This window comes from Lissotriton vulgaris, chromosome 1_1, assembly GCF_964263255.1.
Source record: "Lissotriton vulgaris chromosome 1_1, aLisVul1.2, whole genome shotgun sequence".
Lineage (NCBI taxonomy): Eukaryota > Metazoa > Chordata > Amphibia > Caudata > Salamandridae > Lissotriton > Lissotriton vulgaris.
Window position 1 is genome coordinate 1,582,487,020 of NC_141685.1, and position 72,089 is coordinate 1,582,559,108.

A 72,089-nucleotide genomic window follows, 5' to 3' on the forward strand; every position below is an offset into this window, starting at 1 on the left:
CCAGTGCCTTCTCCTGGATTCCGACGTTGCTGAGACGCTGTACTAGGGTACAGTGGCAGACAGTGTCGAAGGCCGCGGAGAGGTCTAGGAGGATGAGGGCCGCTGTTTCTCCGTTGTCGAGCAGGGCTCGGATGTCATCGGTTGCTGCGATCAGGGCGGTCTCGGTGCTATGGTTGGCCCGGAAGCCAGATTGCGAGAGGTCGAGGGATCCGTTCGTCTCGAGGAAGGCGGCCAGCTGCTTGTTGACGGTCTTCTCAATGACTTTTGCGGGGAACGGGAGCAGCAAGATGGGTCGGTAGTTCTTGAGGTCGGTGGGGTTGGCTGATGGCTTCTTTAGTAGGGCGCTGAGTTCAGCGTGCTTCCAGCTCTCCGGGAAGGTGGCGGTGTTGAAGGAGGTGTTGATGATGTCCCGCAGGTGGGGTGCGATGACAGCGTCGGCCTTGTTGAAGACGTGGTGAGGGCAAGGATCGGTCGGAGATCCAGAGTGGATGGAGTTCATCGTCCGGATGGTGTCTTCGGTGCTGATCGGGGTCCAGGCGCGGAGGGTGGTGGTGGGGGGCGGTGGTTCCGTCGTGGCATGCGTCGGTTGAGTGCTGAAGCTGTTGTGTATGTCCGCGATCTTGTTGCGAAGGGGTGATGTCATTGTTTCCGGCGTTGGGGTTGGAGAGCTCTTTAACGATGTTGAAGAGTTCCTTGCTGTTGTGTGTGTTGTTGTCCAGTCGTTCCTTGAATGCAGTTTTCTTGGTGGTGTGGATCAGTTGGTGGTGTTTTCGGGTGGCGGTCTTGAGAGCAGTCATGTTGTCCGGTGTTGGGCCTCTGCGCCAGGCTTTCTCCAGGGCTCTGCAGTCCTTCTTGGAGCTCTTGAGTTCGTCGGTGAACCATGGGGCTTTCTTGCTGCCGGGTCTGCTAGGCGGGGTCCTCAGAGGGGCGAGGTCGTCTGCGCAGTCGCTGATCCACTTGGTGAGGTTGGTGGCCGCTTGGCTGGGGTTCGTTGCGCTGGTGGGTGGGTTCTTCCTCAGGGAAGTCGTGAGCTGGTCGGCTGTGATCTTGTTCCAGCTTCTGCGTGGAACCTGTTGCTGGTGGTGGTGGATCGTGGTCCTTTTGAAGCTAAAGTGGACGCAGCTGTGGTCCGTCCAGTGGAGTCCGGTTGCGTGGCTGAAGGCGATGTCCTTGCTGGATGAGAAGACGGGGTCGAGTGTGTGTCCGGCGTAGTGGGTGGGGGTGGTCACCAGTTGCTTGAGTCCGAGGTTAGCGAGGTTGTCCAGCAGGGTGGTGGTGTTGCGGTCGTTGTTGTTTTCCAGGTGGAAGTTGAGGTCCCCGAGGAGGATGTAGTCAGCGGAGGGGAGGGCATGCGGGCTGACGAAGTCGGCAATGTCCTCGCTGAATTGTGTGCGTGGTCCCGGGGGTCTGTAGATGAGGGTGCCTCTGGGGGTGGTCTTGGGGTTGATGTGGATCTGGAAGTGCAGGTGCTCGGCGGGTGCGAGGGTGTCGTCGGTGTTGGTCGTGATGCGGATGAAGTTCCTGTGGATGTTGAGTGCGTTGAGTTCGGTAGAGCTGTAGGTCCGGTGGGTGGGCTGGCGGCTGCGGGTGCCAGGGGTCCTGGCGCTGGGCGCGGGCCAGGCGCGGACGGGCGCAGACGGGCTTACCTTTGGCGCACCTTCGGCGCACAATCGGCGCGCCCGCTGCGCGAGCACGCTGCACGTATGCCCGGTCGCCATATATGGCGAAGTGGGAGGGAGGTACGAGCCTGGAGGCGGGAGCGGGGAGGGTACAAAAAGAAAAGGGGGCGTGGCCGCGAGTACGGCGGCGGGAAGCAGGGAGCGGGGCGGGGGGCACAGGGGTGCAGGGAGAACAACGACAAGGGGAAAAAGTATAAATTACAAGCGCAGGGGGCGAGAAGTAACACTGGAGAAATACAATGAGCACGAATACAATTAGCATGAAAATTCACTGGAGATAACAAAAAACAGATTTACATGACAACAGTCAGGCAGAGGATGCGACCCGCTAGGGCAGCGGGGGGTGGGGTCGTGGCGGCAGGCTCAGCGAGGCTGAGTGCAGCAGCGGGAGGAGGGCACACGCAGCAGCTGGTGGCCGTGCGGTGCGGGGGTGTCCTGGGAGCAGGTCACACTCACCTGCGCCGCACTGTCGCCATATATGGCCAAGTGGGAGGCAGGGAGGAGCTGGGAGGCGGGAGCGGGGAGGATACAGAAAGAAAAGGGGGCGTGGCCGCGAGTACGGCGGCGGGAAGCGGGGAGCGGGGCGGGGGGCACAGGGGCGCAGGGAGAACAACGACAAGGGGAAAAAGAATACATTACAAGCGCAGGGGGCGAGAAGTAACACTGGAGAAATATAATGAGCACGAATACAATTAGCACGAAAATTCACTGGAGATAACAAAAAACAGATTTTCATGACAACAGTCAGGCAGAGGATGCGAACCCGCTAGGGCAGCGGGTGGCGGGGTCGTGGCGGCAGGCTCAGCGAGGCTGAGTGCAGCAGCGGGAGGAGGGCACACGCAGCAGCTGGTGGCCGTGCGGTGCGGGGGTGTCCTGGGAGCACTATCGCTGGATTTTTTCGTCGTGTTAGCGCGTTAATATCAACGCGTAACACATAGGCAATAGTAAATCCTGCGATAGTGAACATTAGCACGTGAAAACAAGGGTTGTTTTCACGTGCTAATGTGTGCCTTGTTAATATGGAGGGGTGGATTCAGCTTTATGATCCACACCCCCATGTTAACAATGCCTAACGCCTGGTCAGAGCAGGCGTTGGGAGACCTGCAATAAACAAGTTTATCTCAGGTCTTTTCCTCCCAACGCCTGCCTTGGTGATAGGGTGTTCCCACCTCCAACCACATTTCACCTGTGGTTGGATGTGGGAACGCCCAATTTGCATGTCATTAGCGATGTTTCTCGCTGACATGCAAAGTGGGCTTGTGGAAGGCGTTGCAATGCCCTTGTCAATAGGGCGCTGAAAGTATCGCCGCTTTCTCGGCGAATTGTGCTGAGAAAGCGGCAATACTTCAGCTTGTTAATATGCCCCTTTGTTTGTGTGCCTCACCCAGGATGTAGCCCATGGACGTCATTTAGGGGTTACCAGGGGTCGCAGCCGTGACCAGTAGACTGCAGCTTCCGACCTCTGATATATTGCTTGCGACTCCTAGAGGGAGAAGGGCTTTGTTTGGGTATCTCACTCAGGATGCAGCCTTCCCAAGTGTCAAGAATTAAGGGTTAATGTAACACATTTGCACAATATCTGTGCATTACGATTCGATCCCCGGCTCTGGCGGCAGGTTAGCCCTGCACCATGTGACTCTGGGCAATAGCTTGCTTAATCTTCCTGATGGCCCCCAGCGCCTAGAGACCCTTACGGGTGATTGTCGCGCTTTACAAATGTGGATTATTATTATTATTATTATTATTGTCACATATTTAAACTAATTACACTGAAGTGCATGCTCAGTGCGCTTCAGTGCAGGCTGTGCGTTTATGTTCTGATAGAGTGACACACAGGAGTGCTCCTGAAGCCTTCAGCGACATTACAGGTGGTGTCCTGATTACTGGTGGGTGACCCTCTTTGTAAAACAAGTGTCTTTGTCCGCAACTGGAAGGCGGCTGGCTTAGGACCTTCGGAACCTCCCTCTGATTGGTTTAACATTGAGGTAAAGTACACAGCCCACTCACCATGAATATTAAAGTGTGACATTGCTCTAGTGAGGGAAAGTGCTTCCCAAACTGGATAGGAATAAAGCCAAATCTGAGTGCCCCTGTCAGAGCACAGTAATGAAGTCGCCAGTGGCGGCTCCTCTGCTAGGGCGGAGAAGTGTTGCCTCCCACTGCTTTAAAGCAGTGCAAAGAAGCATAAGATGATAATAACTCCAAGTTATTATCATTTTATGCTTCTTGACAAGTTCTGTTGCCTTGCAGGCGTGCGGGTAGGCGGGGCTGCTCTGCTCAAGGAGTAATATGCCCACTCCTTAGTGCGCAATGACTGTTTGGTCAGCCCTTTCGGGCCATCCAAACCAGTCATGCACACTTTCCCCTTTCTCCATTACAGCCTGCATGGAGGACAAGCCTGGGTTCCATTCACTGGTTGAGCGTCCAACCAGGATGCTCAAAACCAATCACAGCGCAGCATTGCAGCGTTCTGATTGGTCAGGGGAGCCTGGATTCCTACCAATCACAACGCTGGGCGCCGGCGCACCGGTAAGGTTGTAAATATATATTTATTTAAATTACAAAAGTATGTGCAATCCTTCCAACCCCCATCCCGAGTGACCCGCCCGCCCGCCTCGCCTCTCCACCCGCAAGCTTTGCCTGCAGCGACTGGAAATCACTAAATAAATGCCACTCAAATGAGCCGCGCGACCACCATAGGTAATTCCCTATGTTCTTAAGAAGTAAGAGAAAACACCCCAAATATCCCATATGGTGCGTTCAGTATGAATTTAAAGAAAACATTTAAAGTGTCAAACAGCATACTTGAACACCAGACCTAACTTACCATAGCGGGACAGCAGCATTGACAGACATGGCACCAACGCTGCTCAGCATGGCATGTGAGCACCTGCCACACACAGATTAACACTGTCATGCAGTGATAAAAATCTGCCAAATATTATGGGCCTGTTTATGTGCTTAATAAGGACAGTCAACAGCTGCTGCTGTAGAGGCAAACACTCATGTCAAGATCTTGCTAGAAAAGTTAAAGGAAATAAATAATGCAGGAGGATTTCCTAGTTGTCTCTTACTGACATGAGCATATAGTTTATGTTATGAAATCATAAGACAGGCTGACAAGTTTCCTATATGTGATTGTTCGTTTTTCCTTGCGCGTCAGGAAAGTTGAGTTTTGAGAGTCAGAGGTACTAGAATTGACAATTTATTTGCTAATTCTCAGTCCTAAAAGCTCTACTACAGTGGAAATGTAGAACTTCGCTTCAACAAGCTTTAACTTTAATGGTTTCGGACTAAACGATGCCACATCAAATAATTTGAGACTGATGCAAATGATGCTTTTGAAAAAATGTTGATAAACATAAAATATCAACATTAAGATAATAATCATTAATCTACTCTTGTAACCATTAATAATTGACTAGTTTTCCTTTCTATAAATCTAAAACCTTGGTCAGGCTACCCGCGTTTAAAAATAAACAAGCATGTGCAATGCAATAGGTCTCGCATTAGGAAAGTTTGAGCTATTGGTATTGTAAATGACAAATATTTTATTTATGTGTTGGTTTTGAAAATAGTGAAATTAATAGCTTTGTCATTTAGAATGCCAATAGTTTTAACTTTCGCAAATGTGACACCTATAGCATTTGTAATGCAATATGGGTTGTATTTACGTGACTTAGATGTATTGATATTACAAAGAACAGTGGCTTTTCATTTTTTTAATAATTAATACCTAAATAAAAGTATTGTAATTTATAATGGCAATAGCTTTAAATTTTGTAAATAACTTTTGTGAAGATTACGTTCAGTGTATTTTATTGTGACGAAAATCCAAGAACAGAAGTGAAATATTAACATCTTTTTGTGACATTTGTAATAAAGCTTGAAACATTGAGAAAACATAATTGAACCAGTTGTTGTTGAATGGTTGCACAGATTGATACTGTGGTGGCGTTGATTGATGTTGTGGTGGCGACGAGTGATGATGTGGCGTTCAGTCATGCTGTGGTAGCGCATAGTAATGTTGTGGTGCCCCTGAGTGATTCTGTGGTGGTGCCGAGTGATGCTGTGGTGATGCGATATATAGAGTGAGTGCGATAGATCGATAGAGGGAGGGCGATAGATAGATAGAGGGAGGGCGATAGATAGATAGATAGATAGATAGATAGATAGATAGATAGATAGATAGATAGATAGATAGATAGATAGATAGATAGATAGATAGATAGATAGATAGATAGATAGATAGATAGATAGATAGATAGATAGATAGATAGATAGATAGATAGAGTGAGGACGATTGATTGATAGAGTGATGGCAATAGATAGTTAGAGTGAGTGTGATAGATCGACAGATAGAGATAGGGCGATAGATAGATGGACAGATAGAGTGAGGGTGATAGATAGATAGAGGGCAATATATAGATAGAGTGAGGGCGATAGATAGAGTGAGGGCGATAGATGGAGTGAGGGTGATAGATAGTTGTAATTTAAAAGTGTAAGAAACACTGAGTGATGCTGTGGTGTTGTTGAGTGATGATGTGCTGGCCCTGAGTTATGCTGTGGTGGCGTTGAGTGATGCTGTGCTGGCCTTGAGTGATGGTGTGGTGGCCCTGAGTGATACTGTAGTGGTGCTGACTGATGCTGTTGTGATGCTGCTGCGCTGCAGTGATGCTCTGGTAGTGCTTTGTGATGCTGTTGTGGTACTGAGTGATGTTGCTGTGTTCCTGAGTGATGCTGTCGTGGTGCTGAGCGATGCTGTGGTGAAGGTGAGTGATCCTGTGGTGGCGCTGAGCGATGCTGTGGTAGCCCTGAGTGATGCTCTGGTGGTGCTGATTGATGCTCTGGTGGTGCTGAGTGATGCTGTGGTGGTGCTGAGTGATGCTGTTGAGGTGCTGAGTGGCGCTGTGGTGGTGCTTAGTGACGCTGCAGTGGTGCTGACTGATGCCGTGGTGAAGATGAGTGATCCTGTGCTTGCCCTGAGTGATGATGTAGTTGCGCTGAGTGATGCTCTTGTGGCCCTGAGCGATATTGTTGTGTGCTTGAGTGACGCTGTGGTGGTGCTGAGTATTGCTGTAGTTGGGCTGGGTGATGTTGTGGTGGCGCTGAGTGATGTTGTGGTGCCCTTGAGTGATGTTGTCATGGTGCTGAGTGATGCTGTGGTTGTGATGAGTGATGCTGTGGTAGTGTTGAGTGATGCTGGGGTGTCGTTGAGTGATGTTGTGGTGGTGCTGAGTGGTGCTGTGGTGGCGCTGAGTGGTGCAGTTGTAGTACATAGCGATGCTGTTGTATTTTTGAGAGATGCTGTGTTGATGTTTTTGAGTGATACTGTGTTGGTGCTGAGGGATCATGTTGGGGAAAGTGTAAGAAAATTTAAAACAGAAAAAACCCGTCGGTGAACCCCCATTTTAGCCTGAAATAAAGTTGTTTGCCCACTCAATTTTATGTTCTCTATAATGAAATGCCCCTCACGGTACTTAAGCTCGGGAGATTCTAGGTAACCAGGTGTATAGTTCAGAAACATAGTGCATGTTAACTGGATAAAGTAGAAAACATTTTTAATTGGTCAACACATGGTATAGCAATTCAAGACAAACGGGGCTTTCATTAAGCAACCTCTGCATTATAGACGTAAGTCACTTCACCTGCGGCCAGAGAAAATGGGGAGCAGAAAGCTTGGCTCTTACATTACTGCATACACACTGTTCCAAGCCCATCATCTCATCACCTTCTTTGGATGTGAACAATCCTTATTTATTTTTGTAAGTTTTATATAGCGCTAGCTAGACCCGTAAGTATCAGAGCGCTTTACATACACATAGTAAACAGCAGAAGGATAATACAATTACATAGTAGGCAAACCACAGACAAAAATACAGCATGGGAGGTAAATATGCAGTGGAGCGGAGGGAGCCAGAGCAATAAAAGAAAAGGCGAGAGTGACATGGTCCGCTCACCCACTATTCTTGAATGTTTGAGCAGCCGCCCCCCGCGAATAGAGGAGGGGCGGCCTTAATTGCGCCAAGGGACCGGACATCCCACTGGGAGGACTGGTTGAGGAGTGGGCTGGCTAATGACGCGGTTTCGGGATCGGTGAAACAAGAAACAAAACCGAATCCTAGGATGTAGAGTATTTAAGGCAGGGTCTCGAGGGGATCATCCTCTTTTGTCTCCCTGGACCTAGCCGCTGAAGCATCGGAAAACAGCAGGATCCGGTCGACGGGCCAGACGAGGGCAACGTGGTGGGTTCAGGGGGGCCGGCGTAGTGTTATTATTTGCTATTAAATTGGGTGGATTCAGGCTAACATTACTCTGCTGTACGTGATTAATAGTCATTCTGCACATCGCAGATCAAAGCACGAAGAACAGGCAAATTGTAACGTCATCGGAGGGATCTTTGTTCGATAGTCTGACGGGGCTGCTTTAAGTTGTGGGTGTGAAGGACCGGCTCCATCTTTGGCATCTCCGGTTCATTTTCGTTTATTTAACTTTTGCAAAACATAAGGACTTAGGAGAACACGCGTTACATAAAGGTACGAGTTGTAAAGTCAACCAAGGAAGAGATACAAACTGAAAGAGGTGTGGCAGAACTCTGGGCTCCATCTTGGGCATCTCCAGTTCATTTTCGTTTACTTTATGCAATTTTATATAGCGCTGACTTTGCCCGAAGGTGTCAGAGCGCTTGGCATGGGAGCCTGTTACAAAACATAAGGATTTAGGATTGCACGCGTTATGTAAAGATACAAACAGAATTACAAATTGTGTAAGAGGTGTTGCGGATCTCTAGGCTCCATCTTTGGCATCTTCAGTTAATTTTCGTTACTTAATGCAATTTTATATAGCGCGAACTCTACCCGAAGGAGTCAGAGCGTTTTACATAAGAGACTGTGGCAAAGATAAGGACTTAGGATTGCATGCGTTGCATATAGATACAGGCAGAATTAAAGGCTGCAAGTGTGCGAGTTGGAAAGTCAAGGGGGGGAAGGCTCGCTCACAGAATGAGTCACTGACCTTTGTATGTCTCTGGCGGGCCGGATGATTCTCTGTGAAGGGTTGGCTCGGGGTTTTAAAGCGGGCTTTACATAGCGCGTAGGTTGCCGGTTCGGTTCACCCTACGGGCATCAGAGATAATTTAAATAAATGCGGCCATGATGGTAATTACAAATTGCAAATGTATGAGTGTATAGTAACACAGGGGAGGAAGAGATACAAATAGAAAGAGGTGTTGCGGAGCTCTGGGCTCCATCTTTGGCTTCTCCGGTTCATTTACGTTTACTTAATGCAATGTTATATAGCGCGAACTTTACCCGAAGGTGTCAGAGCGCTTTACATAAGAGCCTGTTGCAAAACATAAGGATTTAGGAATATATGCGTCTGTATGCCCTGTTTGCATATTTGGCGGCGCGATTCTGGGGGCATGGCCAGAGGATGAAGGAACCACCGCTTATGGCCGCCAGGGTTGTGCAAGGTGGAATATCAGGCATTGTTGGCAGCAGAGCGGGAGATTGATCTAATGTTCTTTCGATACCGCTGGGCAGCGCGATGATAAAAAGGGGGCGTGGCCAGATCCCATGGTGCAGAAGGGGAGCGCGCTCCAAGAAAATGAGCAGGGTGAGTTCTATGGAGAGTGTGGTCGCGGGCATCTCCGGTGGTGGGAATAGGTCCAATGGTCTCGAAGGCATGCAAGGAACAAGGACTTTTATCTATGGTGGAATAATGTTACCAACTCAAACTTGGGTTGTGTGGCCTATCAGGCTTTGGGCTGGCACCAGGTGATCTTGGGCAGTTGAAAAGGCGTGGATGACCATCAGGGGGTATGGAGGTGGAATTATGGTGAGTGCATTATAGTAACAATCTTTTGTTTCCACTAGCAGGTTGTACCATGGCGCCTAAATGCGCTCCCACCAAGTCCCGGAAGCCTGTTGCCCAGGAGAGCTTTCACGCCCTGAGTGAGCTTTGGAAGGCAGCGAAGCGGCATGGCATAGAGGTGGCACTTCAAAAGTTGGCTGGAGGGTCCGAGCAACAGCCGGACGACAGGGCTCCAAAGCGGCAGAGTAAAGTCCTGGCTCGATATAGAGAGGGGTAACAAGACAATTCACGCACACTACCGGCAGCAGTGGCTTCGGTGGGGGGTGAGTCTATCAGCCAGGACATGACAGCACGTAGCACAGATCATACAGCACAGGGGCCTGTGCTAAATATGACAGTGGGGGCGGTGGTCCAGAGCATTATGGCAATCTCCACAACAGCAACATCGGTGGGGGCACCAGAAGTGGGGGGTGTGCCAGTAGTGTCGCAAGTGGCAGGTAGCGCTGCGGCCCTGCAGCCTCAGAGGAACGTGCCAGGGTTAATGGTACCGCCAACACATGGGCTAGGGGTGCCCTCCGGAGCTTCAGGGGGGCACCAGTGTCGGGGAGCTCTGCTGCCCATCAGCCCCCTGTGGCTTTGGGGGGGCACCTATTATATCACCACCTGGACCATTGCCAGCAACAGGAACACAAGGGGCAGTGGCAGCACAGGTATGGGCACAGACGGGTGGTACTCCCGAAACGACGGGCCTGGGGGTAGGTCAGCCTGTTACGACACTGCCTGCAGCCGGAGCGAGTGTACTCCAACCACCCCCAGTGGTGACTCTGTTAAATTTTGGATCTGCATCCTTAGTGCTTGCCCCCCCCCTCCGCGATTACTTGACATTTCTTTGTGGACTTATGTATGCCCATGGGTTGCTCCATAGCGTGCTCAGTATTTGAGACATTCAGCAGGTTTCTGGAATGGGCGGTGAAAGACTTGGTGTCATCAGATGATGTGGTACATTACTTGGACGACTTCTTGTTCATGGGTTTTCCCGGGTGGTCTGGCGTGTGGGAGAGAGCTGCAAGGTTTCCGGCAGCTTGCCCAGGCTTTAGGATCCCACTGGCTGAAGACAAGACTGAAGGTCCCATTACCTGTTTATGTTTCCTGGGGATTGAGATAGACTCAGTGGCAGGAGAGTGTAGGTTGCCACAAGAGAAGGTGATGGCATTCAAAGAGGCAGTTAATGCCTGCATCACTGCCAAGAAGGTTACCTTGCATCAGCTGCAGATCCTGATGGGCCAATTGAACTTTGCCTTGAGAGTGATTCCCATGGGGAGGGTATTTTCAAAAAACATAGCAAGAGCGATGTCCGGCCTACGGGCTAAGCACCATCAAACAAGGTTGTCGGCAGATGTCAGGGAGGACTTGGAGTCATGGCGAGGGTTTTTAGATGACTTCAATGGAACATTGTTATGGCAGCAGCCAGCGTGCAATAACAGCGAGTTGGCCCTCTTTACGGATGCAGCGGGCAGTATTGGTTTTGGAGCGGTGTTGGGCTCTAGGTGGTGCATGAGGCATTGGCCAGAGGAATGGGTTACGTCAGGGCTCACACGGAACGTCACCTTTCTAGATTGTTTCCTATAATTGTCGCCTTACGCATTTGGGGGGCCTCCTTTGCGAATACAAGAGTGATTTTTTGGTCTGATAGCATGTCTGCGGTAATGGCCATTAATAATCAAAGCGCGAAATGCCCTTTGGTGTTGCGGTTGTTAAAGACATTGATTCACCTGTGTCTCTTGCTTAATGTGCATTTTGCTGCCAAACATGTACCTGGTGTGGATAATACAGTGGCTGACGCTTTGTCTCGATTTAAGATGGCAGAGTTCAGGGCGCGGTGGCCGCAAGCAGACACAATGATGACGGAGTTCCCGGAGGAGTTATGGAGGCTTGGTGCCCCATCGCCGCAGACCTAATCACAGCAGCATAGGCACCCCAGACAAAACGTATGTCAGAGAGGGCTTGGGAGGTATACAGCACGACGTTCGGAGCAGGCTTAGAGCAAAACAGGTTCACAACGGAAGGGGTACTGGGATTTCTGGTGGCACAGAAGAATCAACGAAAGTCTCTTTCGTTGGTGCGGAGGCAGTTGTCTGCCATTGCTTTCTTCGCCGGGTTGCATAGTGTTAGGGATCGTACTAAAGATTTTAGGGTGCAAAAAGCCATTAAAGGTTGGGAACGCTTGGTACCGGGAGTACAGGACACTAGGCGACCTATAAATGTAGAAAGGTTAGGAGAGCTTGTGGGGGCCCTACAGTTAGTGTGCCATTGTCAATATGAGGTGAAACTATTCAGCCTGGCTTACTTGCTTGCCTTTTTTGGGGACTTCCGTGTGTCGGAGTTGGTGGCAGCATCTAAACAAGGTGAAGGTGGATTAGGATTGGCGGATGTCCTCTTAGGCAAGGGAGTGGTCCATATAAGAATCCGGCGGTAAAAAACAGACCCGCGTGGGAGAGGCAGGTGGGTGAAGCTGTATGCGGCCCATCAGGTAGCATATTGTCCCGTGGAGTTGGTGAAGGAATATCTTACGTTACGGCCAGTGGTAGCTTCAACGAGGCTTCTAGTGCACAAGAATGGTGTGCCACTGACAAGATATCAGTTTACCCAGGTGTGTAGGAAGGCGTTAACGTATCTAGGGGAGGATGCAAGACAGTTTAGCTCTCATTCCGTTCGTATTGGGACAGCCACCACAGCAGCAGCAATGGGATAGCCGGTGGAGGTAATCAAAAAAGTGGGTCGGTGGCAGTCGGAATGTTTTCAACGGTACGTCTGGCCGAGGCTAGTTTAAGAGGAGGAATGGGGCCCAGGGGTCCTATCAGTCAAACTCTTAATACCCTTTCTTTCTCTGTTGCAGTTGTTTCAAGCAGACCAGTTCAAATATGTTGGTGTGGGGATTCCCTGATTCACAGTGCGGAGCAGCAGTTTCACAGGTCCAATTTGGAGGCAGCGCAATAGGCTGCTGGGTTTACGCATCACTGGCTTGGGGTGCGGGGGCTACGAGGGCAGAATCTTTTGGACCAACTTCAACAGGTGATAGAATCCGAAGAAATGCCTCGCCCAGTCATTTTAATTATAAACGTAGGCGGGTATGACATGCTGTCATTGGGCAGACAGGGGGTGCGAGAGGCTTTGTTTTCAGCCCTGGCTAGGATTAAGCAATATTTACCATCCATCTTGTTATTGTGGTCAGAGGTGATACCAATGACGGAGTGGCTTGGTGGTTCGTCAGCGAAGGCTATTAATAATTTGGTGCGGAAACTGAACTCGTCAATACATAACATTTTACGTGCCTCTTCCATGGGTACAATTCAGCATGAGTTATTACATCTGGGGAGAAAGGAGTTGTTCTATCACAATGGGAAGCATCTGTCGGAAAAAGGAATTGAGTTATTCCTCCACACAGTGTTGGGGGCTATCCTAGAGCTCAGTCAGCGCCGGGGGGGAGGGTGAGTGCGCCGGTGAGCTGCTCACCCTGTGGCGGAGCACTGACAGTTAACAACAAAGAAGCATGCTCAACAAGGGAGGTTGAGCGGCCGGATGGACCCCAGGACGGGGTAGGATTGAAGTGTGCAGTGGATTGGCGGTGAGAGGGACCGGCCTGCCGGCGGTCCTCAACTCTACTGCCTTAAACCCATCATTGAAGGACTGAGTTGAATTTTGGGGAGGATGCCTGTGTTCAGGTACCTCGGAGGGCTGGTGTGCGTTATGCAGTGCCCTGGACTTCAAGTAAGATAACTGTTTATTGTACCACATTGTGGCCTGCCGGCACGATGGGCGCAGTCATGGATCCTCCATCATGAACAATTTGATGCTGTGTCACCTGCGATTGCAATTTTAATTTCACTGTGCATTTGATATGTGTATGCCCGAAGGTTTAGCCATTGGTCAGGTACCTCTGAGGGCCGAGGCGTTATGCGGTGCCCTTGTTCAGGTAATGCAATTGTTACTGTTAGCGCGTTGTGGCCTGCCGGCATAATGTGCGCAGTAGAGTGCTCAAGAGGATGGTCAGCTTAATGAGATGCTGAAATGTATTATCTATTTTACTATATTAATGCTTTGACATATGTACATCACTAAAGCCTGAGGCATGTATATCTTCCTTTTACCAAATGGTATACCTATATTCAAGTAGTGGTGATGTGGAATTAACCGGTTTGATGTTAATAAAATCTACCCCCTGGTCAATATAACCGCATTATGAGATTTCATGGGCCTCTCAGAGTGTGGGGTGAGAGGAAGGTTGGCAGTGGTAGTGGAGAGAGATGTGAGTGTTACGTTGTGCACACACTATCAATCAATCAATCAATCAATCATAGCATTTATATAGCGCACTATTCACCCGGAGGGTCTCAAGGTGCTTGGGGATGGGGGGGGGGGGTCCGCTACTGCTCGAACAGCCAGGTCTTGAGCTGCTTCCTGAAGGCGAGGTGGTCTTGGGTCAGGCGGAGGTGGGTCGGCAGGGAGTTCCAAGTCTTGGCGGCCAGGTGGGAGAAGGATCTTCCTCCTGTGTGGCTCTTCGGATGCGGGGGACGGCGGCGAGGGCGTGGCTGGTCGATCAAAGGTGGCGTGTGGGAGCGTAGAAGTTGAGGCGGCTGTTGAGGTAACTCGGGCCTTGGTTGTGCAGGGCTTTGTGTGCGTGGGTGAGGAGGCGGAAGGTGATTCTCTTGTTGACCGGGAGCCAGTGCAGGTCTCTCAAGTGTCTGGAGATGTGGCTTCGTCTGGGGATGTCGAGGATGAGTCTTGCTGAGGCGTTCTGGATTCGCTGGAGTCTCTTCTGGAGCTTGGCGGTGGTTCCGGCGTAGAGGGCGTTGCCGTAGTCCAGACGGCTGGTGACAAGGGCCTGGGTGACCGTCTTCCTGGTCTCGGTGGGGATCCACCAGAAGATCTTACGTAGCATGCGCAGGATGTTGAAACAAGACGAGGAGACGGCGTTGACTTGTCTGGTCATGGAGAGGGAGGAGTCCAGGATGAAGCCCAGGTTGCGTGCGTGGTCTGTTGGTTTGGGTGCGTACTCTATGATCTGTATTCACACGCTCATTTACACAGACAGCTACAGATACAAAAGAAAGTTTGTACACGTAAATCTGCGCGACGGGAAAATCATAGCCATACTGAGACAGCAAATGAATATTCTAGAAACGATCAATAATTGCTGACAAAGGCAGAGGAAGATACGGACCCCTACCACATGACTGCAATTTAGCGCAAGGGACATGGCCCCAGTTTACCTATAGCGCCTTGTGACTTAGAAAAAAAAAACGAGGGTGACAACTACATACAGCAAGGGGACAGGGGAAACGTACATGAGAAACAGATCACAGGGCTGGGGGAGCACACGGGGAGAGAAGGAGAAATCTGAGTAGTTCCCTAAAAGCAGTTCCAATGCTTTTTTAACGCACTCCGACCGCTGGCTACATAGCAAAGAAACATGTTGTTATGCTATGCATGATACTATGTGACACTGAAAACATCAGTTCACAAGCACATACGCTGTGAGGGGGCAGACTAAGGTTAATTTTATTTTGGCAGCATAGTTAAATATCCACTGTTTCCAGGAGGTACTCTGTTTTAGGGAGAGATAGAAAGAAACTTGGAAAAACCTGGCTGCCCCTGGGATGTTCCTAGGAACGGGTGTGCGAATATGGGAAAGGAGTCACGAGCATACAGACTGAGAAAACAGTGCGTAGGCAGTTACAAAGGATACCTTGGTAATGCTCCGAGGAGTCGTGCGGGTCCGGTGGGCGGGGCCAAAACGGTGACAACGGGAAAGCTTAGTTCGGAATGGGTAGGAGGGGGTAGCCGGCCCAGGCAGAGCTTCCAGCTCTCAGGGCTGTGGTCACTTGCTTCGGATGTAGTTTATTTTACCTGGTAAATTATCTGCTTGCTGGAACAGCTGGGTAAACCAAACCATGCGGGCCGGGACGGAGAGGTGTTCACTACACAAACAATATTTTTTTTTTTGTAAATTTCTTTATTGGGTTTTACACATTCTGGGTTCAGTAAAAAACAACATGTAAACTGCAAATGGACTATTACACTACAGCATTCATTCTCTGGTTTACAACGTTAAATGCTTTCATAGAGACATTTCAGGTATTCGGGTACTGACAGTACAGATCACAGTATACTATGGAATTATGCGTTATCATCAACATTTGGGTGTTCACGTAAATATACCTCGAGATATTTCCAATAGTCCTGTGGCCTCGATCTAGTGGGCAATTCCTCTACATACGTGTGCAGTGTGTCTTGGCAATATGCCATATCCTCAAGCCAACCTTTAATAGATGGCACCTGTTTACTGATCCAACACATGGATATTTTGCGTTTAGCTAGGAGTAACGCCACCATACAGACTTTACGCTTTAGTGCCCTTACATTTGGCAACAGTCCCAGCAAACACACTTTAATAGTACAGTCCACAGGCACTCCCACCATTACAGCCAATATTTCGGTAGCTTAGTCCCAATATTCATGTATTTTTACACAGTACCACGCTAAATGCGGAAAGTCAGCATTATTATATCCATACCTTGCCCAATTTGCTTCCGCTCTTAGACCATATTTATAAAGTTTCGCTGGTGTGTAGTACGTTTAATGGAGGTACTTTATATGAATCAGTCGTAGGTTACCGTTAAGCGTCAGGAGTTGTGTCAGTGTACAGGCTGTGGACCATTCAACTTCCGTTAGGGGGTCTTCTAAGAATACATTCCACCTAGCCATGGTTTTGCAGCTATTGTACCCTATGTCATCTTGTGCTACCGTATAAAGTCTGGACACCAAATGTGCAGTGTTGGGTGATGTGATCAGAAGCTGTAGCATATTCAGCTGAGCAGGGTCGTGGGGTACAATTGGGTACAGTTTCTTAATGGACCCTGTAATCGATAATAATTAAATCTGAACAGGAACGATTGATTCGTAATGTATGATAGGTCTTGCGCTGTGTTAAAAGTGCCATTAGTATATAGGTCCCCCAGAGTGGTGATTCCCACTTGTTTGAACAGATCCATACCTATCTCTTTACTGGCCACTGATATCTCAGAGTGGTGATGTAGCGGGAGCGCTGCCGCATACAGAGGCAATTTGTTTGCCATGTGTTCTAGTTTACGCCAAGCTTTTACTGTGGTATCAATGGTGTTGATGTCACGGTCATGCAATGGTGGCCTGCTATATGTGACAATCGCATCCAATGGGATCGGATGAGAATCTCCTTCCTCAATCGCTGTGTGGGTTAAGTATGGAATGGTGTGGTATCAGTATGCAGCGTATTGCGCCTGCGCGCACAAGTAATAAAGAAAAAAATCAGGTGCATTCAGCCCTCCCTTAGAGTATGGTAGTGTGAGTGCGTGTAATTCGATACGTGACTGTTTACCGGCCCATATCAACCTCAGTACCACCGATGTAAGTCTCTTAAATACCTCTCTCAGTGGGCATATAGGTATATTATTAAATAAATAAAGTAATTTCGGTAGGATCACCATTTTTACTATGGCAATGCGGTCTGCCAATGATAGCGGTAATTGTATCCATCTACTTACTTTTTCTTCTATGCTGGAGATCACCCGTCCATAATTAGTGCGGATGGCCAGTTCTGGGTTCCCATGGTACCAGACTCCTAAATATTTAATAGGTTCTTCCTGCCATGCCAGTGGGAACTCTGTATCATGCGGAGTGGTGGAGTCTGTCAGTGGTATAATGGCGGATTTGTCCCAATTTTTCTGTAACCCAGATTGCCCGCCAAAAAGAATGTATTCACGCAGCAGGGCTGTTAGATGTTTTGCAGGTTCTTTTACATAAAGCATCATATCGTCTGCATAGCGCGATATGTGCAACGGGCGACCCAGGAACTGCAAGGCTGAGGGATGGTGGAGTTGTCTGATCTTACAGGCCAAGGGCTCAAGGGCAAGGGCAAATAGGAGGGGGGAAAGAGGACAGCCCTGTCTCGTCCATCTTTCTATAGTAAAAGTATCAGAGACACATCCGTTGATGCGGACTCTGGCCACCGGTTTGGTATATAAAAGTCGTACCCATTGGATGAACATTAGAGGAAAACCCATGCGTTAAAGGACCGCTAATAAATATGTCCACTCGATCAAGTCAAAGGCCTTGGCGGCATCTAGCATGACCGCCACTGCTTTAGTATTGGGCCTCAAGTAATGGGAGAGTGCAAACAGGGTTCTGGTGTTATGTGATGTTGACCTTGAGGGTATGTATCCAGATTGATCGGGGAGGACTAAATTGGTCATAAGGGGCTGCAATCGCGTAGCTAGTATTTTGGCTAAGATTTTGGAATCCACATTTATTAACGTCAGCGGTCTATAGGAATAGCATTTATCAGGGTCTTTCGTAGGTTTTAGTAATGCTATTATCATTGCTTCCCTCAGGGTTGGGGGTAGGGAGCCATTGTCAAATGCTGCACCAAACATCCCCACTAAGTGGGGTGCAAGCAGGTCCACGTGAGCTTTATAAAATTCTCCCGTGAACCCGTCCGGCCTTGGGGCCTTACCATTTGGTAGGGATTTGATTGTTTCGGTGACTTCCTCAACAGTGATCAGAAGGGATAGGTATGCTCTTTGCGCATCAGAAAGCCATGCAATTGCTACATTTTCTAGATATGTGAGGATTTCATCCGTTGGTGTGGTGAGTTGTGTTGTACATAGCGTTTTATAAGTTTTCACAAATGCACTCAATATCCCTTGTCTGTCAGTATGTATGATCCCATCCTCATCCTTTATTTGTAACACTGTTTGTCGTTTTTGACCTTCGCAAATTCTGGACGCTAGTACACTACCTGCCCTCCCGCCCTCGCCGAATCTCTTAGCTGCGGAGCGTTTATGTCTGTATTTTACCTCATCTTGCGCGAACGACTGATGCTCAGTGAATGTTTGTCGGATATCCCCCAGTATTGCTATGTCCTGGGTGTCCGTATATTTGCGTTCTACTTCCTTAAGACGTGTTTTGCAGCGCCTAATTTGGGCCCGTATGTCCCGCAATATCCCTGTTGAGGTCCTTAAACAAACTCCTTGTATGGTCGCTTTAAACGCCTCCCAGAGCAGGCCTGGGTCATCCGTGGAGCCCTCGTTGCAGGTAAAATAGTCCTTTATAGCTTTAGCTATGGTGTCTGCCTACACTGGGTCAGTGAGTGCTATAGCATTAAATCTCCAGCTGTATGGCGGAGGTGCATAATTAGGTATCTGGAGGGATAGTGTTACAGGGTTGTGGTCTGACAATGTTTTGGGCAAATGTTTCACCCCCACTGTCCACAGTAATGCACTCTCCGAGGCCAGCCAATAGTCTATGCGGGACCAGCTATTATTAGCTGCGGAGGTGTGAGTGGCTTCCTTCGATGTTGGGTGTTTAGTTCTCCTGATATCATATAGCTTCAACGCAGCCATTATGTCCAATAGTTTGGCTCGCACTCTCTTATGTGGTTCAGTCATTGACCCCGACCTATCCAGTTGATCACTAAGGGCCACATTAAAGTTGCCTCCCCAAATCAGGGTCCTGTCTATGTCCTCCTGCAACTGCTGCCATATCTCGTGGAAAAACTCTGGGGCATCAATGTTGGGACCATAGGTGTTGAGCAGTGTTACCCGTTGTCCTCTAATTATTCCCCTTAGCAATATAAAGCGCACTTCTTTGTCAATGATTGCGTTTTCCACCTGGAAATTTATACCTCTCTTAATCATAATAGAAACTCCCCTAGAGTATGATGAGTAAGTAGAATGGAACACTGCTTCTGCCCACCTCGTGCCTATATTCAGGGACGCAGTCGGGGAAATGTGAGTCTCTTGTTGCATTATAATATCAATGTGCCACCTGTCCATACTCGCAAACATCTGTCGTATCTTTTTGGGGTTTGTGAAACCTCTAATATTCCACGTGATGATGTTCAACGCAGTGTTATTGGGCATGTTGGAGGTCATATTTAAGTGTTGCACGTGTCAAAAGATATCGTGTACAGTATACATCAGTTACCTGCATGTCACCATGCCAATAATACATATACATTTCCTTTTGGTTGCATATATAGCGCATATCCCAGAGTGTAGCAATGATTCTCAAGTGTCCTAGTCCATTAAAAAACACCTTCCCCTTCCCCTCCTTCCCCCCACCCACCTCAGCAGCCCAAACCTGCCAAAGCCATCCCCTAACATAAAACTTACAACAACAAAAATTCAGTTCGGGGAGCACCCATAAGGAGGCCCGCCGAGGGCACACATCTCCATCCAGGTTAATGGATGTGGACGGAGTACGCCATAACAATAAACAGCAACCTCAGATCTCATTGTACAGACAATGTGTAAGTGAAAGGTTATGCTGTTATCTGAGTGGTCTGATCATGTCAGTTTGTATAGTTAGGTATAGTGTGATCAACAGTGCGCAACCAATATATAATCAAGTGAGCCGCAGTGCATATTCGTATTTGTCATTTCACCATAGTACAACCCCAAGTCTGGTTATACCACCTACCCTTCAATGTCTAGAATGTGCAATCATTCTCTTCGGCCTATACAACCCCTGCTTCAAGTCACCACAAATAGGAAGGGATAGCTTGTATGGCAGGTATTTGGATGCAGTCTCTAAGTGCAGTGCGGTGCTTTGGGAACAGGATCAACAACAGGGCACAATCGGAGGAGATAACAGTATAGCAGTTATTAGTACTTAGGGTTTACATTCTCAGAATGACAATTGTCAACCACAAACCACTAGCTGCAATGTAACTCTGACTCCTCATTAATTATCAAATTGTACAATCACCAGTTATCCAGCTATCAGCTCAGCCGAGTCCATAATGTAAGTGATTTGCTCCGGACAGACAAAGCGTACATCTACATCTCGGGTCACCAGAGAGCCACAGCACAACTGTGGAGGCATGCATGTCCAGTTGAAAGAGCATAGTATTTACAGTGCTCAGTTCAGTATATGTTCCCCTTCTTCTCTCAATCAACAGATATATGTTACCTCCCAAATGCAGGTTTCATCTGGTATTCCCGTCGTTCTATCAGTATCTCGGCTCATGCTGTCTCTGTTGAGTGTCCCACTTGTTGTCTGGACTTTATTCAGAGTCTTGCATTTGCTCCGCCTGTTTCCTTTCTTTCCTCTGTTCATGAACTTTCTTAATGTAGTCGTGAGCAGCTTTGGGCGTTGGGAGTATTGTCGTTTTACCATTCCAGGTGACTTTTAAACGAGCTGGATACATCATTGCGTATTCTATGTTAACAAAACTGCATTTTCTGATAAATTCATTGAACCCTCTTTTTCCACGGCGGATCATATAGAAAATGCTCTAAATAAATTTGAAAAAGCCTCAAAGACTGTCATAGACGCTATAGCCCCTATGAAAAAATACAGACCACGGCCAGCTAATAAACAGGAAGTTTGGTTCTCTGACAACCTTAGAACATTAAAACTAACAGCCAGGAAGTTAGAGAAAAAATGGAGGTGTTCTCACTTAGCTACTGATAGAAGCATTTACTGGGAGTCATTAAGTACCTATCACAAAGCTATTCGCACTGCAAGGAAAACCCACATAACATCTCTTATCACAGAGGCAGATAATTCCCCTAGGGTTTTGTACCAAATACTACAATCTTTTGTCAAACCGACAGCAAGTGAAAGTCCTGACACATCATCACAAAAGCTTTGTGATGAGATATCCCAATTCTTTTCTAATAAGATAGACTTGATCTATAAGAAAATCATTCATTCTAATAACACTATGACCAGCGATGCAGGCCTTGCTTCATACAAAATAGAGAGTAATCACAATGATCACACTCTAGATATTTTCCCCCCTATTACCCCAAAGGAGTTGTCAGCACTCACCATGCAAATTAAAAGTGGTAGTCCTGACGATACAATCCCAGCCAGACTTATGCCCTCCTTGCTGGAGGTTTTATGCCCCACGATGGAAAAACTCATCAATCTGTCATTTAGTACAGGCTCTGTCCCAAGACAATGGAAACAGGCGCTAGTTAGGCCTATTAGGAAAAATACCGCCATTCCGTGGACTCAATTAGCAAATCTCAGGCCCATCTCCCTGCTTCCTTTTTTGGGTAAGCTGACAGAAAAATATGTAAATCAACATCTTTCCAACTATGTTGAAATTACTGGCGGCCTAGACTACTCCCAATCTGGTTTTAGGCCAAAACACAGCACGGAGTCTGCCCTTTTGTCCGTCACTGATGATTTACATATGTTTCAGGACAAAGGTTACTCCGTGATTCTAGTGTTATTAGATCTGTCGGCAGCGTTCAACACCGTGTCACACAACATCCTTATTGACCGGTTGTCGAACATAGGAGTTAAGAACAAAGCCCTTGACTGGAAAAGGAGTTTCCTAACCGATCGCACCCAGACTGTCACCATGGGTGCATATCGGTCAGCGGAGGTGGAGATTTCTAAAGGGGTGCCACAGGGCTCCTGCTTGAGCCCAACACTCTTCAACATCTATGTGGCACCCCTGGCAAGAGTGATGCGAAAATTTGGTTTCATCCCTGTATCATACGCGGATGACACGCAGCTCCTCTTCCCTTTTGAAACTCTCACCGCTGAGTTAAAAAGCTCCTTCTCTGCTGGTATGAAGGCCGTTGCACAGTGGATGTCCACCAACTATCTGCAGTGCAACGTTAGCAAAACAGAAGTTATGCTATTCGGTGAAGCCAAGCTTCTATGGACTCTGGATTGGTGGCCTTCCGATCTTGGTGTGGTCCCAGAACCCAAACAGGTCGTGAAAAACCTGGGGATCCGCCTCGATCAGGATCTGTCTCTAAAGCAACACAGCAACCTTGTTGCAGGTTCATGCTTTCATGTCATCAGCATATTGCGAAAATTTTTCTCTCTATTGCCAGACACGTTTAGGAAGACCTTAGTGCAAACCCTTGTTCTGAGCCGTATTGACTACTGCAATGGCCTGCTTCTATCTGCCAACGAGGGAGTGCTGGCTAGACTTCAGGTAGTCCAGAATACAGATGCGCGCCTAGTCTTGAATGCCCCACCAAGAACAGCATCCAAACCTCTTCTACATCAGCTCCATTGGCTCTCCATACGACAAAGAGTAAAATTTAAAATATGCTGTATCATTCATAAAAACATAAATGGACAAGGCCCCACCTACCTGAAACAGAAATTCACCCCTTACATCCCTTCCAGGTCACTCAGATCCAGTACAAGCCATTTATTGGTAGTACCTCGTGCCAAAAAGACCAGACACGGAGGCAGAGCGATATCTGTAGCAGGACCCATTTTATGGAACCGGCTTTCTCTGACTCTCAGACTCTGTACCTCTCATTTAAAATTCAGAAAACTCCTTAAAACTGTTTTAATTAAAAATGAGATCTAATCCACATCTGTACTTTCTCCACTGTATTTGTTAACCGGCCCAAAAGCGCAGAGATACTCCAGCTGGAGTCGATTCCAGCGCTATATAAGCTCGTAAATAAATAAATAAATAAATGTGCAGGTTCCGTAGTTTCGTCTTGGCGTTCGCAAATTCTTTCCTCGCCTGCTGCACCGCAAGTGTGTAATCTGGATAGAACTCCAGTCGGTTGCCCTGGTAGTCGACGTCGTTTCTTTCTCTCGCCATTCGTAGTATCCCATCTTGGTCACGATAGTTAAATATTCTCGCTACAATAGGCCAAGGTGGGGTGCCTGGTAGAGGTCGGGGCGCCAGAGAGCGATGAGCACGCTCCACTATAAATATGGAGGACAGGTTTTCTGCTCCAAAGACCGCTTTGCAGAGCTCCTCGACATTCGTTTCCACTCGGCCTGTGTTTGTGGACTCTGGTATACCCGCTATCCGTATATTATTGTGGCGCGAGCGCATTTCTAAATCTTCGGCTTTGTGTTTGATTACTTCTAGTACCTTGTCCATTTCTCCAGTTTTGGTGGTGCTGGCGTGAGCTTCGTCTTCGACCGCTGATATCCTTTTCTCAGCTTCATCTATTCTCTCACCTTGTTTATCCATTAATGTCGCCATAGTATCCATACAGCAGGTTAAATGGTCCAATTTGCGGTTGATGTCTTGGAGACTATTCTGAATGGCTTTCAGTATGGATTCCATGCCATTCTCCGTGGCGCCCCCAGAGGCGACGTCATCCTCAGCTGCGTTTAAAGGGCCACACACCGATCTGCGTGGTTCAAATGTGAGCTTTGGTTGCTGCTGTCTTTCTGGTTTCCCATTGCTGCTGCGTTGAGGAGTAAATTGTACCACAATGTATGGTAGATTGCTCTAAAGCCGTGTGTCTTCGGCACCTTATGTTTCCCCCACAATATTCTGCACCCTACACTTGTAGTGACATAGTGAGCATGGTAGTAGCAGATGTGAACGGGATCAAAAGTGGTGCGGTCGCAGTATCATATATGTCGGCTCAGAGGTAGCATTTCACCTGTCCATGCATGTTTGGAATTTACTATACAGATGGTCTTTATGAGGGACCAGTACTAATGGGAGTGCAGCAGATTGATCTTCCTCTCGATTTCACTTGTAGTCGGCAGGCCATGGTTCCGGGCACGTGAAAGCTGTTATGCTTGTGCCCCCCTGTTAAACACTCGACCTTTCTGTGGCGCAATCATGCCGTGTAATTGCCGAGTAACTGTGCGCCGGTGCCACTTACTTGCCTCTCATCAATTCCCCGATGTTGTCCTCCCGTCATGTACCATGCTGCAGTGGACCGCCATCTTAAAGTCTATCACCGCTGTCTTTGCGCCAAAATTCTGTACTGCCACTATTTTCTCTAATTCATTACAGCCGTGTGGCCACTCCAGTCTCCGTCCCCACCCGTGTCCACCAGCAAACATATAGCTCCGCAGCCGTGCAGGTTTGTGGGAGGGTCTCACTGTAGGTTTTGTTTCAGAGGAGGCAGTATCAGTGGGTACGTGGCAGAGCACTGCTTTATGGCACCCTTTTACCGGCCCGCGCTTAGCTGAGCAGAGTGTTCCCCCAGGCAAAAACGGTCACGTGTGCTATCTGTCTCTTGTTTGCGAATTATAGCGTGTACTCATCTTCGTCAGTTTCCCATCTTTGTATGGAGCCCCGCAGCACGAACATGATATGTAATAGAGTGCGAGAGCCATTGACGTGCTTAGCTGCGGCCTGTCCACAGCCTCCGGGCAACGGTCGCTTCACCTTTGGGGGCCGCCATCTTAGGGACAGTCATCACCGCCTCTGGGCCCGATCTTTACACACCCTTCGTCTTCACCCGTGTGCCCCTGCAGCGGTGAGGCCTTAAACACTGGCTACTGCGCAGGATTTTATTGCGGTAGGCCACAAGGGGACACAGCCTCTAATGCTTTGTTGCCTGGGATGGTGTTCTCGTTTCTCATAGCGCGGCAGCCGCCATCTTACCCGCTACCCTCCCGGGCGTTACAGGAGATCATTTCAGCACATTCCTCCATTTTGGTCTGCTATTGCAGCCTTACATTAAGTTCCTTCGCTGCCTGAAGTGTTCCGATCTGTTATTGTGTTTGTTGATCCTCGGTTACTGCCCTGGATGCAGTGTTTTTACCCGTTCATTGTTCCGTCTCGCGGAGCTGCCTCAGTAGTCAGCCATTCCGCGATGCACCCCCTAGCGCCTCCCACTACACAAACAATACTTAAATCAGCACCAAAGTGAGAGAGAGGCGCATAAGCGGGCTTTGAGCTACCTCATGGTGTTTAGTGCAAGACGCTCATTTAGACCAGTTTCCTTCACACTGCGTTCTCGTACATGAAGATTTTAATTAAAATGCATTCCTGCATTCCTAGCGAATCGAGGCAGGCTGCTCTAAGGACAAGGTCTACACTTCGGAAAGAAAAAAACTCACCCTTTGTATTAAAAATACATAAAAAATACAATCTTATGCTTGTGACTTAACAAATGTAACTTATTTATGTATTTGCAGTACAGCATATCGGTGTAACACTTACTGTCCCGCCTTATCCTCTGCTCCTGTTTGAGTTTGTGAAGCGCTTAGGAATGAGCATGCAAAACAGAAAGCAGCTTGACATCCGGCCCTGGGAGGAGACCTGGGATGGCAGGGCTGCCTGCGCATGCACTGTCCTGCAATTTTGCGTGCCCTGCGGCTCGCGCAGGCAGCGCCTGGCCCCTTCTTGGGGCTCCCGTGCTGAAAGAGAGCCCCAGCACCAGAGAGGAAGCTGGGGCTGAAGTCCCGGGTCCCAGGAGGGGACCCAGGTGAAGAGCAGGATATATAGCAGTGCGGCCTCCCATGCCTACGGAGAGAGCCCTGCGTTGTGCACCAAGAACTGTAGAAGAGCTGGAGTGCTCCGCCTGCAACCAGCCACCGTTTAGGAGCATCCCCCCCTCGGCAGAGCGGGTGAGTTGATTGCCCGAAAGTTACACTGTTTGCTGGCCCTCGATGGCCCGAAAGATACACTGTATGGGAAGCCGGACAGGAAATGTGCACTAGGCTGTACGTGCGAACGCGAAAGTGAAAATGTATGATGGCTTGCCTGCGAAAGCAGGACAGGCGATGTGCGTGTGGCTGTACGTGCGCGTCCACAGACCACAATCTGCTCGTGCACCGGTCTGTACCACTTGGGAAGCAAGTCAGTCACAATAGATCTCGCTGGCGACAGCGCTTTCGCGCTGCATTACCAGTAAGACCTAAAAAGGAAGGCTCTCACTATGTGGTCACCACCACACTGTCAAGGTATGACAACATCCCAAAAACAACCCCTTACAACTACAATGGGTTTGACCTCGACTGACCCTTTCTTTAGAAACCAGGCATCAGGAAAAAACATCAATTCAAAGTTCAAGACAGGAATGGTTGAAAATGTTCTGTTCTCTTTCCCCACAAACAACAAAGCAAATTGAGGCGTTGTTCTAGTCACATTTTTTTATTGCATTCTGGTATTTGTGGTTTTGCTAATTTCGTTGTGAATGCAGAACTACATTCACCTTCCTTCAAAACGACAAACCTGCATAATTTTTTTGTTTTTTTTGTTTTTTTGGTAAGACCTTTATTCGTAACAGACAATGGATACAGCCTACAACCTTAGGGCCGGCTGCGTTATTATGATGGTGAGGTTCCTCGTGGATAGTACACAGCCATTTAGCCAACAACAACTGTCCGGCGGCGTAAAGCACATAAATTAGGCCTTTTTTTTGTACAAATTTTGTTGGTGTATTAGAACATACACAGAAAATACAAACCAGTAACCCCAACAACGAGACCTTCACCTTTCAGTAGTATACATCAATAAGTACAGTGCAATAACAACATGTCATCTTTCCTGAACATCTCTCTCTCCAACCCCCATCGGCACCATTACACTCGGTTTTTATCGTCTGTAACTTCTAGCGTCACTCCGTGTCACTGTCCACTGTGGCCAAATAGTCAGTTAGATACAACCAAAAGTCTTTCGGCCTGGATCGCAGTGGTAGTAAGCATGGGCGAATTTTGCGAATCTCGCGTTCGCGAATTTTGCGGATTTGCGAACTCGCAATCCGCAAAATCCACGAATTCCCGCGAATTTGCGGATTTTTTTTTTTGTGTTCGCCCGTGTTTTTGTCAGTTCGCGAGGGTTTTTACAATTTCGCAATTTGCGAACTTACCTGTCGGGTCGCAAGTTTTGCGAACTTGTTGTTTCTACGTGTCCAGCCTGTTTGGGACACTCTTCTTCATCACTGCCACTCTCTGTCACCACTGCCACTCTCTGACTACTCATGCCACCCTCTGGCCCACCCATGCCACCCTCTGTCTCATCACCACACCCTCTGGTTGTCCAGTGTACATTATTTTCGGCAAAGCAAAGCACACCTTCCCTGCCTCAAGTGACCTGAATTAATTTGGGGCTGATTAATGTGTCACAGAATATTTTTTTAGCTGGCACCTGCTTCCTTAGTGCTTCCTGATTAGTGATCTTTTGCACTTGCTAAGTGCTTTCATTGTTGCAAAATTAGTTACAACACCTGCCCTGCCCCAACTGACAATAATGAATTAGGGGCTGATTAATGGATTTTAACTTCCAGCCTGGCTCCTGCTTGTCTCCCTTAGCTGTAATTCAGGACCTTTGTGGCATATGTGTAACTATTCTGAGGTTCAGAGCAGGGTCACATAATAGTTGCAACTGGCAACTGAACTCTGGAGGGGCCCCTCAGGAAGCACTACAGGAAATGGCTACTAATGATGAGCCTGAACTTTTGAACCTGGTAAGTAGTTTCAGTTTTGCTAAGATCGTATTTCTGCAATTTAGCACTTATTCGCGGGGCGCAAAGTTGTACTGGGAAGCCGCGAACTCACGCGAACAGTGCGAGCAGTGCGAGCAAAATCCGCTGCTCGCGGATTTGCGGATTTTGCGGGAGATTTGCGAATCTCGCGGATTGCGAATTTCCCGAAAATCCGCAAAATCCGCGAGCGAAACGGATTTTCCGCCCATGCTTAAGTGGTAGGCTCTCCTCGTAAGTCAGTAATTTGTCCCTACAGCTGGACATATCTTGTAGCCATTTTAGTGTGGTGGGTACCTGAGTAGTGTGCCAACATTGTGATACCTGTCACTTGGCCAATAACAAAGCGATCGCGCAGAACTTACGCTTGGACGATTTGAGCTGCGGTACAATGCCTAACAAGCAGCATCGGATTGTGCAGACCACCTCAAGCCCCACCATTGCAGACAGCTTAGTGAGTACCTCTTCCCAGCATTCCTGAATTTTGGGGCAATACCAGGCTAAATGGACGAAATCAGCATCCTCCGCACCGCACCTTTTGCATTTGGTGTCATCCTGCATTCCGTATCTACACATTCGTGCAGGGGTGTAATATGCCTGGTGTAAATATTTGAAGTGTATGATTTTGAGATTCCCGTTAGGGGTCAGAATCTGTGTTAGTGCACATGTCTGTTCCCATTCCTTCTCCGTAAGTGGGCTGTCTAATACCAAATCCCATCTAGCCTTTGCCCTGTCCGTGGACCGTGGAATTTCAGCTTGTGCAGAGGAGTATAGCGGTGATGTGAGGTGTGATAGATCCTGTGTTGTAATGAGGAGTTGTAAGGTATCTAGGATGGCCGGCTCTTCAGGAAAGGTAGGGTATAGTTCCCGCATGGCTCTTTTCAGCCTATAATGTGTGAAATAAAACATCTGTGATTTGTTGTGTATGTACTGGAGGTCCGCAATGTCTACAAATTTGCCTTCGTGAAATAAGTCTCCCATCTGTGCCATGCCCACTTGCTGTAATAGCGACATTCCCACCTTCTCGTGCGTGACAGACAGTGCTGAGTGATCATTCAGCTGCATGTTTCTTGCATAAAGCGAGGTTTTATGCGCCAGTCTCCCAATTTCGTTCCACGCCTTGACGGTTGTGTCAACTGTATTTATGTCACGAGCGTGTAAGGGCGGGCGTTTGTGCGAGAGAACGGCGGTAAGAGTGACCGGATGTGCATCGCCTTCTTCGATCGCTGTGTGTGTGAGATATGTCACCCTGTGAAACCAGTAAGCCGCAAACTGTGCCTGCGCGCACAAATAGTACAGTTTAAAATCTGGCACACCAAATCCTCCCTTGGCATAGGGGAGTGTCAACGTCTGGAGATCGATCCGCGCCTGTTTACCTGCCCAAATGAGCTGTAATACTAGTGATTTGATGCGACGGAATACCTCTCCCGGTGGAGTAATGGGGATGTTAGTGAATAAATATAGCAGTTTGGGCAATATATTCATTTTAACTCACGGTATTCCTGGCCGCCAGTGGCCAATTTCCAGCTCATTGTGTGCCTGAGGTATTTAGACACCTGGGGCAGCGCTCGAACAGCGTTATTCCGGGCATTAGAGCGACCTTGGGACGTCGCGTTTTCAGCCGTCCGGCGGGGCTGCGGTCTTACCCAGCCATTCCGCTGTGCGCCCCCTAGCGCCTCCAACCTGCATAATTTTTGTTCAATAGCTTGTGATATAGTGTCACTCAAAGTGTCACACAAGAAGTATGCAAATTTCACACATAGGTATGTTAAAAACATACAAATGTCACACATATTCATACTGAAATATTGGCAGCTATGAGAATGGCATCTGCCTAGCTGTGAGCGTGTAACTGAGTGGTTTTTTTATTTGCTTTGCTGCTGGTTAAATGACTATGCTGGTTGTACATACATTAGAATGTATTTGTGTGCGTATGTGTTTTAGAAATGTGTGTCAGGTTGTATGCATTAAGAATATGTGAATACTCCTACCTAACATTGTCAGTCATATCTAACATGGTCAATCATAGACATATTATTGACACACACAACCTGCCACACATTCCTAAAACACATACATACACAAATATATTCTAACTTAGATAGAACCAACACACATTCCTTGAAAATGCAGCAAAGCACACATTAAAAACAAGCATTTGCAAAACAATAGGTCCTGCATTTTCGAAACTTTAATCTATTGGCATTGTAAATGGCAATGCCTTTTATTGTTGCAGGATTTTTAAACACATAAATAAAAAGCATTGTCATTTAAAATGTCAATAACTCCAAATCTTGCAATTGCGAGACCCATTGCACTGCAAAGGCTTGTTACCAAGTGCCTTGAGTTGCTTCACACCTGGCTCAAAGGCACTCAACTCGTGCCAGCTCTCTATGTGGCAGGAGCTGCAGGGAGTTCCGCTCAGCAGCTGATGCTCACCCGTTCTCCTGCTCCCGCAGGAACTCTGGGGAGGCAAGCTCTTTTCAATGAAGCTCTGACTGCAAGTGTCCTTTTTTATCAAGTACAGGTCCTCATATGCAAATAATGTCCATGCCCTGCTCAATGTGCATATACAAGAGAGAGTGAGGCCAGGGTCTGAGTACTGCCTGGGTCCAGGGCCCTTATTGTCACAGGCCTGTCTCTCTGCCTCACCACCCACGTGCTCCTTGGCTGCTGGAGACAGCCAAGAGAGGGGGACCTGGAACCGGAGCTGGCTGGGGGCGGTGCTACCCATCAGCAGCAGCTCACAGCAGCTCCACGCCAACCGACAGTAGGAAAACCTTAGCTGGGGGCCCTCTGCCCGGTCTTAGGGCAAAGATTTTCTGCATTTTCTTTCAGTTTTTGAGTGGAAAGTTAAGGGCCCCGCATATTGTAAACATGAAGCCCGTTTCTTTATAAATAAAAAAAAAGAAGCGAGCAACATTTTTTTTGTAGGTGCCATTAGAGAGGAAGGCCGCCATTGTTTGTATGTCCATTGCTTTGCTGAAACATTAAGCATGGCGCCCGGATGATGAGGAGCAGACAGCACATAAACAATCTTCCCCTCAACACAAGAACCCTTGGACAATGGTGCAAGGGTTCCTGCAGTGGCACTAGGCTGCTAAAGTTAGCACCAGCGCAGGACAAAACACAACGCTGCACCATATTTTTGTGAATATGATGCAGCCCTGCGTTTTGGAAGTGGTGGAGCGTGTCGTTAGCCTTCCAGGCTTAGCAACACACGTTGCCACTTTCATTGCAAATATGCCCCATTGTACCTACCTATTAATGAGCACCAAGTGCATATTGTGACTGGGAGCCTGTGTGCCAGCTTGTGAAAGGCAGCTCGGTGCACCTAGCCGGGGGCCTTGTATGCAAACAGATGCAGATGTATATGCTGAAATGCTGAAGTGGTAGGAGCAAATTAGCCAGAGAAACATAGGTCTATACAAGTTATAAAGCTATATTAACCTGGGTAAGAATGGTTAAAATTCCACATATGAGAGGGAGTTATGTCCATAGAGATGAAAGTGAAAAATAGGCATACAGGTTTACCCCTGAAATTTCAAGCTGCCCAGTTTAAGTTAAAGTCACTGTGGTGGTTCTTATGAAAAGCATGGTGCACAGAGCTGAAAGCGATACAGGAGCGCAAAATGAAAGGGTCTTGCCTGCTCACTGATAATGGATACTATATAGATGAAGGTGATATGAATGTTTTCATACAGATACAAGTGGCAAGCTGTACAAAGGGGAGATGTGTCTAGGTCTACACAGGCAAGATGTGGCTAGGGGCACACAGATGAGTGGGTCCTATGCCCACACTACAAATGTAGCCAAAACATGCACACAGGTAGGATGAGACTTAGTGATGAAAGGTGCTAAAGCACTAGCTGTACTCCACCGAAGACATGTCTGCATGCACACATGGTTGTGTCACAGGTTCTGCCAGGTACCACCTATTAACAAAGTTCCAAGAGACAATTCAGTTTGAGACATCAACTGTATATAAAGGTAACATGATTCATGTGTTTAATGGGTATCCAAAGCAGGCCCAGGATGGACCACTCTGTGCCAGTTTTTTAATAGGCACATAAAATAAAGTGATTATCCTGGTAATATCAACTTTTTTTTCAAGCAATGCTTTTTTAAAAATGATTAGGCCAAAAGGCTTATCCCAGAATAAGCACACAGATTACTTGTGCACGCAATCAGATTTGACTGGAGAAAAAGAAGGGAATTGGAAATTGTGTGTGAAGAGTGACTGCATTTTCTGGTGGATATATTAGCTCTTTGGGGTCAGCAGATGCATTTGGTGTGCAGATTAGCTCATATAAGGAGCTTTCACATATTTGCCAACCAAGGCCATCCTCTGATCAATGGCTATTTTATTATGAGTCAGCACAGGCCTTTATTTTTTGCCTGGCATAAACTAGTTTTGCCATGACACATGGAATTTCTGCCTGGGCTTTTGAGGCTGTGTGTTGGTCTTTAAGGCTATGTCTAGGCTTGTACGGTTTGCATAGACATTTTATGGTTGACATATGAAAGCAAAGGCCAGAGTCTGAACATTTGAAGCTATTGTTAAGAGAATGATGGCTGTACCCGGTCTATGATAGCTGTTCTTCTAGTCTATTCTCCTGGTTTTTGTAGGAGAGCCCCTAAAACATCATGACAACAGCCTGTTAAATGTTGCTGATAACTAAAGCATAATTGTATCTACCTTAATATACTTTTGCTGTTTTTCAATATCACATTTAGTAGGTTTTATTTGTATCAGTGCCAGTGATGTCACGTTTGTTAATGACACCAGGGTCAACATCACTTTCTGTGAAATTGCCAGGGGCAAATATCAAGTGATATCACTTCCTGCGAGGTCACTAGGGTCAAAGGACATGTGATGTCATTTCCGCTACCCTAGGCATTTTGGTAAATCGATGCCCTTGGCTGGGGCCAGTGACTTGGAAAGAGGGCCTTTAACAATTGTCATTGCCTGAAGGACCAAGCAATAATGCAATATTAACGTAAACAAAACAGGTCGAAAAAGTGATTCTGAAAGTTGCACCCTACTTGTTATTAACAATTGGTTGATTGGGTGTTAAAACATCCCCCACGGCCTGTGAGCGTGTGATTTTGGATAATGATGGGCGCACACACATGTGGCACTAGGACCTGCCCGAGGGAGGACGAGGGCGGGCGGATAGGGAGGAGCCAGGGACCAGGGACGGCAGTTAGCCGATGTACCAGGACGACGAAGGAAGACAATAAAGAAGCTCCCACCTACACTGTGTGTCTGTGTCTCTATATGCCAGGCAGGACACTATATCTGACGACGAAGGTGCAAAGAACCTATGCGTGAGGAGGACGGCTAACTCGGTGCACGTCCCTGGAAGTGGGGAGGCATCTAGCATTGTGGGGCCGGTGACCGCATGGTGGCCGAGTCACAGCGCGAGCGTTCTTGCGCGCTGGGAGTCCACCCCAGCCATCCGGCGGTGTGTTCACCTGCCCGGAGCTCGCCCCGCCGCACCGCGTGTGCATGTGGCACATCCTGGGGGCTAGAGCCTGCTGCCTGCCTGCTCGCCGGGAGCCCACCTGGCGGTGAAATCACAAAGAAAAGCTGCCTCACCTGGTGCTCCTGCGAAGAGAGTGCTGGCTGACACCGACGATCGGTGAGTGAGAGTGGCAATAAATGCATTTGTGTCTCCGGTAGAAGGCCAAATCTCGTTGTACACGAGATTCTCGCGGCGGCCATTTTGAAGTCAGGCGGTTTTGTCCAATCCCCTGTCAGGGATCTTCGGCGGCCATCTTGAAGTCAGGCAGAGAGCCTGAAAGCCATCAAGCACTGATAAATGCACGGTGCTCAAGAATAAACAAGCACTGGTGAGTGCAACGAACAAACAAACAAGCACTGGGGAGTGCAAGAAATAAAGTAAACAAACACTGTCGAGGGTAACAAAAGAAATAAACAAGCACTAGCGAGTGCAAGAAACAAAGTAAACAAGCACTGGCGAGTGCAAGAATCAAAGTAAACAAGCACTGGCGAGTGCAATAAACAAGTAAACAAGCACTGGTGAGTGCAAGAAGCAAAGTAAACAAGCACTGGCGAGTGCAACGAAACAAATAAACAAGCACTGGTAAGTGCAAGCAGTAGGAAATATAGTCAAAGAATTGACAGACAGGATTTTGTCAGCACGTTTCAAGATAACGGGATCGCGCGATGGCTGACTCCGTCCCCATGAGTGTGTTGGGAGTCTCATTCCTGCGCCCTCCAGAGCCCCTCACTCTTGAATCTGGTGGGGGTATGGGCTTGCGGTGGCAAGAATGGCTAGAAGACTTCACGGACTTCATGAAAGGGTCTCAGGTAACTGATGTTGGACAGCAATTGATTGCTCTCAAGAATCTTGTAGGCAAAGAAGTTGGACAGATCATAAAAGAGTTGCCTGCTGAGTCTGCTGGGTCATATGATAAAGTCTGTGAAGCACTCAACCGCAAGTTCCTGCACAAAAGGAATGTCGATATACATTCAACCTGGCATCACATGAGAAAGGTGAGCAAATGGGTGTATTCGTCACACGTCTGAGACGCTTAGCAAGATACTGTGACTTTTATAATTTCTCCACCGAGGATGCCCTCCGATTGAGAATTATAGAAGGCTGTCTTTCAGAGCCCTCGAGACGCAAACTGCTCAAGAAAAGTTACCCGCTAGAGGAGATTGAGGAAATGACAAGAGTCGATGATCAAGCCGACGAGCATGCGAAGAAGATGGAAGCCGGTCTTCCCTTCAAAGAAATTACTGGCATCAAAGTAAACTCTACTAACCTTAATATTGGATCTTGTATAATCCAAATCCTTAATGGAGGAACTATGTCCTATTGTGTCTCAATGGGAGCTCTATGTTCACTCATCTCATTGGCTATATTCACAGTGATATCCTTGTGGGCGCTGGAAATGCAAACAGTGCACTTCAGACTCATTATCTATGGTTTACATTTAAGTTGTATTTGGAAGAGGTGTTCTCCTTACCTTTAGTGTAGTGTATTATCGCTTTACTTATAATTCTTGTGCATATGACTGCTTTCCCGAAGCCTCATTTTATTAATTGGTACTGTTTACTGTTACAATGGCACCAGCAGCACTGAAAACACGCTCAGAAGAGACACTTGCGAATCGCCAGCCTACTGAGCACTGGCCATTGGTGCCTTTTCCCATACCAATACAGCAATGGGTTTTGATCAATGTAGACCTCTGTTGGGTCATCCAGATAGGCCTGGACCGTCTGCTCAATGCTCAGGGGCGCTCCACTTTGTTCGGCCTCTTTTGCCTTTGCATCAGCACTGGACCTAACAAACCCTTGCTGTAGAAACCATTCCTGTGCTGATTTTACTGGGGCTGATGATCCTTATCTTGCTGTTGTTTATGGTTCTTTTGACTGCTGTGAGCCAAACGCACTGCTCTTCTGGCTGTGAAGTTGAACTTGACACTGGCTGCTTACAGTACTTGTTGTGGGCTGGAGTAGCGTGCCTCTAAATCCCAGCTGTTCTTTTTCAAAGTCACTGGCTGCCTCAGCTATCCAAGTTTTGTACTTGGCAACATCCACTTCTAAAAACGGAATTAATGTCTTAGGGTTCAGTATTGCTTTGTTCCCTGGATCCAGAATTGTGGAAGAAATGTAATGTTTGGCTGATACAATCTTATTTTGCACCCTTGTATTTTCAGCTAAGTGAAGGGTTAAGCTCCGCACCAACTCAAATGCTTCTTTTCTTCCTCTACACCTGCGTACGTTGCAGACACCCCCTTCAGCTGTTGCTCTAGCATGTGCAATAATGGGATAGCTTGGCCCATAGTACAGTCCTCCTTGCTGACTTCACGTGTGAGGAGCTGGAAAAGAAGTAGCTTCTCTGTCAGGCAATTAACTAGGCCTCATTGGTCCATCTCAACGGTCATGTCTTTCACAGTAGCATCCCCTAGTCTTTGCATGACATATTCATTGATTGGTCTGTACAGATGAACAATCATGTAATAATTTGAGTTCCAACATGTTGGCACTTCCTGGATGAGTGCTGTGACTACCACTCTATGCTCATGTTGAATGATCCACAGCTGCTTCCAGGCTTTAAAAGAATGGCTGAAATATATGCATATTCTTCTGCAGGTGGTCAGTAAGTTGCTGACTCAGTCTTCTTTTTTCAGAAAATCTTGAACAATGATGTTAACGCAGTGAGCCAAACACAGAACTCTGAAATAGCCACCAATGCCCATGGCCGTAACTATATTACTGCCATTGTCCTTGGCTACAAGACCAATGTTAAGCCCTCTTGGGTGCAGCCATTCAAAGACCTTGCTGTTAAACTGTTCCAAAATGTTTGCAGCAGTATGAGAATTATCCATGGCGAACATGGCTACAGGTGCATGTTTCCAAGTGGCATTAAAAATATCAGCACTGTAAACACCTGCAGATATCTTTTCTCTAACCTCCACAAAAGAGATCCAGTGTGCAGTGATGCACATGTGATCAGTGGCTTGGCAACTGGTTTACATGTCTGTTGTCATGTGGATATTGTGAACAGCACTCTGCCGCAAAGCTTGTCCAAGCAATTCCAGCACATCGTGATGTAGTGCTGGAACAACAACTTTGGTAAAATAGGACCGTCTGGGAACCTTCCATTTTGGGCAGATGGCTGTCACAAATTCCACAGAACCCACCCCTTCCACAAAAGAAAGAGGGAGAAGGTCCAGCGCCAACATTTTAGCTAGCTTTGCAGTGTACAAATGTGCCGTTGGGTGGATGCATTCGTACTGCCCCTCCGGCCTAAACATGCTGAGAATGGTAGGCTGGATTTTTTTTTTCCTTTCTGGTGCCACTGATGCAGGTGACTTCTTCCACCTAGATGTTGTTAGGCTCAACCCTACACTTTTTTTCATTGTGGTACTCTGTTGTCTTGGCGTCTCAGCCTAACTCTTACTCTTGTGCCACTGAGATGTTGTTGATGCTGATGAGGATGTAAATGTGGGTGGTACCCCTGCACTGCTGGGGACAGGGCTACTTTGTATACCAGAGAAAATGTCTCCCTCTTGCTCACCTTCCACCGTGATTGTATCTTCTTCTACTTCTTCATACCCACCAACATCATTGGGTGCAATTTTTTGGCCGCTAAGGTGCATCTCCCACCGGATCAAGTGGTGGTTTTTCAAATGGGTTATTTGGCCTCTGGTACCACAAGTTCTTCTACATACCCTCCACAGGGGGGTTTGCAGAAGACCTTGTTTGATTAACCCACTGTTCTTTGCTGGGGATCTGGAAGACAATGGATCTCTGAAAGAGAGGCTTGCTCTTCTTCCTCTGCAGGAAGCTGGAGTTCCTGAACTGCCCCTACTTCCCGAGGAACAACTACTATTGTGGGTGGTGGTTGCGGCTGTTGTTGTCCACGTATCTGAGTTTCCTGCGTATACAGGGTACTACTTTGCGATAACGATAAGTCAATTTTAACATCGCTGCTTGTTGGCGTCGTGATGAGGCTGGCTACCTCTGCGACAGACATGGGCTTCGGCCTAGGTTGGTGAGGTGGACCCACTGATGAGGGGGTGATGCTCCCAGCATAATCCCCAAACCCCGCTGCTACAAGCGCAATTTTGGTTTTCCAAAAAAGATCTTGGTCAGCTCACCAGGAGCGCTAAGTGGCACTTCCTTTTTATTCTCACTGACAACTTTCTTAGTACTGGAGGACCTGGTACCTTTCTTTGGGGCCATCTTTTTTCATATGTCAGCAGCACAAGTTGAAAAGATATTTGTGGTCACACGTCACGTCACGTCATGCGGAGCAGGACTTCTGTCTGGCAGTACAATGGGTGATGAAGCCTCCTCCTCTTTTGTGCACCTAAATGCAAAGAAGCAAGAAGAACATCAGTGAAATGTGGCATTTATTGTTGTGGTTCAATTTACTACTGTACAATCAAACAAATATAATATATAACTTAGTATGTGGCCACATTTGTTAGTGTTATTTAATATTGATAAATTGTATTAACTCAGTTTAGGTATTAAAAAACATAACAATTGTATAGCCATTTGTGAGACTTTGACAACAAGGGCTTTCATCATGGCGCACTGTGTACACTCAGGAAGAATAGGAAAGAAGAAGAACAAAAACTAAAATACAAATGTAATGGGACCTGTTTGGCATTGTGATTTGTGAATCGGATTGTGCATCATGTGGGACGCAGCCTCATTCGGGAAGCTGCAGCTGACAATGGGAACGGAAGCAGTAAACCAAGAGGAACAAAGGAAAGACATGCAGGCCTACAGCAAAATCAGCACACTAAGTACAAGCACAAAAACAAGCAGGAGGCCTGTAAAACAATGAATTCAAGCAGGCTTATATGGCCAGGCAAGTTAAACAACAACCACACCAGCCACACACATCCAACAAAGGCATTTATTTAACAGACATGAAAAAAGTGAAATACCCACAAAAATCACATTTTGCAATTTAATCCAATGCCATCCATGCCCTGAATGATGTTTAAATTCAACAGGCACCTCAGAAACAGTTGTTTCATGCACACATGAGTAGCTCTGGGCCCATTGTCTGAAAAAGGCCTATTGGCAGACTACTGGGCTAGTGAATTAAATGAATGTTGCAAATTGATTGCAAAAGTTGGAGACAATGTAGTGAACATTGCAACATGTTTCCTTTATAAAAGAAAACTAGAAGAACAATTGCATACAAAGAAACAACTAGGCTCCTACTTAAACCACAGGGCACCCACCACAATACATTGAAACAAACCAATCAAAAAATACAAAAAAATGTAGGTGCAATGCACCAATCAAACAAAACCAACACCAATTTTCCAACTTACTTCTGAAATCTCAAATCCAAAAGTCCTCAAAATCCAATGATATATGGTGCAGCAGACAAATAAAGGATCCTTCCAGCTCCAAATCCAAATAAAAAGTGAACAGGAGATGGACAAAGCACTGGGAGTATCCTGCTGGACAGGAACAGGAAGCTGGAGGCACTGGGGCACTTCCTTGCACAAAAAAGTACAGCCAAATGTCAATCAGCCAAATGTCAAATGTCATCCAAATCATCATTTTCAAGAAGGTTTTATGGTGCTCGAGAGATATTCTTCTTCAGCTTGCAAATTCTGCGTGTTCGGCATCGCGATCTTCACAAAACTACTGCCTGAAGTCCGATGGCACATTCGAATGACGTGTTTGCGATCGCAGACTCTCGCGGGACCGTGCAGCCCGCTTCCAAAATCTCATGGCACACGCAAACGGATAGGAAATCTCGTTGGCGAACACAGGCATCCGGTAAGTCGCTCCCGGAAGTTCAAAAATGCATTTTGAACGCGTGATTAAAAAAAGCTCCACTCTGTTGCAGAGCGCGGAGTTTTCGGTAACTCCGCGTTCTACGCAGAAAGCAGAATTGTCAAAAATCCTCAAACTCCGCAAGTAGAGCGGATTTTACCACCCAGGGTTAAAGTTATGCCTGTCTGCTCTGTGATAAATATGTTTGTCTGTTTAAATTACTAAAAAGGTTTAATGAACCTAACAAGAACAGTGCCATTATTACTTGTGGTGGACTACCATCCACCCCAATTACTAATCGACTTCCTCAAAGCATACTCTCATGATTGTAGCAAACAGTTGCTGAAGTGAAAGTATTTAACAGATACCTACTTGCCTTTCAAGACAACTGCATAGCTGGAGAAAGTGAACAGCATACATGATTTAATTATGTTTTGCTAAGATTTGAACTCTTCAATAAACTTTGATTTGCTTATCGTTCCATTTGTTTCGCACCATTTGAAATCTGCTTTTCATATAATTTGATTACTGCAAGAAAATGCTCTTACTTGTATGGTCACCCCTATTTTTTGGACTAATGCTGGTCTTTTGTCTCTGTGCTCTGGTCCTCTGCTAACAAGACCCCAGTACATGTGCTCCTACTCCTAAAACATATTAATATTGACTAGACTACTCATTGCCATATTCAACATAACAAGAAGTCCCTAGTATATGGTGCAAAGTGTACGCAAGGCCCGTAAGTTGAATGTTACTAGTGGACTGTAGCACATATTGTGAAATGCAGCACGTATTAGTGAGGCAATGTAAAACATAACTGCAGGCCTGCCACCAGTAACCGAACTGTGCAGGTTTAATGGCAAATTTGACCTATCAAAATAACTCATTTTGACAGGCAAAAACCCTCTCATAGGGTGGGCACAGGAGCTTGGCACAGGGGGGGAATGCTCTGCTTTTTTGGCTTTCGTTACAGATGAGCACTGTGGCATTGTTTCAAGTACGACACAAATAACCTGCTGAAAAAGTGGGTCGGGATGCCCCTGGGAACTGTTTCCCCATTAGTTTGGCAGGGGCCAGGACTCCCCCCCACAGCCACAGCTTGTGCCAAACATGAATGTTGGACCCTTGGGCATCCTTTTCAGAACACTACTGGACCTGTGAAAGACAGAAGAAGGACTGCACCTGCTGTTGAGTGCTGTGAACAGAACCACAAGGGCTCGACCTGGTCCCGCTTGTACCCTGTTGACCAATTTCAAGTGCACCCTGCTGATAGGAGTGAGTGCTGACCCCCAAGCTCTGTGTCCGAGGTTCTGGAACCATTGGCTGATGTCAGAGTGAACTCCTCCTGCCCAAACCTTAAAAGTTGGGATTTAAAAATGTTTTACTAACATTTTTTACTGGAAAACCATTGATGGACTGGGATTAACCTGCCAGCTGACCTGCAGAGGCTGCATTGCCGGTGGAGCTGACTCCTGTTACATTCTTCTCCATGTTACAAGGAAAGGTGCTCCCAGTATGCAATCTTTAAAGAACATAAACAATTTCTCACACTATGCTAAAAGATATTATACATTAGATTTCTGAGAGATGTTGTTTAATCACATCCTCATTCCAGCAAACATATGGTTGGTGATTTGGTGAGGAATAAAGTTGTGTAGACAGTTCAAAAGGTTTGGGGTAGTCACATAATTGACAGTTGATGTCCCAAAGGCATATCATTTAACCGCATAGAAACTTGAACAGTTGTTAACCATGCCCATACAGTAAAACACAGTAGCAATGATCTGTTGTTCGCGGTTGGCAAAAATACAAAAGTCGACGTTTCGACCCCCGTACAGCGTAGGTTGATTTCCACCTTACTATGGGGTCTTCCTCTGGACTAGGACATGTGAGGGGGTGAAGTGGAACACCTAGCGTAAATGAAAATAATATAAATGGGCGAAATCCCACACATTAAGGCAAAGGCTATGGGCATAAGGCTTCGAATAATTACCAGAGAGCAGCCCTACATACAGGGATGGAATGAGGAGTAGATAGGCACAAGGGCTCCGAAACATAGAGAGCGCACTAGCAGCACCTGAAAAATAAGGTGTTGTGTGAGTGACCAATAAATCTATGAGGGGCACATAGAACAAAGGGCCTTTACTATTGCCAGCGTTAGAGTAAGGCTATAACTCGTAAAACTAAATACATAAAAACATTACTCACAAAAGGAGAAACTATGAGTTCCCTCCAATGATGCTGTTTAAATTAAAAACTGGCCATAGAATCAGGAAATCCAAAAAGAAGATGGGAGTATTTCAATCCGTCAGAAAGTTAAGCAAACAAAGCAGCAAGCACTTTTGCAGGACATGGGGTAAAAAACCTCAGCTCAGTAACTGGTCAGTTGAAGACTCACTATTACTGGCACAAGGGCATACAATCTAATGGAAAAAAGGGTAACAAGGAAGCATCACTCTTCCATCCGGAAATATGACACAATGTATACATATAGAGATAGGACCTAATGTATACATATAGAGAATGAAGCATTAAATCACCGCTCCGCAGCAGTCCCGTTATATTAAAGCTGGCAGCCCCATGCCTGAATCTGCAAGTATCCTAAAGAAATGTGCATTAACTGCTTCATCTTAAAAGGCTAAATGCCACGAATATAGTGTAATTAAATGCACCACCAAGTGTGCGCATGGTATCTACTTACCGCGGGGAAGCGCTGCCAATCCTCTAGACTCAATCATGGAAACTGCCGTCGGTCCAACGACTCGGCTTAAGTGCGTGTGTGTGTGAAGCACGTGTGCTGGCAGCTGCTAGATGCTGGCAGATCACCGCGTCCCGGTAATCACTGACAGGGACAGTAGACTAGGCTCCTTAGTCTAGGAACCTGCTGGCATTACGTGTGTTAAAACATTGGTCGGTTTAGCAAAGTTACTACGAAGGTGACACGCTACGATGGATGCATGGTACCACTCAAAAGCACTCCGTTGGCAATTGAGAAAAGGGAGGGGTGCCATCATATTAAATAGAAGGGTGTCAGTAAGCCCAAAAACGCTCGGAGCCGGGCTGCTAATGTCATATTAAAATACAAAATTCAAAAAATGTATTGTGCAGGTGTACAACACTTAAATGGGACAAGTTGGAATCACATCTAGCGATTAACAGATAATCGCCAAAGGACAAATTTACATCATATATTGCATTATGCAGGTGTGCAACACTTAAATGGGACAAGTTGAAATCATAGCTAGTGATTAACAGATGACCACCAAAAAACTGATTTACATCATATTAGGCATTGTTATGATCATATGAACATTCAAAAAACGTGTCTGCAGATGTAAAGCACTTTGTTAGGACAAGCTGGAATCATATTAAGTGACTCACAGTAGAGCGCCAACTACTACTTTCGGACAGCTGTACATCATACTGTGTGGCTAGCAGATACAAATAAGCATTATTATGACATTTTGGGTGGTCATGTCAATAATCGTCCGTTGTTGACCTGTAATACGACAAAGACATATAGAAAACACAACTATTCACTGTACTTATCTTACATGCTCATTTAGTGGTATTGTAATACAACAGGCTATGGGGGTAAATGATCTTAACTTGGGAGCCACCATTATTATAAGTAAAACATGCTAGCTGGGCATAGCTGGCATCTTGTTCATTTACAATAACACAGCAAAGGTAGTGGTGGTTTTGACAATTGCACTTACAATTCCACATAGAATGTCTAAATTAAAAAAAATTATTTTGCAAGTACATTTATTTTTTATAATTTTTGTGCCCCTTAAGGTAACATTAGCATCCCACTACCACGGATGTTAAATCAACGAGAGTTCCAAGGGACTCGTCGTCAACTGCTTATACAACAGATTGTAACTCAGCACTCTAATATTTTAATATCAGAAGCATATGCTATTTAGGGGGGGATTCCCAGTACTGGCCCTATTAGGGTGCCCTGACTAATAGTTTCGGATATGAACAATATCTTTATATTTGTACAGAAAGAGAACATCAAAACATTACATTTGTTTTGTGCTTTTAATGTGTTTGCTAGGTAAACTTCATCCCAATACAATTCTTGATAATAACAAAACAATGCAATGCATCAGCTCTTAGGGACACAAGTGAAGGATTTAGAGAAAACCTACAAAATTATTGATGTCCTCTAAAATGTATGCATTGCATTGATCGAGAATTGTATTGGGATGAAGTTTACCCAGCAAACACATTAAAAGCACAAAACAAATGTAATGTTTTGATGTTCTCTTTCTGTACAAATATAGAGGTATTGTTCATATCCGAAACTATTAGTCAGGGCACCCTAAAAGGACCAGGACTGGGAATCCCCCCTAAATAGCATATGCTTCTGATATTAAAATATTAGAGTGCCGAGGTACAATCTGTTGTATAATCTTGTTCATTTAGTCCATTGCTAATTGAGTCAAGGCGGGTCATCCAATTACTTTCCCTAAGGCTCAAGATGGATCCTATGTTGCCTCCTCTCGGGCCCAAGGTCACTTTCTCAAGGACAACCCATCGGAGTTCCTCTGGTCCATAACTTGCAGTTTTAAAAGGGTCGACCAGTGGTGCTCCCTGGAGGGCACATCTTATTCTACTGCAGTGCTGAAGGACTTGTGCCTTAATCTTTTGCTCGGTCTGTCCTACAAAGATGAGCCCACAGGGGCACATAATGCAGTAAATCACAGTATTAGTGTTGCAGTTGTTTAGTGACTTGAGATCAATGCTGTGTTGTTTGTATATGAATTGCTTGGTCTGTACAGTCATTTTGCAGGCTTTGCATTGTCTGCATCTGAAGTGTCCCAGTGTGACTGGTAAGTTCCACAGTGTTTGTAGTGTACGTTGTTCGAAACTGTCTAGGAAGGAGCAAACCACATGATCCCTGATGCTTTTGGCCTTCTTGAACGAATCCATGGGTGGAGTGGGTTGTTCGATGTCATCCGAAACCAGACCCCAATGTCTGTTTACGATCTTCCTGATGGCATTGCTCTGGGTGCAGTACCTCGTCACACAAATCATTCTATGAAGACTTTCATTGCTCTTGTCCTGCACAGTAGGTAGTACTTCACAGGGACTATACCAGGCCCTCTTCTGAGCTTTCATAATAAGATGTCTAGGGTAGCCCCTCCCCAAAAGTCAGGCGCTCAAATCTTCAGATTCTATGATATAATCCTCTTTCCTGGTACAATTCCTGCGGATACGCAGAAATTGACCTACAGGCAGATTGTCTCTTAGTCCACGGGGATGGTGGCTGTAGTAACGTAGAAGGGAATTCTGCTCCGCCGGTTTACAATACAGAGTCATGGACAATTTATTATCTTCATTGAAGATGGTGATATCCAGGAAATCGACTTGGTTGTTATCAGACTGCATCGTAAATTTGATGTCTTGGCTTTGCTGGTTAAGCCAGAGATGAAAGGAGTCCAATTCTCCTTTAGTGCCTGTCCAAAGCATCAGCACATCATCGATGTAGCGTCGCCACAACGTGACCCGGTTTTGGTAGGTATTGGTTACATTCAGAACATACTTATGTTCAAAGTCATTCATAAAAATGATGGTTGGGGCCGGCGCGAAGGCTGCGACCATTGCGATGCCCTTGGTCTGAAGGTAAAAATTCCCTTGAAAGAAAAACAATTTCTTCATCATGGCGATGGAGAGTAAAGCAATGATAAAATTGGTGGATACTGCCATCTGTGCTGGGCTTTGGTCTAAGGCTTGCTGAATCACAGCACGGGCTGCAGTTTGTGGAATGCTGGTATACAGTGATATGATATCGCATGTCACTAGTAGTTGTTTTTTCCATTGTCAAAAGGATGACCATCGTGTGTCTCTTAGGTATGTTTCAGTTATTTTGGCAATTGGCTTCAAGAAGATATCGATGTATCTACAGAGTGGCTCCAAAATTGAGCCACATCCAGACACGATCGGTCTCCCTGGTGGGGTCTGCATGTTCTTATGTATTTTGGGTAAAGTATATATTGTGGGCGGCCGAGGGTCACTCTGGTTCAGGTACCGCTCAGAAAACCTTGCTCTTTGCCTTCCTTCGTCAGGGTCAGGATCTCAAGTGCCACATCTTTGGAACGATCGGTTCGTAGTTTCTGGTAGCTCACACATCACCCAGTTGGTTGTGGATCTCCAATTTATACTTCTCAGTATCTTGCACCACAATTGCTCCGCCCTTATCTGCGGGCTTAATCACAATATCTTTGTTGTTCTTCAGTGTCATGAGGGCTTCGATTTCTTTTCTGGTCACGTTAATCGTGGTGTGTTTGTACACTTCGAGTGTCTTGGACACATCTTTAAGCACGGTATGCTCATATGCCAAAATCTGATTGGTCATTGAGTTAGATGGTGGGATGAAAGTAGAAGGTACTCTTAGTCCTGTATGTGATGTGGTTATGGATGGTGGACTATTCCTGAAGAAATATCTTAGTCTAATCTTGCAAAAGAACTTCATAAGTTCAGTCTCGATAGCAAAGTGATTGGGTTGTGCCATGGCTTGTCTCATTACAATACTCTTTATACCACTGAATGAGCATGTAAGATAAGCACAGCGAATAGTTGTGTTTTCTAGATGTCTTTGTCCTATTACAGGTCAACAACCGACCATTATGGACACGACCACCCAAAATGTCATAATAATGCTTATTTGTATCTGCTAGCCACACAGTATGATGTAAAGCTGTCCGAAACTAGTGGTTGGCGCTCTACTGTGAGTCACTTAATATGATTCCAGCTTGTACTAACTAAGGGCTAGATGTAGGTAATTGCAATTTACCAAATTTAAAATACAGAATTTTACCGATTCGATATTTCAGAATCGGTAAATACATTGTCGGTAAAAATTTGGCATTTTTTACTGATTCGGTAAAATTCGGAATCTGCCATTCGGAATTTACCGAATCGTTATTTACGATTCGGTATTTACCGAATCGGTATTTCCCATTTATTCCTATGGGCCAAAAGGCCCATAGGAATGAATGGAAAATACCGATTTGGTAAATACCGATTCGGTAAATACTGAATCGGAAAGCAAATAAAAGTGAAACTTAAGTAGGCAGCCAATCAGGTGCTACCACCCTCCCCCTCCCTACCAGGAAGTGGCTACACAGGAAGCTGCAAGTAATTAGAAGCTTCTGGAGAGGCTGTGAAAGCTGAGCTGAGTCCCTGAGCCACAGGAAAAGTGTTGTGCTTTTAAACCTTGAAAATAGAAAGCAGCAGTGAAAAGGAACTTCAAGAGAGGAAGGAAAAAATAAAATTTAGCACCATGGAGCTGCAGGTCCTCGTGGAGGAGGTGGTGAAGGAACACCAGAAATTGTTTGGCAAGTTGTCCCTGACTGTGGCTGAATCTGCCAAAAGGAAAATTTGGCTGGAAATACAAGCAAAGGTGAATGCTATAGGAGTGACTCCAAGGGACATAGATGACCTGAAAAAGAGGTGATATGACCTGAGGAGCCTGACTAAGAAAAAAATTGCAGAGCTCCACAAAGAGGCAAACAAAACCGGAGGAGGGAAGAACCATGCACCCCGCCCTGACTGAGCTGGAGGAGCTGATGGGGTCCACCATTGAACTAGAGAGCGTCTGTGGACTGGGAGATGCAGACAGCTCAGCCAGAGCTGCCACCAGAAAATCACCCCCACCCCATCACCTTCCCTTTTCCCTATGTGGCAAAGTTAACCCCAGTCCAGTAGAGGTAGCACAATACAGGAGCAATGCATTATGGGACATGTAGTCATTAAATTAAACACCATGTCATACAGCACAGCAAGCAACAAGTTAGGCAAATCATATCAGAGATAATCAAGCGCAGGCAACATGTACAGTGTTTCAGTGTGAATTATTTAATTGTAGAGGCTGTGAGGAAGGAGCACAGAGCTAATGTACGCTTATATGTCCAAAGGCAAGACAATTTGCAGGCGTACCAGGGAGACGGAAGGCACGGCACCAGAGAGGGATGACAGCTAGGAGGCAGCCACAAGTGCAAAGAATGTCACAGAGGACACAGGTGCACCAACAACTCAGCCACCATCCCAAGACCTTGAAATGTCTCCACATCTGCAGGCGTACTCAGAACGTTCAAGATCCCCTCTATCAATGTCCTCACCTGAACTGCCTGCGTCACTGCCTCTAACAACACCTGCATCACAAAAGAGCAAGAGGCATGTAGGGGCTCACACACAACAGCAATGAGGTGTCTAGGGGCATTGCTAGGATGACCAGTACTGTAGATGTGCTGATTAATGCACAGACAGCACAAACTGCTGCTCGGGATGTACCGGAAAGTGAGGAAAGCACCAGTAGGAGCAGCATGACAAGCCCCCTTGTTGTTGAGACATGGAGGAGCAGCAGGCGCCATGGTGAGCCAACAGCCCAAACACACAGTGAAGAGAGCCAGCCACTTACATCTGGCACTGGTAGGCGTGGGCGGAAATGACTTGTACAGTAAATGGGGAAGTGACCCAGGACTACCATTATTAAATGGATTATATTTGTGTTGCACATTTGTGCTTTTGAGTACCTGCGTAGTACCAAATATTAAACTAAGTTGGGTGCATACTCCACCTGTCTGTGTCTCTTTACTTACTTAAAAATAGTTGCATGTAATCTCTGCCCATCTGTGTCTGCCATCTGTTGGTGTCGCAACTCCTGCTGTGTTGGGTTCAGGCAGTGCATGTTCATCATCATGGTCCTCATAGTCGCTGAATTCCACCTCGGTGCCCTCCTTAGTAGCAAGGTTGTGCAACATTGCAAAAGTTGCAATCATCTTGCAGCAGATGATTGGTGAGTACTGCTGTGCCCTTCCACTTTTGTGGAGGCAGTGGAACCTGCTATTTTACAGCCCAAAGGTGCGCTCCACAATGTTCCTAGTGAATTTGTGTGCCACGTTGTATTGTCTCTGGCTGGGGGTTTAAGGGTTGAGGTAGGGTGTCAGGATGAAAGAGCAGACGGTATATGCACTATCCCCTATTTTAAAATGAGAAATTCATTACTCACAAGCACACATACACATACATCTGCAATATGTATCAAGGGAGTGTCACACAGTGTTTTACCTAGCAGGTATCCTTCACCAAATTCCTCCGCTGTCAGGCGAGTGTAGATCCCACTGTTCTGAAAGATGTAGGAGTCGTGGGTACTTCCTTGGAACTTTTGCCACAATGTCCGTGATAATGTTCTTGGTATCACAGATTACCTGTACATTGATTGTGTGGGTTGACTTTCTGTTTCTGTAAATGTACTCTGTGGCAGCAGGTGGGCATATTGGGATGTGGGTGCCATCAATACAGCCAATGACATGTGGGAAATGTGCAATTTGATAAAAGTCAGCTGGTCTTGAGCAGTTTGGCGTGAGTTTCAGGGAAGCTGATGTAATGATGCATTCTCTGCATCATGGCCTCTAGGAACTTCCTGAAGAAACGGGACAGGCAGCTCTGGGACACCCCACCTACTGCAGCAATCACACTCTGGTAACTCCCAGATACAAGCAGGTGTAGGCTACACAGCACCTGCACATGGGGTGGGATGGCATGCGCCCTTGGGGTTGGGTGCTCCAAAAGTGGGTGCAGGTCCCTGATCAAGTCCAGGATGGTGTGGGGGTGTAGCCTGTACCTTTGCAATATCTCTGGCTCAGTTAGTTGAAATAGCGTTATCCTCTGCCTGTAGAATTGCTCCTCCCTTCTCCAGACCCTCTCTCCTGCTGCCTGTAGCCATAGCCGCCTTGCAATCACGTAGAATGCCGCCATTCTGGTCACACTGTTGCATTTTTGGCCATTTTTTAGAGCCTGCACCTGGCTACCACCTGCTTTCAATCCATGGTAAATACCGACTCTTAAATACCGAATTTCATGAAGTTACCTACATCTCAAAACTCATTTTTTAGCATTTCTTATTTACCGATTCGGTAAAATTACCGAATCGGTAAAATTACTGATTCGGTAAAATTACCGACTCGTATTTACCGAATCGGTATTTTTTGTGACCCTACATCTCAATATCCAAATACCGGTTGGTAATGGACGAAATTCTGTATTTTCTGCCGTTACCGACCGGTATTTGGCTACCTACATCTGGCCCTAAGTGCTTTACATCTGCAGACACTGTCTTTGAACGTTCATATGATCATACCAATGCCTAATATGATATAAATCTGTTTTTTGGTGGTTATCTGTTAATCGATTGATATGATTCCAACTTGTCCCATTTAAGTGTTGTACACCAGCAAAATACAGTTTTTGAATTTTGTATTTTAATATGACTTTAGCAGTCCAGTTCCGAGCGTTTTGGGCTCACTGACACCCTTCTATTTAATGTGATGGCCCCCCTCCCATTATCTCTATCGCCAACTGAGTGCTTTTGAGTGGTACCATGCATCCATTGTAGCGTGTCACCTTCGTAGTAACTTTGCCAAACCGAACAATGTTTTAACACAAGTAATGCCAGCAGGTTCCTTGACTAAGGAGCCCAGTCTATTGTCCCTGTCTATGATTACCGGGACGCGGTGATTCAGTGTTCTGCCAGCATCTAGCAGCTGCCAGCACACGTGCCTCACACTCATGCGCAATTAAGCCGAGTCTTTTGACCAGCGGCAGTTCCCATGATTGAGACTAGAGGACTGGCAGCGCTTCCTCGCGGTAAGTAGATACCACGCGCACACTTGGTGGTGCATTTAATTACACTGTATTGGTTGCATTTAGCCTTTTAAGGTGAAGTAGGTAACGCGCTTTTCTTTGCGATACTTGCAGATCCAGGCACGGGGCTGCCAGCTTTAACATAATGGGACCGCCAAGGAGTGGTGAGTTAATGCTTCATTCTCTATATGTATACATTGTGTCCTATCTCTATATGTATACATTGTGTCATATTTCGGGACGGAAAAGTGATGCTTCCTTGTTACCCATTTTTTTCATTAGATTGTATGCCCTTGTGCCAATAATAGTGAGTCTTCAACTGACCAGGTACTGAGCTGAGGTTTTTTACCCCATGTCTTGCAAAAGCACTCGCCACTTTGTTTGCTTAACTTTCTGACGGATTAATATACTCCCATCTCCTTTTTAGATTTCCCTATTCAATCGCCAGTTTTTTAATTTAAACTGCATCGTTGGAGGGAACCCATAGTTCCTCCTTTTGTTAGTAATGTTTTTATATATTTAGTTGCACGAGTTATAACCTTACTTTAACGCTAGCAATTATAAACGCACTTTGTTGTATGTGGCACTTATAGATTTATTGGCCACTCACACAACACCTTATTTTTCAGGTGCTGCTAGTGCGCGATCGGTGTTTCAGAGCCCTTGTGCCCATCTACTCCTCATCCCAGCCCTGTATGTAGGGCTGCTCTCTGGTAGTTATTCGGATCTTTATGCCCATAGCCTTTGCCTTAATGTGTGGGATTTCTCCCATTTATATTATTTTCATTTACTCTAGGTGCCCCACTTCACTCCCCTCACACGTCTTAGTCCTGAGGAAGACCCCATAGTCAGGTGGAAATCAGTCTACGCTGCACGGGGGTCGAAACTTCGACTTTTGTATTTTTGCCAACCACGAACAACAGATCATTGCTACTGTGTTTTACTGTATGGGCATAGTTACCAACTGTTCAAGTTTCAATGTGGCTAAATGATATGCCTTTGGGACGTCAACTGTCAATTATGTGACTACACCAAACCTTTTGAAGTGTCTACACAACTTTGTTCCTCTCCAAATCTTTTACCTTCCCCACAAATCTTCTTGCTGACCTTTCCGCCCTACAACTTAACTCTCTTATTGTAACTCCAACGCATCAGGCTGGTCACACTCTGGATCCAATATTTACCAACATCGAGGGGATTAAAACAGAGGCACCCTTACCGATGGGATGGGCAGACCACTACCTTATTAAACTGACTATTCAGGTCAATAAAACAAGGCACAAAATCATACCTTCTCGACGTCTAAAAAGGCCATGGCACAAACTATCCATCAGCGATCTCCATGCTACCCTTGGGGAATTCCATCATGACACCAACCTTGACATCAATGTAACTTATAGCACGTTTCATGACTGGATCACGGGAGGGTTAGACACCCTTCTCCCAGCAAAATGGACGAAAGGACGTAACTCGCAGTCCAACCCATGGTACAACGATACTCTCAAAACCATGCGCAAAGACTGTAAAAGAGCTGAGCGCTCATGGAGAAGGGAATATAAAAACGATGATAAAATCAATTACCTTCTAAAACAAAAAATGTACCATAAAGCCATCCGCGTTGCGCGAACTGCCTTCTATGCAGATAAAATCAATTCTAGCCCCACCCCTGCCAAAGAAGTTTTTAAATTGGTTCAAGAACTTCAGAGAGGTAAATCCCCCCCCCAGTATTTCCTCCTCGCAACAATGCGAAGATCTAGCCTTATTTTTCGTTTACAAAGTACAGAAAATCTATACATCTTTTCCTCAGCACTCCCCCAGCTCCACTAAAAGCCCTATCCCCTCCCCCAATTACACCACTTTGACCCACATCCCAAAAATTTCCATTGACAGCCTCACCAAACTATGTCGAAAAGTTAAAACTGGCTCTCCATCAGACCCCATGCGCCCGGCTCAATTCTTAGAGTCACTCAACTTCTTTCTTCCTTCTCTGACCTCTATCTTGAACCTCTCCTTCTCTTCAGCGAGTGTACCATCTGCCTGGAAGCAAGCGTGAGTTTCACCCATAATCAAGAAACCCACCCTAGACCCATCTAAGCCGGAAAATTTCCGACCCATCTCCCTGCTCCCATGGCTGTCCAAACTCGCTGAAGCCCATGCAAACAGTATTCTGTCCCAGCACATGGTCCAAAACAACATTCTGGACCCATCACAAAATGGGTTCAGACCAGGCCATAGTACTGAGTCTGCTCTTCTGGCCACCACCGAACACCTCCGGACGATCTTAGATGCCGGTCAAAGTGCTTCGCTGATTCTTCTTGACCTCAGCGCGGCCTTTGATACGGTATCCCACGACATCCTTCTTAATCGCCTTGAGACATTCGGAGTATCTGGCCTTGCATTGGAATGGTTCCGATCTTTCCTAAAGGACAGATCCTTTCGAGTCTCAGCACCCCCCTTTCTATCTAAACCTCACCCCATTGCACAGGGAGTTCCGCAGGGCTCGGTGCTGAGCCCATCCCTTTTTAATCTTTATGTGCAACCTCTTGCGACAGTGGCCAAAGAGTGGGGCCTGACACTAGTGTTGTATGCCGACGACACACAGCTGGCCATCACTTTGACGGAAGGCCCTTCCATCTCGGCCTCCAGATTTAAAAACGGTCTCTCCGCAATAGCTCAATGGATGACAGACAACTGTTTACAGCTTAATGCTGGTAAAACAGAAGTGCTACTCCTTGGCAAAAACACCAGCCTTTGGAATGAGCACTGGTGGCCGTCCTCCTTAGGCACCATCCCACCCCCCAAGTCCCTAGTTAAAAATCGAGGAGTGTGGATGGATGCCTCTCTTAACTATCAGACCCACACCAAAAAAGTCACTGGCACCTGTGTCGGCCTGCTGAGAAGTCTTAGCCACATACTTGGCTTCTTTGACGCCAAGATCCGCCAGCTCATCATTCAAGCTACCATCCTATCGCGTTTGGATTACGCCAACGTACTCCTCCTTGGCGCCAATAAAGAAGAGATAGCATGACTACAACGAGTGCAGAACTCTGCGGCTAGAGCCTTAGTCGGCCTCCCTCGCAGATGTTCGGCCAGAGCTACAATTCGAAAATTACACTGGCTACCTGTTAATTCCAGAATTATATTCAAAACCCTCATCACGACCTTTAAAATGATCAAATCTGGAAACCCAACACTAATGCAACCTCTTCTTACCCCCTACACTCCTTCACGTAACCTACGATCCTCTAATCAGCACCTCCTGTGCGTTCCTCGCATAAAACTCTGCCGCATGGGCGGCCGCTCCTTTAGGGTCCTAGGAGCCAAACTATGGAATGATCTGCCACAAAACATCCGCTCCATAGACAATCTACCGGCCTTCCGAAAAGCCATTAAAACGCATCTATTCACCCTTCTCTAATCCTCCTCTCCATCTTCTATTCTCAGACCTGGTCTGTGGTTTTCTAGCGCTGGGACGCCTCTTCGCTGGGGCAGCTGATTTGCGCTTTACCAAAACAATACAATACAATACAATACTACTCCCCTATTCCGGGCACAACATTTATGCTACACAAAAAGTTTCTTCATATGTTTGCTGGAACGAGGATGTGATTAAACAACATCTCTCAGAAATCCAAAGTATAATTTATTTTTGTATAGTGTGAGAAATCGTTTATGTTCTTTAAAGATTGCTTTCTAGGGCCACCTTTCCCTGTAACATTGAATACCCAGGTCCCAGTACTTTTGGGTCTACCCTTTATGTAACACATTCTTCGCCACAGCAGCTAATCCGATTCAGTGGGTCTGAAGCCAACCAGCATTTGACTACAGTGAAACCTCTTCAGCTGAAGAAATCCAAATTCCAGAAAAGAGTCTAAGTCCAAAGGTAGAAATCTTCACCAAGTCCCATGAATAGTAGCATCCAATTTATGTTGATACCTTCCTGGATTTGGACTCTGGATTTTTCCTGTTTGGAGCATTTTTGCCTGCCATCATTCATTAACTGGTTTCTGACGAACCCATCTTCAGATCCAGCTTGCAATCTAACCCCGCTGACTACTCTACCTTTTAAAAAATTGTCTAAGAGGTAACTCTTTCACTGGCCTTGTATCTGACAACCACTCCATTGTGGTCAGCCTCAACGTTTACCCTTGTCGACTTTTGTTTGCAGTTGGTGTTTGTGCTTTTTGGTGCTATTTTAATTCAAAGTGTTAAAATTGACTATCTGTGGTTACTATTATAGAATTTTTCTTATTGCATTAAAATATTCACATTTTTTTATAAATTGAAGTGGTATTTTTATTATGTTCTGTTTTTGACTGTTTACCTTTTTTCGTACTTCTAAATGCTATACACATTTCTTATTTTAAGCTTGTCTGCTCTGTGCCAAAGCAGCCGGGGGTTGATCTCATGTTTAAATTACTGAAACATTTGCTGAATCTAGCAAGAATAGTGTGATTTTTACTTGTGGTGTACTACCACACACCCTGACTAATAATCCATTTTCTCAAAAAATTACCTAATTTTTTCATGAAATTGTTATGAAAACTTCAGGTCCAATTAAGAGTTTTTCGGAGATGGTACTCTGTTGAAACAGCAAACGAGTACCCTCTCTGCCAAACTCTCGGTACTCCCATCCAGTGTAGGGCGATGGAACCAACAGTATGTCAACCACAGAGCCTTCTTCGGCTTCGTCGCCTATACCCCTCTGACGGCCTGACGGAGTACAGACCTTCAGATGTAAGCCACCCGGCCTTTCTCCTTATTGATAGTGTGAGGTCAGATGACTTTATTTTTTGCTGTCATTTTCCACCAAATAAAACCTGCAGTAAGGGACTTTAAAATTAAACATTTGAAATATGACCGTCACTCCATGGGATAAAACTTCAATGTTGTGCTGGTCATTAGTTTTGCATTTTCCAAAAACAAAATCCTGATTTGGGAGTTTGTTTTTGAAAAATGTAAAACTTTGGAAAAATTGGGGGTTATTCTTGTGGGAACTGTGGCTGCAGTTCATGCCAATGTAGTAAAATGTTCTCAGGGCGAGGACATATCTCACTCTGATGGACGGCGAGTGAAGTATTCCATCTGCCTGATCGTTATTAATCCATCCTCCAAACTCTAAATCCGGCCCTTCATTTTTTTTCCTTTACTTCTGCATGGCCCAATCCATCTCTAGCACACTGTCAGAAGATGGAGGGGTCAAAAAGAGGGGGTTGGGGCCAAGAGCTGGTATTTAAATAGGTCCTGTATACAGGGCTCCTAGTTATCTGTGCTACAAGGGGTATGCAGTTCTTAAGGGAATGGGGAAGACAGGTCTTTCTCCGTGATACCCTCACACACCCCGAAAGATGTCATGCTTCATCATTGGGCTTTGCTCCTCGTCGGACCAGTGATGCAATCCACGACGAGCTCACCATCAATAGGGCTCTTTGGCGGAGATCGTTTAGAAGAAGCCGTGGGGTGCCTGCGGGTGAGAGGGCAAGGGTAGGGCACGGTTGGTGGATATTAAAATAAAAAATAAAAAAAATACGCCTGGAGCAGTTCGAGTCAAAAAAGTTTAAAGTTTAAGGTAGTTCCAGCTTTGTTAAAAGTATGTGGGTGCCCTATGCGGATGCAATGTTCCTAGAGAGCTATCGCTGTGAGATGGGTCAACATGTTTCGTGCCTTTGTTGCCCCTAAAGAGTAGTGTGCCACTTCTTCAGGACCTATGTAAAATGTGTGGCGCACTACTAGAAGTCTGGTTCCAAAATTGTTGGCTGGTGACCAGACAACATAGAGTGTCGCCCTAGTAGACCTATACTGGGCGGCAGAGGAAGACCCTCAGTAAGAGGTCTACGAACTTACGGGGAAGTAACAGAGCACATTGTTGCTCTGAAGGGCTGGGTAGACGGCAACTAGCTGTGATCCTAACCTCGCTCTGTGAGGTCAGATGACTTTATTTTTTGCTGTCATTTTCCTCCAAATAAAACCTGCAGTGAGGGACTTTAAAATTAAACATTTGAAATATGACCGTCACACCATGGGATTAAACTCCAGTGTTGTGCTGGCCATTCGTTTTGCATTTTCCAAAAACAAAATCCTGATTTGGGAGTTTGATTTTGAAAAATGTAAAACTTTGGAAAAATCGGGGCTTATTTTTGAGGGAAATCTGGCTGCAGTTCCTGCCAATGTAGTAAAATGTTCCAGGGCGAGGACATATCTCACTCTGATGGACGGCGAGTAAAGTATTCCATCTGCCTGATGGTCATTAATCCATCCTCCAAACTCTAAATCCGGCCGTCACTTTTTATTCCTTTTGTTCTGCATGGCCCAATCCATCTCTGACAAACTGTCTGGAGGGGACCTTGCAGATTTCTGGCTGACTGTACGAAGTTTATGGTAGACTAAGTCCCTGCAACAACACAGGTAAAGTTCAGACAGAACTAACATCGGTGACATGCCAGACATGGAAGTTAGAACCTTGAGAGTACTGACAAACTATTAAAACAATTACATCGACGTACGTGCATGCAATATGGCTACACGGAATAAATAAAAGCTAATTATTTAAAAATGTAAAAGGAATGGGTAGCTGAGGTTAGTGCATTAAACAATTAGTCATTCGCTTCTGAAGAAAATATGTTAATAAGTTGCTCAATGACTCTTTAATCATACTGTACTGCTTTGATTTCTGCAATATTAACTTTCAGAAAATAATTATGGGCTAGCATTATATAGCTAAAATGTGGCTTTCGAGGTCTAGAGAAATAGGTAGGAGTGAAATGTATTTTATGTTGCGGTGCAATGTTGCCACCCTGTGGCTTATATGTGTATGTGTAATTCAGCGTTTCGTATCCCAAAGCATACAAAGCAAGCAACGTGTTGTGTAATAATCCTCGTGCACCACTATTCTACAAAACGCATGTGTTCAGTTCAACACGACAAATACAAAATAGCACCATGATAATTATTTTCAAAGACATTTGAACTACAAGAGCCCCAGTGAAAGTATTAAATGTGTTTACGTTCTGCACAGTATGGTGCAACAGGACGGTATGAACACAAAAATCTAGAACTTTATTTTGCAGTTTTTTAAAGCGCAATCTCGACCCGAGGGCATTGGCTAGTTTTTCAGGAGTACCAGATTAAATTGCACTAGTAAAATTAATATTTTTGAGTCATGGGAGATTCATTTATTTAACCAACATGATCCATCAGCGAGCGGAAAAACCCGGGCAGTGGCAGTGTCACTGGATCAGGCTGGAACAAGCAGGAACAGGAGGCCACACGCATGAGGCAGGCTCGGAGTCCAGCTGCCTACCATATCACTGTTGTAAAAATGATAAAAGGTGGAGCAGGAAAGGTTAAGGAAGAACAACAAAGAGGTATTATTAAGTGAGGACCTAAGCAATGAAGGACGAAGGTCGGAAGATGTGACAGGAGATAAAGATCAGAGGATAAAGGTAAGGAGAGAAGTGATGAGCCAAAGTTATGTGACGATGTTCTGCTAGAGTCAAATCAGCATCGAGTGTGCCTCTGTGTTACTTTTCTGATGTTTTGACAGGGATGTGAATGTGTCTGCTGGGAGGTTGTGAGGTATTTTGGGAGTCTGGAGCGTGTTGTGAGAGAGATTATGTTGATTAGAAATAAAGTGTTATTTGGGGTGTTGTGCTTTAATTGTACTGGTAGTTTGGCCCGGATGGCACCTTCATGCAGGCATACCTCAGGGCTCCTTTCCTCGTTTGACCTTGGTACAACTGCCACCGATTTCTAACTGCAACCCGTTGTAGCATGTTTTTCACAGATTAACAACTGCTGCTGATAGGAGATGTGGCCTAAAAGCCAGAGCTGCTTACTTTGGAGTTGTGGAACTAGAAATTATATTTACAATGGAATAGTGCAGTGAGGCGCCGCAAGCAAATCTGCTGGGCAAAGCTGTGTCAATTAAAAAAATGCAGGGATGTGCCAAGTTAACAAGAATACAGCACATCCCTGTTTTCACTCCTGCACTAAAAAGGTGCCTAGTGCAAACACAGGCACACTTAAGCCATGCCTCCGTACACTCCTGGACCACACCCAGCGCCATGTCGCCTGGCCTTCCCGTCGCCTGCAAATAAGCCTTCGCCAAGCTCTACACCCTCGACCCCGGGTGCAGAAACAAAGACTGTCTTCGTGCTGACACAAACTACACAGTAGAACCTTTCAATTGCCCCAACTACCACTTCAGCTGCCACAGCACACACATTAGCCCACCGACCAGCCCCACCTTGAACACACTGCAGACACCACTTGATCAAAAATACCAACTCTCATGCACCCTTCTCAATACATGCTCACTTTGCGAACACACCACCAAGATTTGGTACCCCACCCTCACACCAGATGTCCTCTTCCTTATTGAGACCTGGCTCAATCGCACTTCCATGCCCAGCATTGCCACTGCAAAACGCAAAGGATACAAGATCACCCACCACAACTGCATCAAAAATCCTGGGGGAGGGATTACCATCATACAGATAGAATTCATACAATGCACCACCACAAAAGAAGACATCACCCCAGCCGTGGAACAACTCAACTTCTGACTCCAAACAGACAGCAAAACCACCATCAGGGGCACCCTCACCTATCGTTCTCCAGGACCATATCCTGCCTTCTGCAGCTTCATCTCCGACTTCATCGCCCTCCTCACCATAGACTCCAACAACAAAAATTTCCTATGCGACTTAAACTTCTATCTCAATGACCACAAGGACATCAACACTACCAACCTCCTCGTCAGCATGAACAATAGCAGACTCACCCAACTCATTTACGACCCCATGCACACCACAGGCCACATGTTAGAGCCCATCTTCACCTCCAGCAATTTCATCAGGTACATCCCCACCACAGAACTCACCTAGACTGACTACTCCATTATCCACTTCATCATCATCAGCTCACAGACCACTACCCTCGTTGTCCGCCCCTTCAGAAACTTATTGGATCACCAACTGCACCAAAAGCATCACTCCCATCGGCAACAACATTCACAGAAGGCCCACGAAGCAGGCTAGCTGATACACTGAAGACCTCAGAACCAGTAAGCAAAACAGTAAACAACTGAAAAGGAGATGGCACATCAGCAAGGACACCACCAGTAAGACTGCCTTCATGATAGCTCTCAACCTCTACCACAGACAGTAGAGAGAATCGAAGAAAAGGCCTTACCCTCGCAATTAGTACCAAGCTCTAATAACAGCAAAGGACCCTTCAACATTGTTAAAGAATTATCCATCCCCTCAGCTGCAACAAACTACATTACCCCCTCACAGGAACTCTGCGACAACCTTACAAACTTCTTCCACAACAAGATTGCCAACATCTACAGAAACTTCGAACCCCAGTTCAAGGCCACCAACTTCTTCAAGCAACACAATGACCCTGCTCCAACCACAGACATCTGACTAACCAAATGAAGCCAGCTCGCCCTACAGAACACTGCCTCCATCATGAACTCGGTCCACTCAGGGGCCCCAACCAACCTAACCGACCCATGCCCTCACCACGTCATCAACCTAGACATAGAAAGAATCAGCCATGTACTCACCGCCTTGTTCCCCTTTCCACAAGGATCGGAACCACAGAAAAGTTAACGCCACACTAAATAAACCACAGACCACAGAGAACTCAACAACAACTGACTAATCTTTCTGCACTGTTCCCAGCCAAAGTATTAGAAAAAGCCATCAACCAACTACTCGCCTCTGGAACATAGCCTCCTACTCGACTTCTCCCAATCCCGATTCTGCAGCAACCACAGCACTGAGACAGCCCTTACTGAGGCTACCAATGACATCTAAGCCCTACTCCAATGAGGATACCCTGCAGCTCTGATCCTCCTTGACGTTTCTGCAGCCTTTGATATGGTCTCTCACCACACTCATCACAAGGCCGCACAACATAGGTATCCAAGGAGCCAGTCTCAGATGGATTGCCCCATTCCTCACCAGAGAAACACAAAGAGTCTGCCTTTCCCCTCGTTCACTTCTGAACCAAAAGAAATCATCTGTGCAGTACCCCAAGGTCCCTCATACTGTCCCACCCTCTTCCTCACTTACACGACACCTCCGGCCAGCATCACCATATCTCACATATTCAACATCATATCCTACACTGATGATGCACAACTCATCCTCTATATCTTCGAATTCACCACCAAGACCAACTTCCACGACTGCATGACAGACATCACCAACTGGACAAAAGACAACTGCCTGAAGCTCAACGCAGACAGGACAGAGGTACTGATTTCTGGACACATATACTCTCCATGGGATGCATCCTTGTGACTCTCAGAACTAGAGACCTACTCCTACCCCCACTGACTATGCTAGGAACCTAGGCATCGTTCTGGACCACAAGATAACCATGATGACTCATGTCAAATCCATCTCCTCCTCCTGCTTCCTCATCCTCTACATGCTTTGTAAGATATTCAAATGCCTATCCCAAAAATTCAAGACGCAGCATCACTCAGGCCCTCATCTCCAGCCAACTGGACTACATAAACGCTTTCTATGCAGGGATCACAGCTCACCTCCTCCTACAACTACAGACCATACAGAACACCGCAGCCAGACTTGTCCTGAATCTCAAAATATGATCCCACATCACCCCCTACCTAAAGGAATCCCACTGGCTCTCTGTACTGAACATTAGACAGTTCAAGCTCCTAAAGCATGCATACAAGGTCCCACAGAACTGTGGACCTCGCTATTTGAACCACCATCTGAACGTCCATTGTATATCTTCACTCCACGTCCCTTTCTCTAACCCTCTCCACTCGCATACGACACAGAAGATGCAGTTGCTCCTTGTTCTACCTAGCAGCAAAGACATGGAACAAGCTTCCATTTCATCTAGGGGCCTCCCCACTTCTTCTAGAGTTGTGAAAGTCCCTGAAGACCTGGCTATTTGTGTAATCAACTGACCTAGTCAGTACCTTGACACCCTCACTGATAACAAGAAGAGCTCTAGAAATCTACTGATTGATTGATTGGTATGGGATCAGAAAATGTGTTAAAACTTTCAGAAGCAGCCATGCTGTTTCATTCATACCTATGTTCCCACGTTCACATCTGCTAGTCCCGCAGTCTTCCTCTCATCATCTCATCATCTCCCAAGCTGTCTTCTGCTTTTCTTTCACCCAGTCTCTTATGTAACTTTGGATGGCCAAACTCACATCATTCTCGGGCTGCCTAACCTACCTGGGTACAGTGGTGTGCTCAGTTTTCCTCCCCTCGAGACTTCAAATGGTGCCAAACTCATATTTGCATGGGTAGCGAATCTATGTGCCCTGAACCATTCATGCAACCCATCTCCACTCTCACTATCTCATTGCCATCTATTTGCACACATAAATGATTTACTTCGATCCTTAGAAATTATTCATTTTCATGGGTTCCACCCCATCAACCCATCAAACAGTTGAAAGAAAATCTTTGATCAGAAACTGTCATATAATGCAATCATATGTATATCAAAATAAAGTCAGAACTACAACCACTAGTATACATGAGCCCGCAATACTTATTGAGGATGACAGACCATCCAATAAAATTGTCCCTTTGCATCCAATCTCATCTATCTCATGTTAACCTTGGCATGATTTGCTTTGTGATTTATTGTTTTCTAGGTTTCACAACCTTTTTTTTCTTCTTAAAACAGTTAACACAATCTTTAAACAACACTTTCAACTTTCTTAAGTTAATTTCTAGTCTCTATTTCTCAAATCACCGTTTATCCCTAACCATCCAAATCTTACTCTCTTTGTCTGCTTTTCATATGAATATCCTTCAACGTTTCATTCTTGGCCTCTCTCCACTCCTCCTCTGATACGGGAAGAAAGTAAAAACATTCTCCCGAACCACCCACTATATTCTTCCTTTTCTTATCTCTGAATAACTAACCGGGATAAGCAATCTACTGTTGTGTTCTTTACCCCATCACACATTCTTTATAAAACCATGTTGCTGCTACTGTCCCACCCATCTACAAGTCCTCATGGATGTGCAATCCAACACTTTGCTGGTGAAAATATACTACACATCCACCTGAATCACAAACTTTCTTCTCTGTACACTTCAAACTCCCAAAGCTTCCTTCTCTAACAGGCAGCCTCTTGTTTTAGCCCCTTCAAACACTCCTGCCAAATATTAAAGACGTCTTGTTACCCATTCTTAAAAATATAAATAGAGTGCCTTTCAGCCAGCCCACATGAATATTTTTCTCTCACCTCATGCTATTTGCTGTTTGATGTATCAATCCACCTCCTAAGGCCGTGTTGCAATGCATAGGGATTATTGTACATCTCAAAAGTAGACTCTACTCAATCCCCACTCCAAATTATTGTCCTCGCTCTCCCCTTCCCTGAATCATTCATACTGTGAGAAATGAGAAGGGTGTACGGAGACCAGGAATTGCTGTAGAAAGAGGATGCAACAGAATTTGTACTAGGTTCCCTGCGAAAACCGAGGCAGATTGGCTTATGGCAACTGGGGCACCACGACTGGTTGTCTAAAATATCAAAGGGTGGGACTTCCAGGTAACAAGTAGCAGCACAGCTTTATAAACCAGTCGCTTCCCTTGGGAAGATGCTTCAAACCTTTGTTATTTTGCTCCTCGTTCAGTTCCCTCAGTTGCCTTACCTTTACTTGAACTTTGACATCCTTACGGATTGTCACATAGCTTAGTTCACAGTGTTTTGACCCTGTTTCCATTTATCAGTTTTCCAGAATTACTTTCAACCTGGAGATCACCATTTATGATACAACTTCCTCCTTGTTGGCTTCTCTTCACTACAGCCCACCGTTCTGATGCTGGTAAGCATAATAACGAGACCCACTTTTGCTTTTACATTGTTTCTTACTGGGAACTATAGTAAATGTTTGTTTGTTTTTCACATCTCTAGTGGTGTAAGGTTATTTATTTGCAGCTGTAGTTAGGTACCTACCACTAGTAATTGAGCCACAATCACAATAGAAGGCCCTGTCAGGGCCTCAATAAATAATTCCCCTGCTCAAACCTTGGTAGCTGGCTGCGAGCGGGCAGGCTTAACTTAGGAGACAGGTGTTTAAAACATTTAAAAACACCAATACAATAAATAAGTAAGACACAACAGACAATAACAATCCAACATCAATTTATAAAAAAAAGGGCACATTTATATGATTAAAATTACACCAAAATGATAAAATCCATTTTCGAAAAACTGAGATATGGATTTTTAAAGATTAACGACCTGATTCAGATCTTGGTGGGACTCCCATCGTCCCTCCATGGCGTAGTTTACAAGTTCTCCGTCGAGCTGACAATTTTCCGCCCACTGTATTTAGATGTGGCTGGGCTGATCTGCTGTCAACGTTGATAGACTGTTTTCAATTTCATAAATGGTTCCCCGCTGTTGAGGCGGTGGACTCCCCTGCTGGCTAACCCTACTCTGTTGCTGTCAGGGTGGCGGGATTGCGCTGAGCATATTTAGATTTCACAGTTGTGCTGGCATTTTTCTAGCTGTGGTTTGTCAATGGAGTGATTACGTTGTGGGTCCTGTTCAACATTATACTATCCCTGTGGCTTCTGGAAGAATGCTAGCACCTCACACCTGATGTGCTTTCGCTAATTGTTTCCACTGCATACCACACTAAACAATACATGCCATTTCAGACCATGAACCTTTGCCATTCCACTGCAGCAGCGCTTTGTTCCAGAGCACATTTATATTGAAGTCTTGTATATTGTTTTCTTTCTTTGTTTCTTGTTCATTTTAGGGCAGATTTACAAGACCCTTGCACTTCCTTTCACCGCCATTGCGTCACTTCTTTTGTTATGCAACGGCGGCACAAACAATGTGGCCAATTTACAACGTGGCGCATCTAGGAAGATGAGTCACGTTGTAAAGACCTGCGTCACATTATACCTGTCTCAGGTATAATGTATGCAGGGTGGGCGTACCCTCGCAAAAAGCCATGTAGAACTGACGCAGTGAAATTTACAACATGTCACTGCCTCACTCTACACCTTCACTGCATCAAAATCCCTACGCCTGCTCAAACCAGGCATACGGAATGATGCAGGGATTTTAAAATAGGACTCACCTATCTGTTGTGGTGCATTACTGGAGTTTGGTCACTTTCATGAGCAACTCCAGCAATGCGTCACTCTTGTGCCAACAGATGCATCAAAATTTCTGACGCATCTGTTAATCCCTGCGCCATGGAGCACTGTATTGTAAATACAGAGCATACATGTTGGCGCAAGGACATTTGTATCTGTATTGGTATTTGTATTTTCATTTATAGAGCGCAATTATCACCAACAGGTCTCTAAGCGCTATCAGGAAGAAAGAGACACGGACTAGCCTACAGGCGCAAAGGGGCAAATATTAACAAGAACCCCAGCCCTCTCGGCAAAGAACTGTTTTTAACTTCTTCCTGAAAGGACTACCTTAATTCCCAGGCTCTTCACAACCGTAGCCGGGACTGGGTCAACGCCCAGTTCGTGAGGTCAGAAGAGGTTTCTCCACGGATTAGAGACAGTGGTAATGGCCAAAACCTCCGTCTTGTCCGGATTGATTTTTAAAGAGTTGGCCGTCATCCAATTGGTGATAAATTTAAGAACATTCTGTGTCTTAGCGTGGGAGACTGAGGAATTGCCGATCTGGATGATAAGTTGGATATCATCCGCATAATTATAGATCTGGCAATCCATAGTGTTTAATGCACCTATCAAGGGCTGCAGGTAGGCCTTAAAGAGAAGAGGGGACAAAGCTGATCCCTGCGGGACTCCACTACTTGGGTCAGACATGAGATGACAGCTGTACTCTCTGTGTCCGGCCGCTAAGGAAAGATGTGAACCATTTAAGGGCTGTGTCCTGGACTCCAAGCTCATGTATCAGTGACAAGAGAAGGTTATGATTAACCGTGTCAAATGCTGCAGACAGATCCAATAGGACCAGGGCACACAGCCTTTTTTTATCAGCTTGGAGCCTAAGATCGTCCAGCACTGCTAGCATAACCATTTCAGTGCCGTGATGGGCCCTGAAACCTGCCTGGTTATGCTGCAGAAGGTTATTTATTTCAAGATGGTGAGAGAGAGATTTCAGCATGTGTTGCTCCAACACCTTGCCAGGAAAGGGAGTTGGGATATAGGTCTAAAGTTTTTTTAATTCTTCACATCCGCTCCTGACTTCTTCAGAAGTGGGATGACTTGTGCTTCTTTGAAGTTAACGGGAACAGTGCTATGTGCCAGGGATTGGTTAAGAAGTGAAAGCACCTCCTCCTCAATCCCAGGTAGCGCCATTTTAAAAATAGTTGGTGGACATGGATCTGCCGGAGAGCCGGACTTAACCCGTCCTGTTAGGTGCGACAGAGCATCAATGGTCAGAGTCAGAAAGACAGTAAGTGGTGTCGCAATCAGAGGTGCCAAGGGAGCAGGTGACGAAGAACAGGGTACAGTAGATGTGGCGATAATTACATTTAGTAAATCCTTGACCTTGTCAAGGAAGAAGGATTGCAACGAGTTGCAATCCTCTGAACTATGTACAGGCTTCACCGTCTCTGTTTGCCTTAACTCAGAGAGTACCCTAAAAGTTTGTTTTTGAATATCCTGAGCTGAAGTAATCCTAAGTTCATAGAATTCTGCTTTCCTAATAAGGATGGCTTTTTTGTAGGCTCCAAGCACTAGAAGGTACTCCCTGCGGGAATCTCCCCTATAAGATTTCCGCCATGCTCTCTCCTGTTGACGAAGACGTTGCTTCAAGGCTCATAGTGTGCTGGCGCAAGGAAACTGACGCATCAACTGATGCATCTGTGCATTGTAAATCTGCCCCTTTGTTTCCCTTTTTTTATTCATATCTTGTGAGTTATTACAGTAATTAACTTTTTTCATTTTATAATGGCTGGGGGGAGAAATCCACATTTTACTGAGGGAAAATTGTCAGTCATGGTGGATGAAATTATAAGAGTAGAGGCACAATTATTCGAAGCCCAAGTACAAAATACAACTAAAGCTTAGAAACGGGAAATGTGGGCCAGAATAGTTGACAGAGTGAATGCTGTAGCAAACTACCTGTGCACACAGGAGGAAATAAGAAAGAAGTGGAATGACCTGCAGGGCAGAGTGCATTTTCCCGCCTTCAAGCGTCACCTGGAGGGCAAATGGACTGGTGATGGTTCTCCCAGTACCCCCTTTCAACTTTTTCCCTTGGAGAAGGTCATGCAGATCCGACATCCTGAAGGCTTCACAGGAATCCTTGGTGGAGTGGAGAATGATTAGTTAGACTTTTGAATGTGTGACTCAATATAAATGTGATTTTTACTTTTAAATGAGCTGTTGCTAATGTGTTTTGCACCTTTTTTAATCATGGAAATCCATATATACATTTATTTATTTCAGTTTTTTAAATGAATTTTATTGCAATGTTGTTTAGCGCATTTTACTAATTGTTACTATGCATTGTTAATAAGTGTGTTTTCTTGAATTTACATTTTTTGTTTTTGTTTATTATTGCTCTGTTGTTATAAGCTATTAAGTTGTACTTACGATTACAGTTTCAATCTCCATGTACTATCACATGAAGTTATGGTGTATGCAAGCATTCATCATGTTATGGATGCTTGCACCAAAAAAAATGTTTTTATATATTTGCTTCAAGTGTTAATACAGGTCTGTTTATTTGAACTTGAGAAGTGATATTCATAAACACATATGCATTACATCATGACAAAATAAAGATACCATTGAATGTAGAATATTCAGGAAATGCACTAGACAAGGTGAAATGTTATGTTAATAAATATATGAAATGATTTAAGTTTAACACAAACACTGATTTTAAATTGATTAAAAAAGGTTTCACCTACTCTAATGCAAGGTCGAAATTATATTAAATTTAAATTATTCCACTAACATGCAATGCATATGTTTATAATTAGATAGTCATAGTTTATGAAAAAAACGTGAACACACCTGTATGGAAACTTTTAGATTTTTTGATTGATTCGTCCACTATCATGAAGGGTACTTGCACCAAATGTGAAAAAAACATGTATTTACAGTTCATTACACACAAATGCTTTACACTTTAGTAAAATATTGCTTGTAGGAGAGATTTAAAAATGAAGTCGTACAGAGCTAATGCAAAACAGACAATTCAAACGGAACAAAGTAAAAAAAGAAGCTTATCTTTGATTCCGGCGATGATGGAGTTGATTTGCTTCATGGTCAAGGAGCAGCAGCAAAGGAAGGAATTGAAATGTCAGTTTCATAGTGGAAAAGGAACTGGAAAAAGAAAAAAAACGGTAAGTTTGTACCTTTTATCCCTTTGAAACCACCAACTCGGGTGTGAAGATTTACCCACCACATTTACATCGGCAGGAAGACACATCATAATTGGCCCGGTGGAGAAACGGGCTGAACTTCGTCTGACAGCTGCTTTTGCCTATGATGCCATCGATGCAGATGGAGAAATCTAGCAGAGACGGCAGCAATCGGATGGACCATCATCACATATACCCACCAATATCTAAATAGTGCAGGCATACTGCCTAATAGGTGGGAAGGGAATCTGACAGAAAAGCAACAGCGGGCCAGATCCTCCAAGATCTAAATCATGCCTTAAATACTTTATAGTGTCTAAAAGCAAAAAGCACCAACTTAGGACATCTGGTCTCGTTTGACCAGGACAAAATCAAAGTTTGAGACTGATCGCGATAGACCGCAGGTCGGATTGAAGGAAGTGACCCTATTAGGGCCACCCGGGTCATTCACGACCACCTCTCAGTCTTCCATACAAATGAAGATTCGTCAGACAGTAGAATACAAACCAAGTATATTTTTTCACTTACACTCAAATAGAGTCCCATCTGCTCAGTTGCTTAGGGGTATTGCAGAGAGGATTGACTTCAGCAAACATAGCAATACATTATGTACATTTCAGAACCAAGGAAGACCCGCCCATAATGGATTTTCCAAACAGGGTCAGATAACACAAAGAAGTATAGTATGATGGGTTTTGATTCTGAGGCCAGTTACACAGTATCTTTTACCCAAGGTCACTCTTCCCGTGCCTGCCGCTAGACTGGTGCGAGGAGGCCTCTATCTAGTCGGAAAGATATGCACTAATAAGAACAGTGCATTCATAATCAGTGCAAGGCTAACCTTGGTGAAAGGAAACTTTCCACAGCCTGCTTCACTGAGAGACAATAAGCAGTCAATGGCATGATTCAAAATGGCGGGCAAACATAAACTGGTGACACAAATGGTAACTTACATAAAACAATTGCACAAGCAGAATAGCAAAAACATTTTCATTTCATCAGACCCTCCTTTTAGCATTCGCTAACTAATTTATGTGTTGGGCAGAGAGGACATAACATGCTTATGGGAAAAGGGACATCAGTACTCGGAACGGTCCATATATTCAGTGTCAGGATAGAAGATGCAAGGAAGGATGTAGTATCAAAAATTCCTTTGTGAATCTGCATCAATTTGTCAATGTTTTGTAACACAATTGCTGCATTAGTATCATGAACTGACAATCTCTGCAATGGGAGTGAGGATAGGGACACAATAGGAGCAACAAGCTGGGAGACATTGTATGCAGAGGCAACATGTAAAGAAAATGCCGCCAACCACAGCTAGAAAAGAGGATATTCCAAACACAGAATGTGAGTATGTTTCAGAACGACCCGATAGGATCCCAGTACCTCTCTCTTGGTGTATATCAGAGGAAAGTCCATGCAATTTTTGTATAACTGCATATAGTCTGGGAGCATAATCAGGTATGCAAACACAACAGCTGCTGCCAATGATACGACAAGCCCCAACCCTCTCTGCAAGTACGACGTCTATCACCATCTGGTTCTGCAAAGTGACTAATCTCGTAGCCTGAAGCTCAGCAGTGAAGTTTGTCAGTACTCCAGTAGTTGTATTAATAACTCCCTCTACAACTCTTGTTAGCCGATGAAGTTGAAGACTGATAGCCATGGGGCCCCAAAAAGGTAGCAGACCCTTTATGGAATCCCCAAACTGTTGTGCAGTGGTATCTGTCTGATCTATATCCTGTGTGTCAACAACCCTTCTGACTCGGGGCAAGTATTTACTCCTATGCTGCAGCTTATGATTTTTGTGATAATTGGATGGAGCAACATACACAGGGGGAAGGAGGAAAGAGATAACATCTGCCTTACCATCCGCTCGGAAGCCAGACATGAGCTTGGGATCCACAGACAAAATAAACATTATAGGGTAGGATCAAGGGCAGACTATTATTCGTTCACTCTCTAGGTGAAATTTCATTTACTCTCCCCCACTTTTACTTCCCCAGTCCCCTGGACGCAGAAACTAGTGTTGAACCACAGATACCAGCATCGGGTTGTCCTTAGTAATATTGCAAGCTTGGAAATACTGAAAATACTTGGAGGTGCTGAACTTTTGGAAATCAGCCATTTCCATTCAAAGCCGTGTTTCATTCTTCACATTCTCGAATGTGCTCATACAGGATTTTGGGGACAATGTACTGAAGGTCCCTTGTCCTGCCGGTCCTATGGGAGTAAACCTGTGAAGAAAACAAATATAATCAGAGCGAGAATCAGCATGTGTCATAACCAGAGTAGAGAGCTGGAAATGGTAGTGCACTATAATGCCTTCACAGCTACCAATATATGACAATGGCAAGGACAACAAATTGACACTCTTATGTGTAAATGAGGGGAGCAATCCAAATACCCAACAATTAATTGTATTTGACACATCATGGGCCTAAAGCAACATTTGTGTAAATACATTGTCTGTGTAAGACTTTCTATGCTATTCTTTGTGAGGGGCTCACGTAACAATAATGTGCTCAGGGGGAATGGTGGTATTACCCATCAGGGAGTGCACAGGAAATTTCTCCTACAAGAACCAAGATATTCCAAGTACTGTTGCTAGAACCATCACAACCAGTAATATGCAAATTATTTTACAAATTTTCGTCCAACCCTTCATTGAACGTGGTGGTGCAAATGGCTGTACCTCCTCAGTCACAGGCCGATGAAAAGGATGCATAATTTGGGATAGAAAGAAATGCAATAAAAATGCTAATAAAAACAAGTGTTCCCAGTGTCTGTCTGAGCCTCACTGGTACTGACTCCTATTGTTCATCAAACGTTGGCGCTCTTGAGCACCGGTGGTGGAGCTTGCTCAGTCCTAAGCTCAAGATGAATCCCATGTCGCAAAGGATAATGTACCCTCCCTCCTAAGGAGCACGTTTGGTCTATCCTGTCCAATGTCAGAACAGTGAGTCAATCTCCCGACACCCTGAACTAACACCATTGGAACTATAGCAAAGTGTACCCTAACTCACACAGTCCATTCCTGGCTAATCTGATTTCTCCTTTGGTGCACTATTCCTCAGCCGAGGGTGCAAATTGTACCTGGTAACTCCAGGCACAGAGGGGTCAATGACCAGAGGCTCCTTAATGGCTCAAATGTCTGGAGGGACCGCTGTATTTAGCACTTCATTGTTCACGGCATCCGTTTGGGTCTACAGTAACTTTGCATCACTGAAGGGGACAGACTGAGGTACCTTCTCACACTAAGTGTCCCCAATGCTGTCCCTCACCCCATGATCATAGGGCAAGGGTAAGGGTATCCTGTGGCAGTGGCTACTGTGAATCCAGTTTTTTCAGCCAGTGACTTTCACGGCTGTTCGAGTTGCCAGGAGGACCTGTTGAGGTTCCTTCCAATAGGGCTCCAAGCTTTTCTTCTGCTGGAAGTTCTCCACTAATACATAGTCCCTAGGTCACTTATCGTGTCGGGCCCCTCTGGTGTGGGTGGAAGGGACTTGTGGACTTGATGGTGAATAGAATGCAAATTTTCAGTTAACTCACAAAGGTAATCTGTTAACAATAGGTATTCAATGCTAGAAAGTCTACGAGAAACCGGGACGGCCCAGACATTTACAGTTGCTCAAACATGACCTTGTAATTGGACTATCCTGTCCTAGAATGTGATGTTGTTCTTGTTGACTAAAGACCAAATGGTAAAGCATCTGGCCACTGCAACCCTGTTGTTTCCTGGGTGTTAGTCAATTTGAGCTTGAGAGTACCATTGTACTTCTCAACCAAACCTGCCAACTGTGGGTGATTTGCAGCATGAAACTTCTGTTTTATGTGCAAACCATCACAAATCAGCTGAATGACCCTGGCATTAAAATGACTCCTGTTATCACTCCAAATCAAATGGGGCAAGCCAAATCGAGGAAAGAACTCCTTCAGGAGTACCTTTTCAGTCAAAACAGCAGTATTTTCTTTAGTGGGATAAGCCTCAACCCATTTACTGAATGCACTGACAACCACCAACACGTACTTCAAGGTATTATTCCTATCTAAATCTATGTAATCCATCTGGAGGACCTCAAATGGGGAAGTGGGTGGTGCACATTACCAGGTGGTGTAGGGATACCTTTTCCAGGATTGTGCATCATGCACACCATGCACTATTTTACTAATTGTGCAGCTGTCTTGGGGACGTTGTCATTTTGCCATACAGGATCTAACAACTTGCAAATACATTTAGTACTAATATGGGCTGGGCCATTGGCCATTGTGTCCACAGGAAGGACATATGCATCTGGTAACATCCATCTCTGCTTTCCTGACTTGTCAATCCAACATCCCTTATCACTTAATTTGGCTGTGTTCTCTTGCCATATTGCTAATTCTTCCATTGTAGCCTCACTTTGGATTTCTTTCACGTTCTCAAGCGTATCCTCAAACATAGCACCTTCCGGCACCCACTGGTGGGACCAGCCACAAACATTCTCTTCATTTTTGTCTGTGCTGTTTCCTTAGCTGTGTGATCAGCAAAAGCATTCCCTCTGCTTACATCATCAGTGATCTTTCTATGGGCACTACACTTCACTATTGCCAACTTCTTAGGAAGTGTTAGAGCAGACAAAAGCCTCAATTTAAGGTGGCTGTGCTGGTTCTGGATTCTAACGCCATGGTAAGTAAGAAACTTTCTCTCAGCCTAGAGTCACCCAAAATTGTGGGCGACCCCAAAGGCATACTGGCTGTCAGTATAAATATTGACAACCAGCCCCTCGCTCAATTCACAAGCTCGAATAAGGGCGGCTAACTAAGCTGCTTGGGAGGACTGATAAGGGACTTGTGATGTCTCTATGATGGTACTCAATGTGGTGATGGAATAATCAGCAGTTGTAGTGCCATCTGGCAATTTGAAACAAGAGCCATCAACATATAGTTCCCCTTGTGGTTCAGATAAGGGATCATCAGTCAAGACTACCTGTCCTTTCTTCTCTTCTTCCATCCGGAAGATACAATCATGTTTTTCATTTTCATCCATTTCAGAATGGAGGGGTAGTAACGTGGCTGGGTTCAGTGTGGCACACCGTTTGATTTTGATGTGTTTTGC